Source organism: Vidua macroura, chromosome 16 (genome assembly GCF_024509145.1).
Source record: "Vidua macroura isolate BioBank_ID:100142 chromosome 16, ASM2450914v1, whole genome shotgun sequence".
NCBI classification, from domain to species: domain Eukaryota; kingdom Metazoa; phylum Chordata; class Aves; order Passeriformes; family Viduidae; genus Vidua; species Vidua macroura.
Window position 1 is genome coordinate 14,922,360 of NC_071586.1, and position 70,497 is coordinate 14,992,856.

A 70,497-nucleotide genomic window follows, 5' to 3' on the forward strand; every position below is an offset into this window, starting at 1 on the left:
TTCCCAAGTGTATTCCACAGGGATCATTAGGAAAAGGCTGATATTCCCAGAATTCTGATCCCAAGAGCTTTGGGTCCTTATGGATAAAACAATTTGTATTCATTTTGGAGGGTTTTTATTTCCATAAATGGGATTCTGAGGGATTTTGATAAAGCCTGGGCATTGTTGTCTTCCCAAGGCAGGAATGTTCACCAGAGAAAATATTCCCAAAAATCAGCATTTGCAATTCCTGAGGAGAAAAGCAGGAATCCTTTTCCTCCAGGGAATTCTGGGAGCCCCTTTCCCTTCCTGACCCTTTCCTTAACTTTATTCAGAGTCTGGCATGGTAGAAAATGTATTTCCAGGATTTTCACCACGTTTTGGAGGTGCTGGAAAGAAGAAAATCCAAAAAAATAATGAGATTTTTCACAAGTTCCAGTTCGGCTTTGTCCGGGAGAACAATCCAAGGATATCAGGAATTGTCAGGATTTGAATGGATTTATTCAAACCTGGTGTGAAAAAACCATTTCAGTGCTGGTGGTTGGCACCTCAGCCACAATCCACGATTTTTAGGGAACAATTCCACCCGGGAATGACTCACTGGAAGCAATTAGAAGTGTCGGGCTTGTTTGGAGGTGGGGAATTTTAATGGGATTTTAAAGTGGGTTCAGTGGGAACGGAGCAGGAATAAGGCACTGCTGTGTTTCGGGATCAGCTTTCCCCGCGGAATTCTGGGGATTGGAAACCACGGAATTCAGGCTGGAATAAATCCCCGCTGGGAGTGGGAGCTGCGGGGGGAAATGAAGCCCAAAAAAAGGAATTTTTGGTGCGTTCCGAGCCCGTGCAGCACCACGGAGAGCGGCAAACCACGAACCCGTCCCCTCCAAGGACGGGGAATTTGGGCGGATGGGAGGAACAGGAAAATAAAGCTGATAAGGGTCACAGATAAGAGAAATCCTTTTCTAGAGGCTCTTCCACCCTAAAGGGGATTTAATTCTTGTTTTAGGCTTGGTTTTGAACGCTCTTTTAAGGCTTGACTTTAACTGATAAGAGGTGGAGGAACAGGAGAATAAAGCTGATAAGGGTTGAAGACAAGATAAATCCTTTTCCAGAGGCTCATCCATCCCAAAGTGGATTTAATTCTTGTTTAAGGCTTGACTCCGAGTTTAACTCATATGAGGCTGGAGGGACGGGAAAATAAAGCTGAAAAGGCTTTAAAAAGGACAGAGATGAGAGAAATCCTTATCCAGAGATTCACCCATCCCAAAGTGGATTTAATCCTTATTTTAGGCTTGGCTCTGAGCACTCATTTAAATGAGTTTTACATGAGTTTAACTCATGTAAGGCTGAAGGAACAGGAAAATAAAGGTGGTAAGGGTTGAAGACAAGATAAATCCTTTTCCAGAGGCTCACCCACCCCAAAGTGGATTTAATTCTTGTTTAAGGCTTGACTCTGAGTTTAACTCATATGAGGCTGGAGGGACGGGAAAATAAAGCTGAAAAGGCTTTAAAAAGGACAGAGATGAGAGAAATCCTTATCCAGAGATTCACCCATCCCAAAGTGGATTTAATTCTTGTTTAAGGCTCAACTTTTGAGCACTCATTTAAGGCTCGACTCTGAGTTTAACTCATGTAAGGCTGAAGGAACAGGAAAATAAAGCTGGTAAGGGTTGAGCACAAGATAAATCCTTTTCCAGAGGCTCATCCATCCCAAAGTGGATTTAATCCTTATTTTAGGCTTGGCTCTGAGCACTCATTTAAGGCTCCACTCTGAGTTTAACTCATGTAAGGCTGAAGGAACAGGAAAATAAAGCTGGTAAGGGTTGAGCACAAGATAAATCCTTTTACAGAGGCTCACCCATCCCAAAGTGGATTTAATCCTTATTTTAGGCTTGGCTCTGAGCACTCATTTAAAGCTCCACTCTGAGTTTAACTGATATGAGGCCGGAGGATCCACTGGCAGGGATCCAGGGCAGCCACAGCTGCTCTGGGAATTCCATTCCAGCCAGGATTTCCCTCCCAAAATCCCATCCATGCCTGACTCCGGCGGTGGGAGCCGTTCCCTGTGTCCTGTCCCTCCATCCCTCGGGAATGTTCCTCTCCACCTCTCCTGGAGCTCCCTCAGGCCCTGCAAGGCCACTCTGAGCTCAGCCCAAAGCTCCTCCTGCCCAGGCTGAACATTCCCGGCTCTCCCAGCCCTTCCCTGTTGCTCATCCCGATTTTTACTCCATGGGGAACAGCTGGGAAGTCACGGAAAGAAAACCGAATTCCCAACCAAGCTGCAAATTCCAAGCCCAGCTTCCCTCCAGGCGCCGAATCCAAGCTTTTGGCTTCCTCCTCCGAGGGGAACAATCCAGCTGGGAATATCTTCCCGCAGCCCAATTCCCCCGTTTGGCAGCCGGGTCTGGAATTCCGGCCCCTTGGAGAGGCTTTGACAGGCGCTGCTTTCCCTCCTGCCTCCCTCAGGAGCAGAACAAAGGGAGGTGAAGCTGCCTCAGCCTCGCTGCGATTCCCGATTTTCTCGGCGCAGGGAAAACCTTGGGAATGTCACGGAGCTGCTCCCAGCTGGGAGCTGAGCTGGGGTTCTGGGAGTTCCCAGAGTGCTCGGGTTGAACGCCAGCGTTAAGAAAACAAAGTCAAAATCAAAATCAGAAGTGAAAATGAAAAGTAAAATAAATAATAAAAATAAAATAAAAAATAAAATAAAAAATTTTTAAAAATGAAGTAAAAATAGAAGTAAAAATAAAAATAAAAATTAAAATTAAAAAAAGCAAAAATAAAAAAATAATAAAAATAAGAATAAGAATAAGAATAAGAATAAAAATAAAAATAAAAATAAAAATAAAAATAAAAATAAAAATAAAACAAAAATCAAAATCAAAATCAAGCTAAAAAAAACAAACATAAAAATAAGAATAAAAATAAGAATAAAAATAAGAATAAAAATAAAAATAAAACCCCAAATAAAAAAAAAAACACAAATAAAAATATTAAAAATAAAAATAAAAATAAAAATAAAAATAAAAATAAAAATAAAAATAAAAATAAAAATAAAAATAAAAATAAAAATAAATCTTTCTGTTGGAGATGGAATTCCTGGGAGAAGGAAAAGCTGGGATCCAGGGGCCGTGGCTGGAGGTGGTGATGGAAATCTGTGGATATCTCCGGAGCAGGGAGAAGCAGCAAACACATCCATTTATTTCTATGGCAACAGAATAACTCAGGGCTCAGCAGAGCCCAAATCCCAGCTGGCCCTGGAAACTCCAAGGGATGATTCCCACTCTGATCCCTGATTTTCCCAGCAATTTCCAGAGCTCTCAGCCCGTTCATCTCCTTTTCCTCAGGCCGGCCGAGTTAAAAATCAGTATTGAAAATCCTTAGAGGAAAACGTGGTGGGAATTCCAGGCAAAGGCTGGGATTGAGTCTCAGGAGCTGGGATTGGATCTCAGGAGCTGGGATTGGATTTTAGGAGCTGGGATTGGATCTCAGGAGCTGGGATTGGATCTCAGGAGCTGGGATTGGATCTCAGGAGCTGGGATTGGATCCCTCAGGAGCTGGGATTGGATCCCTCAGGAGCTGGGATTGGATCCCTCAGGAGCTGGGGTTGGATCCCTCAGGAGCTGGGATTGGATTTTAGGAGCTGGGATTGGATTTTAGGAGCTGGGATTGAGTCTCAGGAGCTGGGATTGGATCTCAGGAGCTGGGATTGGATTGGATTTTAGGAGTTGGGATTGGATCCCTCAGGAGCTGGGGTTGGATTTTAGGAGTTGGGATTGGATCCCTCAGGAGCTGGGTTGGATCCCTCAGGAGCTGGGATTGGATTTTAGGAGCTGGGGTTGGATTTTAGGAGCTGGGGTTGGATTTTAGGAGCTGGGATTGAGTCACTCATTGACTGAAATGCTGTGTCTGGCAGGGATTGGGATCTTCCCAAGGCCATCCTGCACTTTGGGGAATGTTGTGGGAATGAGGAATGGACAAATCTCCAGCCCCAACCCTCTGTGTAACCAGGAACTGCTTCCCTCTTTTCCAAAGCCTCCAACTCGATTTTTTTTTTTTAATATAAAGCTGCTCCTTCACCACTTGGGATGGTTTTTATTCCATCCACTCCCAGCCTGGCCAAGCTCTGCAGATTTCTCCTCATTTCCACGCTGCTTCCATTGGGTTTGACCTTATTCCTCTGCTGGATGTGAAAATTCCGTGTCAAACCCTTCCCATCCAATCCATTTTCGGAGCAAAGGCTCCCAGAACTGGGAGCAAGCCAAGGACCTTCTGCTCCTCGGTCCCTCTGCTGTTCTGAGGTTTAAAGGGATCTTGATTTGATTACTCCAGTCCTTAATCAGAGCCAATCCAGCCCTAAGGATTCAATTCCAGCATTCCCACCCAGTTCCAGGCAGGCTTGGGCCCGAGTCTCTCCTGGAGGTGATTCCACACCCCTCATTCCTCCCCACCAGCTCCTTAATGCCAACTCCACTGGGAAAAGCTGCTGCCATGGGTTCTCCAGGAGTTCTTCCCTCTAAAAATATGGATGTGCCCACAGTGAATTTTTAGATCAACAATTCCAGAACCTGGGAGCAGCCCAAGGATCTTTGCTCCTCTGTGTCTCTGCTGGTCTGAGGTTTAAAGGGATCTCGATTGTCCTGTTCCAGTCCTTAATCAGGGTAAGCTCCAATTCCAACATTTCCATCCAATTCCAGCCAGGCTTGGACCCGAATCTCTCCTGGAGATGATTCCACACCCCTCGTTCCTCCTCCTTAATGCCAACCTCCACTGGGAAAAGCTGCTGCCAAAGTTCTCCAGGAGTTTCTCCTTCTAAAAATACGGATCCAGCTCATCCCTGCTGCCTCAGGCAGATTCCAAAGGCAGGAGGAGCCTCCCGAGCTCCTGTCCCCGCAGCCCCCCCGTGTCACACTCGCAGGAGTTGAGCTGGGCTGGTGTGGCAGCATTTCCCCACCCTCAGCATTCCCGGGGGAAAACCCATCCAGGGATCGTGCCGGGACCTGGAATTGCTGGCTGGGGCAGAAGAAGGAGGCTTGGAGCCGAATTAGGGGGATCTGGGAGGGGTTTGGACACGGATCATGGAATCCTGGGGTGGGGCGGGTTGGAAGGGAGCTCAGGAGTCATCCCAGAGTGGGATTGCATCCTGAAATTTGGGAATATCCCCAGGAGAGAGACTCCACACCCTCTGTGGGATCTGCTCAGGGCTGGGCACTGCCCAGGGCAGCAGTTCAGGGGGAATTCCTGGGGTCAGCCCCTGCACGTTCTTCTGGAGCAGAGCCCTCCCTGCAGGACAGGGACAGACAGGGACACACAGGGACACACAGGGACAAACAGGGACACCCAGGGACACCCAAGGACAGACAGGGACAGACAGGGACAGACAGGGACAACCAGGTACACCCAGGGACAGACAGGGACACCCAGGGACACACAGGGACACCCAGGGACAAACAGGGACACACAGGGGCAGACAGGGACAAACAGGGACAGACAGGGATAGAAAGGGACACCCAGGGACATCCAGGGACAACCAGGGATAGGCAGGGACATCCAGGGACATCCAGGGGCACCCAGGAACACCTGGGGACACCCAGGGACACCCAGGGACAGACAGAGACACCCAGGGACACCCAGGGATCCATGGGGACACCCAGGGACACCCAGGGACAACCAGGGACACACAGGGACAGACAGGGACACCCAGGGACAACCAGGGACACACAGGGACAGACAGGGACACCCAGGGACATCCAGGGGCACCCAGGAACCCATGGGGACACCCAGAGACACTCAGGGACAACCAGGGACAGACAAGGACAGATGGGGACACCTGGGGACACCCAGGGACACCCAGAGATACCCAGGGACAACCAGGGACACCCAGGGACAAGCAGGGACAGACAGGGACAGACAGGGACAGACAATGACAGATAGGGACACCTGGGGACACCCAGGGACACCAGAGACAGACAGGGACACACAGAGATCCATGGGGACACCCAGGGACACCCAGGGGCACCCAGGGCTGAGGGCCCCTCTCAGCTGGGGCTCCTCTCAAGGCAGAACAGCCCCAGCTCCCTCAGCCTCTCCCGGGCACGGAGCTGCTCCAGCCCTTCCTCATCCTCTCGTCCCTCCAGGAGCTCCTGTCCCTGCTGTGCTGGGAGCCAGAGCTGGACACAGCAGCCCGAGGTCACTCCTTGTCCTGCTGGGAATGCTCTTCCCAGCCCACCCCACCATCCCATTGTCCTTCCCGGCCAGGAGGACACGCACAAAGAGCAGAACCAGCCCGAATCCCTCATTTTGAGGCTTTTATCTCCATCTCAGCTCCCCTTCCTCTTCGCAACGTCAACGTAAAAAATGTCACAAGCGCACGGACCGTCAAATATTGCATCCAGCAAAAGGAGAGGCACAGAAAAATTCAAAGGAGAAGAAACTCTCCCATCCCTGTGGGGTGCTGCCCCCGTGCCACCAAAGGTCTCTGTGCCACCCATGGGTGCCAGGAGCTCTTTTCCCTGTGCTCTTTGCCCTCTGCCCGGGGGAATCGGGCACTGAAATCAGGATTGCAGGGAATGCTCTCCCGGGCTTTGTGTTCCCTCCATTCAGCCCCAACACGGCGCTGTTGGCTCGAGTGGGTAAAGAATTGAACCAGCCTTGAGAGCTTTTGAAAATCCTGCCTGTGTCTCCCAGCACAGATCCCGGTAAAATTCCTTTTTTTCCCAGAGTGCTTATTTACAGGAAAAGCGCTGCTTTCTTCAGGGCAACTTAGGCACCACCGTGTTTATCCAGCAACATTTTCCCTAGCACAAACCGCCAATAAATTCTAATAAAATAAAGGTAATTCCTTTAAATTAACCCCATTTGGCTTCAAGCTGCCGTTCCCGGCGGGATCACTGCTGGGCAATAAATTGTGGGCATTTTCTGGGCGTCTTTGCCGAGCAGGTGATCCGAAGCTCCTCTCCTTGGCTGTTTGTCATGCCAAATTCTATTTTTATCAGATGACTCTTCCCATTGTCATGGCGAGAGCAGGCTGGAGTCTCACTCGCATTTAGCAACCCATGCCCATAAATACATCAGCAGATTGAATTCCAGCCTGACATGCCAGCAGCAGCTCTGCCTCGCTGTTTTTCCCCCACCCCGTGTTCACACGTCTGACTCAAGCACCCAGCTCTAATTGAAAAGCCTCAACAGAGGATTAAGATCAGATCCATTATTATGAGCGCGACGCTCTGTGCATGCTGATGAGGAGGGGCTGAGCTCGGAGCTGCTCTGAGCCCCCCAAGCTGCCCAGAAATTGGGGAGAAAACGCTTGAGGTGGCGCTGGGAGTGATGTTTGAGTGTGTGACAGCACAGGGAGGGTGCGGGGATGGAGTGGGGAGAGCTCTGCCTCACTTTTATCGCACTTGTTGCATCGCAAAATACTCAAAACCCCAAATACTTCAGCCCCTTCCTGCCCAGCAGCACCCCGGGGAGTTGAGGAGGGAGCGAACCCAACACCGGGCTCCCGTCGCAGCCTGGATTTTTCAGCCCCCATCTTCCCACCAGGGAGCGATTTTGGGGCCTGACTCGGAGCCAGCTGGAGGAAAACCTCCCCGCATGGGATCCCGCTCTGCGGGGAGAGGCGCGATGCGACCTTGGCACTCGGGCTCCCCTTCTGCCAGGGACAGGGGCGCGAAGCCGGAGCCCCGCGGGTGTCGGAGCGCTCCCGCTGCCCCCAAACGCACCCCGGGCTCGGCTGCCGCCTTTGGGGGTCGGGAGGGGCTCGCTGGCAGCCTGCGGGGGGATTTGGAGGATTTCTCGGGGCTGGACAGGAGCTGGAGCAGGGGGAAATGCGGCTCTTCCCCTCCCGGCTCAAGCCCCGGGGCTGCGGGAGCGGCAGAGCCGGGATGGGGACGGGGAACGGGGATGGGAGAACGGGGATAGGGATGGGGGAACAGGGATGGGGGAACAGGGATGGGGTTGGGGGTGGGAGAACAGGGATGGGGAATGGGGATGGGGATGGGGGAACGGGGATGGAGGGACAGGGATGGGGGAAGAGGAATCGGGCTGGGGAACAGGGATGAGGGAGTGGGGATAGGGATGGGTAGACAGGGGTGGGGAGAGGGGAAGAGGGACGGGGAGTGGGGCAGAGGAATGGAGAAGGGGACAGACATGGGGAGGGGGACACAGGCATGGGGAGGCGGCACAGACGTGGGAAAGGGGACAGACAGGAAGAGGTGGCACACACGCGAGCGGGTGGCACACACATGGGGAGGCGGCACACACGCACTCGCGGGGGCACCGGCGGGCACAGCCTCCCTGCGCGGCGCTCCCGCTCCCCGCAGCAGCCGCTGCCAGCCCCAGCCCAAGTTGCCGAGCAGGGGGCGGCCCCAGGGCTGCGGCACCCCCGGCCCCTCCGAGCCCCGTGGCTCCTCCCGGGGGAGCGGCCAGCGCGGGGAGCGCTCCCGGCGCGGCTGCGGGAGCGGCAGGCTCCTGCTCCAGCGGGAGAGCAGCCCTGGAGCCGCAGGTAACCACGGCCGGGAGCCGGGAACGCCGAGCCGGGATGCGGGGAACGGGAGCGATCGCTGCGGGCAGGGAGGATGGGCACGGGGCGGGGGGGGGATCCGCAAACCCCGCTTGGGGGGGCTGGCTGGGGTGAAGGAGGCAGCGGAGCCGTCGGTCCCGCTTGTGGAGACACCGAATTTGCCCTTCTGAGGGGGGGTTTGGTGCTGGAGCGACTCCATCCTGGGTGGGGGGTGGCGAGGGGGACCCTCTGGGCAGTGATGTGACCCTGTCCTGACTGGGGGTGCCCGGGAGGGACCCTCTGGGCAGTGGGGTGACAATCCTGGCTGGGGGTGCCCGGGAGGGACCGCCGGCCGTGGGGACGATGCCGCGTTGGAAGCAGGAGCAGCCTGAGCGCGGCTTTGGAGCTGGGAAGGGACGCGAGAGGCACCAGCGGGCACAGCCCGGGGCCGCTGTCACCCCGGGGATGTGGCAGAGCCCCGGACGGGGCTCAGGGAGCGAGCAGAGCCCTGGCATAAAGCACGGCACGGAGCGCAGGGGGTGCGAGCTGCTCCGGGGGGGGGCAGCGAGCACAGATGTCAAGGTCAAGGTGACATGGGGGGGGGTCAGGCCAAGGTGACATTGGGGGGGGTCAGGCCAAGGTGACATTGAGGGGGTCAGGATGGGGCCTGGGAGCAGCTCTGGCTGTCCCTGGGCTGGCTCCCTGCAGCTCCCAGCCCCGGAGCCCAGAGCCTGGCATGGAAGAGCAGGGCAGGAACAGCCGGGCTCAGGCGCTTTGGGCTCAAGCAGAGACTTTTGTAGCTCTGGGGAGGAGGAGACCCCCGGGTGAAACCCCACAGCCGCCCCCAGGGTGCTGGGACCAGTCTGGGGGTGCTTGAGGGACCCCCCAGCTCCTGGGGACAGCCACCGGGGCTCGGTGGCTGCAGTGGAGCTGCACTGCTGGAGTGGGACGGATCCAAGCCAGACACCCCAAATCCTGGAATTTCCCACCTGGAGCTGCTGTTCCTGAGCTCCTTCCACTGAGGGGCCTGGGGCTGTTCCTGCTCTCCCTCAGCCTGGGAGCAGCCCCAGGCTGGAATTAGTGCTCCTGCACCGATCTGGAACATCCCTGGAATCTCTGCGTGTCCCTGGATTGCAGAGAGGAAGGGCAGAACAGAAACCTTTGGGGAAACCCCTGGGTTTGGGGCTGTGCTGGAGCTGGAGCTGGGTTTGGGAGCTCCACCCCAGCCCCACTGCCCGGTGGGGGAACAGAGATGGAGCTCCACACCTTGCTCTGCCTGGAGCAAACCCAGCCTTAAATCTGGGACCAAACCCAGCTTAAGTCTGGGATGAAACCCACCTTAAACCCAGGAGCAAACCCATCTTAAATCTGGGAGCAAACCCACCTTAAATTCGGGAGCAAACCCATCTTAAATCAGGAAGCAAACCCAGCCTTAAATCTGGGACCAAACCCATCTTAAATTAGGGAGCAAACCCATCTTAAATCAGGAAGCAAATCCATCTTAAATCCAAGAGCAAACTCATCTTAAATCTGGGAGCAAACCCATCTTAAATCTGGGAGCAAACCCAGTTTAAATCTGGGAGAAAACCCAGTTTAAATCTGGGAGAAAACCCAGTTTAAATCTGGGATCAAACCCAGCTTAAATCCAGGAGCAAATCCAGTTTAAATCTGGAACCAAACCAATTTTAAATCCGGGAGCAAACCCATCTTAAACCTGGGACTAAACCCAGCAGCATTTGCCTTCCACGAGTGTTGGTGAGGCAGGAGCAGCTGAGCCCGAGTGAGTAATCCCCAAGCACGACTTAAACGTGTTTGGGGAGAGAGAAAAAAAAAACAATTCAGCCAGGATTTGGGTTTATGGGTTGTTTCAGGAGTTGTTTGCTCCTCAAAAATAGAAGCAGCTTCTCAGGTGCTCTGGGAAACCCTGGGACAAGATGAGGGGTAACAAGGTGGTGCCAAATATACAATTTAAAAAGATTTTTTGGGGGGTTAAAAGCTGGAAGAAGTCGTTGAACTTGGAATTCAGCTGATGGGTGCTTAGTCCCAGTTCAGAGAGTGGAAGCAGAGGAGCAATTTCATGTGAGAAAGTTTTGTTTTCAGCAGAGAAAAATCCATAATTTGTTTTTTTGGGGCAAAAGACGCCCCCTGAGAAGCCTCAAAGGCAGATTTGTTGCAAGTTCCTTTTCAGGAGAATCTGAACGGATTCCTTGGGCGTTTTTGACTCCGGGTGGTGGGAACGGGAAAAGCGAGGTGTCCCTGCTGCATTGTACAGAACATTTTCACCCCTCAGAGCTGAGGCAGCTCTCAGGGCGATGCTGCCTTTCCCTGCTGCTCCCACCCAGCTTTCCAGGGATTTTTGAGTTATCCCAGAGCTGCTCTGCCTGGTGTCCCCAGCTCCCTCCCTCTCCCGCCTGCTCCATCCGCCCAAACCCAAGGAACGAGGCCCCAGGGGCTCTCTGGGAAGCAGCAGGTGATGGACACTCAGCTCCAAAAGGGAAAAATTACCAAACCCCCAGGGATTTATTGCAGCCAGCTCCACGGGATGGGAGTTCTGCTGCCGGGAGACAATTCCTGGAGAGTTCTCCGGGGGTTTTTCCTCCCAGGACAGTTTGAAAAGGCTGGATTCCCACTGGCTGTGTTATCCCTCATTATCCTGCTGTGCTGGTGCTGCCGTGCTGGTGCTGTAATTCCATTCCCAGCAATTATTGTTGGATGAGAGAGCGACGATTCCAGAGGCAAACAGGCAGCAGGATCCAATCCAGCTTGGAAAATCAGGTTTAATTCCTGCAATTCCTGCCTGATCCCTGCCCCACTCTCATGCAATGTTCTCCACGGAGTTATTTTTGCTTTCCTGCAGTGACCAGAGCCAGGGAAAACTTCAGCCTTGATCTGTCTGGGCATTTTTAATTTGAAATTAAAAATTTTAATTCGATTTTAAACGTTTGTTTTTCCTTAGGTTGGGATGGTTTTTCAGTCGCTGTTCTGTTAATCCTTGGGGTTTTTTTTCACCCAGGTTTATTTAGGAGTTTTCACAAATGTGAAATTCTAGCACCATAACACCTCTGCTATTTATTCCCTGAATTTTTTTGGGAAGCAGGGACAGAGATATATTCAGCTGCTGTGGATGCAGATTTTTTTCCTGGATGCTGCTCTGTTAAAACTTGGAATTCTATCAGTGATTATTCCAGGTCTACATTCCCAGCTCCTCGATTTTAAGCAGAAAACCCAGAATTTATGGACAATCCCAGGGTGGGGGCTTGGAAATCAAAAAGGAAAAAAAAAAAGCTGGATCAGAGAAAAACCCCTGGAGGCGTGTTTGTTACTAATCCCTTAATTAAGAACACCAAACAAGGCTATGAGGGATCAATCAGCGCTTCTTAATTACCTTTAATCATCATCTTTAATCACCCTTTGTGGAGGTTCAGGGTCGTGGTGACAAAAGGAGCTGAGGCCAAATTGTGCCGGTGATGGACAAATTGGGATGGGGGGAAAAATTCCCTGTGCTCCTCCAAGGCAGCCAGGAAAACATGGATTTGCAGCTGGTCAGGGTTTGGTTTTGTTTTTTTTTTTTTCCAGGAAAAATCCCGGAATTCTGGTGGCTGCAAGGCAAAGGCTGAGGGAAGCAAAGGTGGAATGGGGCTCTGGGTTTGGTTTGCAGATCTGGGGGACTTTGGGACGTCAAATCCTGGGAATGGGGAATGTCCAGATGGAGAAAATTCCTTCCTGGTGCTGGAAAAGTCAGGGAAGAGTTGGAAGGATTTGCACCAGAGCCTTAGGAAAGGGATTTCCCCTCAGGAAATGCACTGGGACATCCCTGGAATTGTCCACATCCAGGCTGGAGAAATCCAGGATAAAGGGAGGTGCTCATGGATGAGCTTGGAGGTCCCTTCCAACCCAAAGCATTCCAGGGTTCTGGGATTCCCTTCCCAATCCGCTGGGGGTGACAGGGAATGTTGCACAGTTCATCCCACAGAACAGAAATCCCGAGGGAAAGGTGAATATTCCCACAAACCCACGGGAACAGCCCCAAAACGCTGAGGTGACAAAGTGTCCCTGACTCCAGGAAAAGTCTGGTGAGGGAACCTGGAAGTTCCTCTCTGTTGGAAAATCCAAAAAAAATCCAAAAGTCCACCAAAAAAAATCCAAAAAATCCGCACCTCTCCATGGAAAGCTCACCCAAGTCCTTCATGGAAAACCTCGGGAACGCCAATGGATGGCTGGGAGAGCCCGAGGCCCTCTGCAAACAGGGATTTGGGGCTGGAGGATTCCTCCAGGGGGAGAAGAAATTGGAAGTATCCAAAGAAAAGAGCTCCTCTTCCCAAGGCCTGAACTCCAGCGCTGGTGGAAGGACCAGGAGTGAAGTTGTTGTGTAATTCCTCCAGTCCCGAATCCAAGGATTTGCACTGTGGGAAAAGGGACTTTGGAAAATGTGTCCTTGGCCATTTTTTTTTTGAGGATAAGCCACCTCCTGACCTTCCCCGCTGAGCTCCAGCCCTGCTTCTTTCCATGCCTTCCCATTTTTTTCCAGGCTCAGATGGAAATTTGGGCTTTTTGGGCCCAGCCTGGATGTGCTGAGCTTGTCTGGGAAGAACATTCCCAATCCCAAGGATGCAGCTCCGTGGATATGAGTCTATAAACCCTGCCTGCCCCATCCTGAGTATTTTTCCTTCCTATTCTTCCCTCCAGCGATCCCAGTGGGGTCACAGCAGGAAAATGGGAATTTCCAAACCCGTCCCACCCGAGAATGTGGGGCCCCAGCTTTGGCTTCTCCCAGGATTCCCCCATAAATAACCTGAGGTTTGCTACAACTCAGAATTTCAAAATAAATCGAAGCTCAGTATTTAAAATTCCACTTTTTCAGCCAGAACTGGACTTTTCCTGTGTTATTCTGTCCAAGCACTGGAGTTTTCCTGTGTTATTTTCTCCAGGCTCTGACCCACTCCTGTTTAATTTATAAGGAGCTCGGCTGAGCTCTGCCTGCAGCGGGATGTTGGGAATTGCAGGGATGCTCCCAACACCTAAACCCCAAATATTCCAGCAGCAGCACATCCAGCTCCTCCTGCCCCATCCCCACCCCCGCAGAGCTCCGGCAGCTCCCTCAGCTCTCCCTACACTCCCGATTTTCCCCCCCTGGTGCATCTCCACCCAGCCACGTGAGACACCTACTCCCCATCTGCACGTTCCCAAAGCAGCTCGGCACATTTGTGATTCCTCCCGGGAGCTGCAGGGGCTCCTCCTCTCCCCCAGGTTTTCTCACCCCAGGAGAAAGCCCAGCCACGATGGAGGTGGCTTCGGATTGCTCCTGGAGACAAGGAGTTTTTCCAGCGCTGTGGGCTGGCTGTTTGTGATTCCACATCCAAACCCCCGGATTGTTGTGGGAATCTGATCGACAGGTGATGGCAGCAAAAATTGCTGGGTTTTTCTTCCACCTTCACCAGGATTTGCTGTGGGATTTGGTGCTTTAAGTCTCCGTTTTAAATAGGTGACGTTTCCAAGTTTCTCCACCTGATAAATTGAAGCCCACTCCGACAAAAAAGGTGGAAAAATATTCCTGGGAATCAAGCTCGCCACAGGAAAGGGGCGTTGGAAATTCTCCACCTTTTTCAGAATGGCTGGTAAAATTTATTCCAGCTTCAAATCTGCTCAGCTGTCCTGGAGCTGCCCACTGCAGCTTGGATTTCCTGCAGGAAAAAGGGATTTTTGGGATAAAAAGCAGTTCAGGGTGAGAGGAGAGGATGCAGGAATACAAAAAATAATCTTGAGAGATGGGAAAAAAAACCGGATTATTCCTTCCCCTCTCTGTGCACACACCCTGACCTGGTGGGGAAGATCTCAGACATGATCCTTTCTGTCTTGGAGCTCAGGGCTTTTTTTCCAAGGGTTTTCCATGGTTATGGAAAGTTTTACTTCCTCCCCTGGTCCCAGTTCCAACCCCAACACCTTCCACTGTCCCAGGTTGCTCCAAGCCCCATCCAGCCCAGCCTTGGACACTTCCAGGGATGGGGCAGCCACAGCTTCTCTGGGAATTCTATTCCAGAGCCTCTCCACCCTCACAGGGAAAAATCCATCACAGCCACAGCCAGCCCTGGATCCTGTGAAAATGAAACAGAACCTGGGATCTGCTGGGATGAGCACGGGGATCCTCCCATTGTGCAAATCCTTTGTTTGGAATTGATCCCATTCCTTGGCTGAATAATCCAACCCCAAATCCCAATAGAAGAGAAAATGGAAGTGATTGTAGAAGTCTGCTTTGAATTCACTCTTCCTGTCTCCCTTTTCCTTGAATTTTTGAATTTTTAAATTTTTGAATTTTTGAGGTTTTGAATTTTTGAACTTTCGAATTTTGAAACTTCTGAATTTTTGAATTTTCAAAATTTTCGAACTTTTGAACTTTCCAATTTTGATTTTTCCTTCTAGGAACAAGATGCCCGTGAGGTTTAATCTCGCTTAAGAGATTAAAAAAAAAAAAAAAACCACGGAGAGAAAACAAAAACCCGCATGGATCCTCTGTACTTTCCCAGCACGTTCAGCATGGAAGCCGCTCCCGGCGAGGTGAACTCCTCCCTGCTGCCCAACGCGACGGAGAACGGGACGCTCCCGGAGCCGCCCCCGTTCCAGTACATCCACAAGGTGCTCATCCCCGTCTGCTACCTGCTGGTGTGCGCCGTGGGGCTGAGCGGCAACGCCCTGGTCATCTACGTGGTGCTGCGCCACGCCAAGATGAAAACGGTCACCAACATCTACATCCTCAACCTGGCCGTGGCCGACGTGCTCTTCATGCTGGGCCTGCCCTTCCTGGCCACCCAAAACGCCATCTCCTACTGGCCCTTCGGCTCCTTCCTCTGCCGCCTGGTGATGACCGTGGACGGCATCAACCAGTTCACCAGCATCTTCTGCCTGACGGTGATGAGCATGGACCGCTACCTGGCCGTGGTGCACCCCATCAAATCCACCAAGTGGAGACGCCCCAGGGTGGCCAAGCTCATCAGTGCCACCGTCTGGACCTTCTCCTTCTTGGTGGTGCTGCCCGTGATCATCTTCTCGGACGTGCAGGAGGACTTCCAGACGTGCAACATGAACTGGCCGGAGCCAGTCAACGTCTGGTCGGCGGCGTTCATCATCTACACCTCGGTGCTGGGCTTCTTCGGCCCCTTGCTGGTCATCTGCCTGTGCTACCTGCTGATCGTGGTCAAGGTCAAGTCCTCGGGGATCCGCGTGGGCTCCACGCGGCGCCGCCGGTCGGAGCGGAAGGTCACCAGGATGGTGGTGATCATCGTGGTGGTCTTCGTGTTCTGCTGGCTGCCCTTCTACACCATGAACATCGTCAACCTGATCCTCATCCTGCCCGCCGACCCCGTCCTGGAGGGGCTCTACTTCTTCATGGTGGTGCTGTCCTACGCCAACAGCTGCGCCAACCCCATCCTCTACGGCTTCCTCTCCGACAACTTCAAGCAGAGCTTCCAGAAGGTTCTCTGCCTCCGCAAGGGCGATGGGGCGGAGGATGGAGACCCCGTGGAGCACAGGCAGGAGAACAGCAGCCGCCTGCAGGAGTCCATGCTGACCCACAGGAACGCGGAGTTCAACGGGCACATGCAGACCAGCAAGGTCTGAGGGCGTGGCCCGGCACTGCGGAGTCCCCTGGAGGACTTGGGGACTTCAAGGGTCACGCGAAAGGGAAACGTGGGAGCCCCAGAAGCTCCAAGAAATGTCCACAGAGGGCTCTTCCCTGCTTTTCCCAGCTGGAGGTGCCAAGCTCTCGTGGCGTCCTGATGGACCCGACGTCTGGGACCACTTTGGGTCCTTCGGGGAATGGTTTCCAGGCTTTGTACCCCTCTAGTGATGCAAGCCAACACTAAGCCAGCTCTAATTCCCTTGTTAAGCTTGGTTTAAGGCTGCTTTGCACTGCTGGGATCAGCTCCGAGCAGCAACCAGCTCAGCTGTTTGGATCTTTGGGAATTCTTCAAGGGGATTTCTGAAAGGAAAATGAGATTTCTTCAGAGTTTCATGCAAAAAAGGCACCAGCACCGCTCTGGGAATGGGATCTGATGTGCTGGGTGCTGCCTTTGCTTTGTTTTCCTGTCATTAACCCATCCCAGGGAGCCAGAACAGCCAGGAACCCTTCACACACAGCCAGAAAGGATTTTCTGGAGATTAGGAAAAGGATTTTTTCCAGATCAGGAAAACATTCTGGAAAGGAATGAATGTAGCCATGAGACTTCCACCTTCCCACCCCACGAAATGTGCTGTGACCCCGTTGTTGTGATGTCAGTGCTGATGGCCGTGGGCTCCTGGGGAGATTTTGTGTCCATTCCTTGGTTCTGAGTGTAAGTCTGGACTCAACACTCCATTTCCAGAAATTAAACCCAGCTCAGTCCCCTCTGAGTGTAAATCTGGATTCAAAACTGCGTTTTCAGAAATTAAACCCAGCTCAGTCCCCTCTGAGCGTAAATCTGGATTCAAAACTGCGTTTTCAGAAATTAAACCCAGCTCAATCCCCTCCTGACTGGTGCAGTTGCCAGGGGGTGTTTGCGCCTCGATCCTGGAGGTTTTTCCCAACCTTAATGATTCTGTAATTCCATTTATTCTCTTGGATGTGACACTCCCAAAGGCAGGAACTCACTGGACACACCGAGACACAAGCACAGGATGCACAGGAGCCCGGCTGGGACCACGAGTAATTTACTCCCAGGTTTCTCCCAGTAGCAGGCAGTGCTCACCTGCCCTACAGCACATTCCAAATCCCAGCACAGCCAGGTTTAACTGATTAATTAATAAAATTAACTTTTCCCGTAGCTTTGGTGTGAGCTGGGCTGTGATTCCCTCAGTTTTCCACCTGAAATGATTCGTCCTGGAAGCTCCCGAGTGGGAAATCACTGGAAAACTCAAGGTCGGGGCAGGAAAATCTGCCTTGGAAAGAAAAAGGACTTTAAAAAATTCAGATTTCTGGGAAGGAGCTAAACCCTGACTTGGGCAGAGCAAAGAGCATTTCTCCCCTCTTTCCATGGGGTTTGATCAAATCCTTGGAATTAACCAAGGGAGGTTTTATCCGGAGGGAACAGACCCTGGAAAAGAGGTGGGTGAACCTTGGACCGATCCCACCTCTTTTCCCGCCCCCTCGGATCAGGATGGGGATCCCAATTCCCAGAAAACAGAAATTCCAGCCAGCCCATCCAACATTCCCCTTGGTAATGCTGCAATCCATCATGTTTAAGGAGCAAATTTAGGAAAGCTCTGAATGCCCCATTTCCCAGGAAAATTCCCTTTCCAACCAGCAGCTCCCTGGGGAATTTGGTGCCATGGGAATGCTGCTTTGGAAGAGTTGTTTCTTTTTCCTGGCCCAAGGAATTTTGTTCTGGGAGCAGCTCCTGCAGATCATCTCTCCCAGTGCCACTCAGCCTTTGCTCCACCCTGAAAAATCTTTCCTCAGACCTGCCCTGTGCCTTAGGAAGCTCCGCTGGCTTTTCCCCGAATCCCAAACGCCGTTCCTGGGCTTCTCCTGGCAGCTTGGCAGTGGAATTTTGAGGAGCCAGCTGAGCTGCCAACGTCCCTGCACACATTCCATCAAAACATGTCATCCTTCCACAAAGACTGACAAATTCCCGGGAAAATCTGTCCTCCCAGCCAGCCCTTCCCAGGAAGCTCCAGACAGCATCGACACTCCCCAGATCCCTTTTTTTTCCACACGTTCCAACCCCAATCCCTCAGCCCCAGGGATTGAGTGACATTTTTAATACCTCGACAGACAATCCTTCCAAATTCCAGCTTATTCAGCTTTTCCTTTGATTCATCCAAGGATTCCGAATGATGGCTCTGCTCTGCTGGAAAAAAAAAAAACAAAAAAACAAACCCACCCACGGGAAGATCATGGAAAATCTGCCTGGTGCCCATCTGACCTTCAGGAGGTGGAAAAATCATTTGGATAAAATAAAAATTAAATAAAATAATAAATAAAAAATAAACTGGAATTTCTGGTTCAGGCTCCAGCTATGAATATTCAGTGAGATCCATGGAATAAAGGGAATTCCAGCTGCTGGATACCAAAGGATGTGAGGGAAGGGTGTGTGGAAAAATCCACCAAGCAACCTTTGGGATACAGGAGCAGCTTCCTTCTGGGATTCATTTTTTATTCCATGAAAAATGGGTTTGACTGAGGGAGGGAAATCATGGATTCGGTTTGGACAAGTGGCATTGGGAGACAGCAACTCCAAAGGGCAGATCCCAGGTGGGCATCCCGGAGGAACTGGGATTAATGGGCTTCACTGGGCACTTCCCGGGTTTCAGCAGGGTCACCATGGAATCCTCGGGCTTTGGGATCTCTCCTGGCTGCTCCCCAAGGGAGGAAAAACCCAGGGAAGTGCCTGGAGTGTGGAATTTATCCCGGGATTTATCAATGGATTGATGTTGGAGTAAGAGCAGGGCATGGAATTTTTGCGCCTTCCCTCTTTAACTCCCAGTTAAACTCCCAGCTCTCTGTTCCCTGAGGTTCCAGGGATGGGATTATCCCTGGCATCCAAACATTCCCTGTGCCACAAAGTCCTTGATCCATCAGCAGCATCCTTAAATCCTACAAATCCCAGTTTCCAGTGCCTTTCCCTGCTCCTTGGAACTGCAGCCGAGGCAGGAGCGGCTGATTTCATTCCCTGATTTATTCCCAGGATATTTTATCCAGCTCCAGCCCCTCGCTCACCTGGAATGCCTCAGCTGCTCTCCTCACCCCGCTCCTGGTTTTCCCGGGCCGTTCATTCCCGCCCGTTTGGGTGTTGTTTGGAGAACTCCATGGAAATCCGGCGCTGTTGCCATGGGATGGGCAGCGCTCCGGGGTTTCTGTGTTCCCTCTCCCTTTAACACTTAATCCTCCCTATCTGCCCATCATTCCCTGGAAAGTCACGGAAGGTGACGCTGTCCCCGCTGGCTCCCTGCTCCTGAGCCTTTAAGCCCTGGATCCCGTTCCTGACCTCGAGCCGGGAGTCATCCCAAATATTGGATGTATCCCATTCCCCCAGCCTGGGATGAACCCGCTTTTCCCAACAGGAAAAGCAGCAGCCCTTGGGAAAAGCTGGGAATGAGCAATCCTGGCCCGTGGGGGTGGGAGGTAACACAGGAATTTCCGTGGGGATTTCACCCTGGATGCAAACACAGCCCAGGCCTGGAAGTGCAGTGACCTGGGAATTATCAGGGAAGAGTTTTCCCTTCGCCTTCCATGGAGCACCTCTGCTGGCTGGATTTGGGGTTTATAATCCTGGTTTAATCCCTCTGGGATGGGAGATCCAGGACTGCAGCCCCCACTGCTCCAGAGGATCCCTATTTCATATTCCAGAGGGAGATTTGGGCCTTTTCCTCTCCCTGCTCCAGAGGTGAATCCCACCACGGCTTTCTCTGGAGAATCTGGTGGAAAAAAAATAAAGGAAAAAACCCCCTCCAAGGCCTCAATGAATTTATGCACTCCTGGCTTTTCCCAGCAAAACAAAGAATCACGGAATGCTTTGGACTATCCCATTCCAACCCCTGACATGAGCAGGAACAATTTCCACTATCCCAGGGAGCTCCAAGCTCTGGCCTTGGGCACTTCCAGGGGTGGGGCAGCAATCCTGGGCGCAATTCCTGCACCCAGGAGGCACAACAGAGCCAGGCAGCACAAATCCCATACACAATTCCTGCTTCCAAGAGCCAGGCAGCACAAATCCCATACACAATCCCATACACAATTCCTGCTTCCAAGGGCCAGGCAGCACAAATCCCATACACAATTCCTGCTTCCAAAAGCCAGGCAGCACAAATCCCATACACAATTCCTGCTTCCAAAAGCCAGGCAGCACAAATCCCATACACAATTCCTGCTTCCAAGACCCAGGCAGCACAAATCCCATACACAATTCCTGCTTCCAAAAGCCAGGCAGCACAAATCCCATACACAATTCCTGCTTCCAAGGGCCAGGCAGCACAAATCCCATACACAATTCCTGCACAATTCCTGCTTCCAAAAGCCAGGCAGCACAAATCCCATACACAATTCCTGCACAATTCCTGCTTCCAAGACCCAGGCAGCACAAATCCCATACACAATCCCATACACAATTCCTGATTCCAAGGGCCAGGCAGCACAAATCCCATACACAATTCCTGCACAATTCCTGCTTCCAAGAGCCAGGCACCACAAATCCCATACACAATTCCTGCTTCCAAAAGCCAGGCAGCACAAATCCCATACACAATTCCTGCTCCACCGGAGGAGAAGCGTTGGCTCCGGGAGCCGTGGTGACAGCAGCTCCCCTGGGCAGGGTAATTAATTAATTATGCATTCCCAGAATTAATGAGAGCATCCTGTTTGCATCCCTGTCCCGTTTTTCCACAGATTCCAGCCCCATATGCCGGGTGCCAGACAGGGCTGACGGCCCCACATCCCTCACTTGGAGTTCTTTTATTTCCTGACGTGTCTGTGCCCGGCTCCTGACAGGAATCAGAGGCATTTCCATGGAATTAATTCATGGCACTCGATGGTGTTTGGATTTTTCCAGCACGTTTTCAGGGAGGGAAAAGCAGATCCGTGGATTTCTGACCTGATGAAAACCTGGGAGCTGAGCCGGGCCACACAGACAGAGGCAGGAGATGGGAATGGAGGGCTCTGCATCCCTGGAATCACAGGATCACCGAGGTGGGAAAAGATCTCTGACAGCACCGAGCCCATCCCTGTCCAGGTGTCTTTTCCATCCTGGAAAAATTCAGGATTCTGACTTAAAAGGGATAAAAACACAGAAAAACAGGGGGAAATGATCTGCTGGAGGAATTGTTTTGGATTCTTCCTTGCATGGAAAAAGGGAGACGATTCCAGTGTGATCCCCTGGGAATTCACAGGCTCTGTGCTGGGTTTTGGATCAGCAAAACCCTAAATCCGGTGGCAATTCCTCAGTTTCCTGCACATGGAATTTCACTCCTGAATTGGCCTTGGGATTGCAGCATTCCAGCCTGGAGCCAGCAGAGAGGGATTTGCTTCCAGAACGATCCAGAGAGGAAGCAATTCCCTGGAGAGCTGATTTAAATGTGATTTTCCCTGGAAATAGCATTAGGCTGTCGTTCCCAATATCTGGCAGGAATTGTTGGGTGCCCAAATCTCTGCAGCAGCTTTTGGCTGGAATACAAATGCAGCTGGGGAGGAAACATTCACAGGTTTGGGAATAGGGAAGCAAATCCCTCCTCGTCCCAGGGATCCAGCTCATCCTCCCTGTTTGCCCATTCCTGAGGGGATGAACCTCTTCCCACATCTCTGCTGGGGCCAAATCCAGCCCTGCAAGGACACAAATCCTGAGTTTTCCCCACAGGAAGGCCCTGCCCCATCAGAATCCCAGGGATTTTTCCTGGAAAACCTGGGAGAGAACAGGAAATCTCCCAAAATTAAGCAAGGGAAAGGTGCTGAGGGCAGAGAGCACACACGGATTTTCCGAGAATCCTCAGGATTTACAGGAACAGAGCAGGGAGCAAGAACAGGGAACACCCAAATGAATCCCACCTCTCATTCCAGGGAAGGATGGAGATTCCCAGGGAATTGTGAATTGGGATTGGGAATTGAGGTTCTCAGCCTGTGCAGGGATTGGGAATTGCCATTCCCAGCCTGTCCTGGGTTTGGGAATTGCCATTCCCAGCTTGTCCAAGGTTTTGGAATTGCCATTCCCAGCTTGTCCTGGGTTTGGGAATTGCCATTCCCAGCCTGTCCAAGCTTTGGGAATTGCCATTACCAGCCTGTGCAGGGTTTGGGAATTGCCATTCCCAGTCTGTGAAGGGTTTGGGAATTGCCATTCCCAGCCTGTGCAGGGTTTGGGAATTGCCATTCCCAGCTTGTCCTGGGTTTGGGAATTGCCATTCCCAGCTTGTCCAAGGTTTTGGAATTGCCATTCCCAGCTTGTCCTGGGTTTGGGAATTGCCATTCCCAGCCTGTCCAAGCTTTGGGAATTGCCATTCCCAGTCTGTGCAGGGTTTGGGAATTGCCATTCCCAGCCTGTCCAAGGTTTGGGAATTGCCATTCCCAACCTGTGCAGGATTTGGGAATTGCCATTCCCAGCCTATCCTGGGTTTGGGAATTGCCATTCCCAGCCTGTCCTGGGTTTGGGAATTGCCATTCCCAGCCTATCCTGGGTTTGGGAATTGCCATTCCCAGCCTGTCCAAGGTTTGGGAATTGCCATTCCCAGCCTGTGCAGGGTTTGGGAATTGCCATTCCCAGTCTGTGCAGGGTTTGGGAATTGCCATTCCCAGCCTGTGCAGGGTTTGGGAATTGCCATTCCCAGCCTGCAGGGAGGGTGTGGAAGGCCAAAGTCTCATCCGAGCTTTTAGCCAGGATTGCTCCCTGGCTTGGAAGCCTCTCTGTTTGTTTTCCCTCTTTCCCCTCCCATCTCCTGCATTTTCTCCCAATCCTTGGGGTGGGATAGATCCCTGCTGGAGTCATTAAATCCCATTCCACACATCCAGAGGCAATCCATTAGCCTGAGCTGTTGCCTGGTTTCCTTATCGGCCTCGATGTTATCTCGTTCCTGTCGTAAATCCAAAGTTTCCTCCTGGAGAGGAAGGGGAGAGTTTGCCCAAGGCAAACCAGTGCCTGTTGTTATTCCCGAGAAAAATCCCCCCAGAGGGATGGAACCACACCCAAACAGGCTCTTTATCCCCAAAACAGGCTGGGAGGAGATGGGAGTGAGGGGCTGTGGCGTTCCCGGGATAGAGGGAGTGGAACAGCACAGAGCAGAGGAGGTTTAACTTGGATTTTAGGGATTCCAGCCTGGGAAGGGGATTTTAAAAGGTGGCAGAGAGAAAATCTTTGGGCATTCAGCTTTTAGAGAGATTCCCATTAATTCCCAAAAAACCTCAGCAGGCTGAGATTCCTGCTGGGTTTTAGGCCAGCTGGATCCTGTGGGCACCCTCTGGATTTTGCCCCTGGAATTGATGCAGATTTCATTATTTCCCTCTTTATCCCCAAAAGAGGCTGGGAGGAGATGGGAATGAGGGGCTGTGGAATTCCCGGGATAGAGGGAGCTCAACAAGCAGAGCAGGGGAGGTTTAAGTTGGATTTTAGGGAAATTTCCTTCCCAAAAGGAAATTTCCAGCCCTGGACAAGTGTTTTAAAATGTGGCAGTGGGAACATTCAGCTTTGACATATTCCAGTTTTTCCCCCAAAACCTCGGCAGGTTGAGATTCCCGGTGGTTTTTAGGCCATCAGGGGCAATTTGGATCTTGTGGATCCCTTTGGATGCTTGGGAAGGTCGTTGTGCCCCAGGAATTGATGTGGATTTAATGATTTCCCTGCTCCTGGCACTGGGATGAGTCATGAGAGCTCCAAAATCCAAATATCTCTTCTGGAGATGGGTTTATTCAGGGATAAAAATGATGGATTTTTGCTGCTTTCCAGGAGAAAGAGACTTCCCCGGAATTCTGCGGATTGAAAAAGTTCTGGGGGTGGTTTTTCCCAGCCCTGGCAATAATCAGGGAATTTTTATTTGTAATTTGAATCAGTGCAGCAAACGGGAGATGGGAATGAACCAAAATTGTGGGAAAACTGCTGGATCTGTGAGGAATGAGGAATTCCAGACCAGCTGGGGATGCTCTGCTCCACCACAGAGCTCCTGCCAGCCTGGGAATTCTTTTTCCAACCTCGGGATGGGACAGGGAGGATTTAGAAGTAGGAAAAGATGTGGAGCTCTCCAATGTAGCTTTAAAACCATGGAAATTTCCCAGGTTTCCCTTTCAGGGTGCAGGTTGAGGGAAGCAGGAGCACGCTCATGGTTTCAAGGCTTGGGATCCATTTTTATGTGGAATTTTCTACTTAAAATTCCCAGTTTTCAGGAGAATCGGGAGATCTTGAAGATTTGGCATTGATTTAGAGGAAAGGGAGTGGGTGGCAGCTTCCTTTTGGGAATTCTTTGGATTAAAGGAGCTAAAATTGCCCCAGAGATTTTTCCAGGGTCAGTGTGGTGCTTTTAGCTAGGGAATGCAGAAAAACTTCTGGAAAAACTTCTGGAAAAAGAGAGAAACAACCCCAGGTACTGAAAGCAAAATCTTTATTTCAGCTACTTTTCCCAAAGCCGGGGAAGGTGAAATCCATGGAAGCGTTTTCCTGGCAAGAATTTCCCTGGATTCTTTGTACAAAAGGTTTGGGAAGCAAACGAGAGACCGGGAGAAAGGAAAAGAAGGGATGGGATAAAGTGATGGGGTTTTGCTGCATGCACCACGGTTCTATCCAAAATTTTTTAAGAAAAAAAACCCAAATCCCTAAAAATCACTGCTTGAAGAAAACCTCCTTTTTCTTTCCCGTTTTTCCTCCACTTCCCATAAATGATGGTGCCATAAGATGGAAATTTCTGGGAAAAACACCCCCAAATCCCTAACAATCACTGCTTGAAGAAAACCTCATTTTTCTTTCCCATTTTTCCTCCATTTTCCAGAAATGAAGGTGCTCCAAGACGGCAATTTCTGTGGGATAAAAAAAAAAAAACAAACCCAAATCCCTAAAAATAAAAAAGCAAAACCTTTTTCTTTCCAGTTTTTCCTGCATTTTCCAGAAACGATGGTGCTCCAAAATGGGAATGTCCAGATGGGGGCACAGCCTGAAATCCCAGCTGGGCAAATCCCAAATTCCCACCCTTTTGTTCAGTTGGGAAGCACAATCCCAGGCAGCTTGGATGTTCTTCTGGGATGTTTTTCTCCGGAGCTTGTGGTTGTACTGAGCTCTGTTTCCCTGGAAAAGCTTTCCTGAATCCATCTGCTGTTATTTCTCTAATTCCACCATTCTGCTGGAATCATGGAATAGGACGCAGAATGGAACCAAACCGGAATTTGGGATTCATTCCTGTGCAAAATATTGATTTTAATGCCAAAATTCCTGCCTGAGAGGAGCCAGCCCAGTGCTACTGAGGGGGTGGCTCTAATTAGCCGAGATTTTTTGCAGGAATAACAAAATTCCTTAATTAGCACCTGGATAACTGCTCTGGTCCTTAGGGATAATTATTTTATCATAATTATATCCTCATTATTACAATTCTTTCTCTAAAGCACAGCAAAGGAGGAAAATTCTTCTGCCAAGTTGGCAAATTTTTGGGGATGTTCCTGAGGGGCTACACAGGGAGCTGGGAATCTTCTGGAATTTTTGTGCAGGTGGAACAGTTCCCTCCATCCACACAGGGGTGGAAAACCACCCTTCAAATATTCCAAATGGGACAGGAGATGCACAGCAAGGTGGAATTTTTGCTGTCAACTTGGCAAACTCTTCCGGGATGTTCCTGAGGGTCTTTACAGGGACCTGGGAACCTTCTGGAATTTTTGTGCAGGTGGAACAATCACCTTTGTCCACACGGGGGTGGAAAACCACCCTTCCGAGGGCTACAAATATTCCACACGGAATGGGAGATGCAGGGAAAGAAGGGAAATTTTTTGCTGCCAACTTGGCAACTCTTCAGGGATGTTCCTGAGGGGCTACGCAGAGAGTTGGAAAACTTGTGGAATTCTTGTGCAGTTGGAACAGTTCCCTCCATCCATAAATGAGTGGAAAAACCACCCTTCCAAGGGCTGCAAATATTCCAAATGGAACGGGAGACGCAGGGAAAGAAGGGGAATTTTTTGCTGTCAAACGGACAAACCCCAGGGATGCTCCCGAGGGGCCACAAAGGGAGCTGGGAACCTTCCGGAATTCTTGCGCAGCTTGGATCCGCACAGATGCGGCGAAACAGCTCTTCCAGGGCTACAACCATTCCAGATGGGAATTCAAGATGCACTTCTAGAGGGAAGACACTGCTGGATGGCCCAAAGCTTTGCCCTGGAGCTGAGGAGCTCCTACTCCAGGGCGGGTTTGATCAGGTGCCCGTTGAAGATGACGTAAACATCCGACTCCTCGCTGTAAATGGCGTTTTCCCTCTCCCTCTTGAACATCCGGATCCAGACCTCGTCGCCTTCCTGCAGATCCAGCATCAGGCTCTGGCTCTGCATGATGCTCCTGTCGCTGGGCTGGGCGTACAGGATGGCCGCGGCCTGCTCGTTCCTCATCAGGTGCACGTAGGTCTCCTTGAAATTCCAGGTGTGCACGTTGAGGCTGAAGTAGTAAATCCCCGGGACGTAGCAGAAGAACTTCCCGGAGAACATGTTGAAGTGCTGGTAGAGGTTGACGAATTCCGTGTCGAAGGTGACGTGCTGGAAGTAGTCGGAGCTGTGCAGGGGCTTCCGGCGGCCCACGGAGAAGGCGGCGAAGAGCTGCTTGCAGGAGTGGCCCTGGGGGCCGGGCTGGCCCTTCTGGCCCTTCCGGCCACTCAGGCCGCGGGATCCTCGCTCTCCCGCCTTCCCGGCGGCTCCAGGGAATCCCCTCTCGCCCATCTCGCCCTTCTCGCCTGCCAGGGTGAGGGAGAAGCGTGTCAGACGCAAGGATGGGAAGCTCAGCTTCCGGGAATGGCCTGGAGACGAGCAGCAGAGGAGCTGCTGATTGCCCAGCCTGGGAATATCGATCAGAAATCAGCAGCTTCCCATTCCTCTGAAGGGTTAATCTGGGAATATCGATCAGATAGCAGCACCTTCCCATTCCTCTGAAGGATTAATCTGGGAATAACAATCAGATAGCAGCTTCCCACTTCCCAGAAGGATTAATCTGGGAATATCGATCAGAAATCAGCACCTTCCCATTCCTCTGAAGGATTAATCTGGGAATATCGATCAGATAGCACCTTCCCACTTCCCAGAAGGATTAATCTGGGAATAACAATCAGAAATCAGCACCTTCCCATTCCTCTGAAGGATTAATCTGGGAATATCAATCAGATATCAGCAGCACCCCAATTCCCAGAAGGATTAATCTGGAATATCTATCAGATATCAGCAGTTTCCCAATTCCAAGAAGGATTAATCTGAGAATATCAATCAGATAGCAGCAGTTTCCCAATTCCAAGAAGGATTAATCTGAGAATATCAATCAGATATCAGCAGTTTCCCAATTCCCAGAAGGATTAATCCATGGTCAGATATCAGCAGTGCCCCAATTCCCAGAAGGATTAACTTGGGGCCATGTTTGGGCACCAAGGTTTGGGGACCCCTTGACCTTGTTTTGGACACATTTTGGCCATGACAACTTTCTGGACACCCTTTGACCCTTGGGCACATTTTGGGCACATCTTGACCTTGTTTTGGGTGCCCCTTGACCCTCTTTCGGGAACAACCAGCTTTGTGGCACCCCTTAACCTTGTTTTGGGCATGACCACGTTATGTGGGCCCCTTGATTTTATTTTGGGCACGTTTTGGGCACAAACGCATTTTGGGCACCCCTCCACCTTTGCTTGGGCACATTTTTGGACACCCCTTGACCTTGTTTTGGCACTTTGGGGCACATTTGGGCACCCCTTGACCTTATTTTGCACACCTTTGGGCACCACCACATTTTGGGCACCCCTTGACCTCGTTTTGGGCACCAGCACATTTCGGGCACCCCTTGAGCTGATTTTGGGCACTTTCGGGCGCCAATTGTTCTGAATTTTGAGCTGAACTTTGCTGTAGGGAAGCACCAAAGGAAGAGCAGCGAGGAGAAGGCCGGGAGCGAGCCGCACCCACCTTTGAGGATGGTGATGTCGATGGTGGGCTGGATTTTGGGCACGGAATATTCGGGGTGGCCGCTCATCCTGGCCGACCTTTGGGAGAAGATGGAGACGGGCTGCTCCGAGGGCCCGCAGCACCTCACGCACGCCAGGCGCCGCCTGGGCAGCGCCTTCTCCGGCTGGGATCCGGCATTCCCGGCGGAAAGCAGGAGCAGCAGGATCGCGGCGCTCATCCTCGGGAGCAGCTGGAGAGGACAGGGAACACAAACCATTAACGGGGCGATCCCAATCAGGGCCACCTGGCGAGTGCTTTCCTTGGGGTTAATTATTAACGGATCCCGGAGTGGCTCCGGGAGACTCCGGGTGGGAATGGTGCCCCTCGGAGCGCTGGAAAAGGCGATTCCTGGCTGGCATTACCTGTGACAGCTGCCGAGAGACACCAGGTCAACAAAGGGATGGGGGAAAAAAAAAATCCCAAGCCAAACAAAACCTGCTGGGAGCAGAAGCTCTGCTGAAGTTCTTGGAACAACCACCACGGGAAATTTCTGGGGGAAAGACAAAAGTGATGCTCTGTTGGTTTGTTTGGTGCCTCAGTATCCCAAAAAAATTCAAAATGAAGGGTAAAATATGGAATTTTATTTAAATATAGAGCCAAAACCTGATATTTTTTTTTTTTTTTTGGGAGGGAGGAAAAGCCCAGAAGAAAAACAAAACCAAAAGAAATCAAAAGCATTTTTATCTTTAAATGTTATCCAGCAGCCTCTTGCTTGGACTTCTTTCCATGTTTTATCCATTCCCATATTCTCTTCCAGTCGGAATTCCTGTGTGTGTTTTCCAGTTTGATTTTCCCATGTGTGGAATTGAAACCCAAAGAGCTGCACCAAATTGGATTTGCTTGGCACAAACCCTGGGGTTTGGGAATCCTTTGTTAGAGTTTCATCTGTCTGATTTTCATCGGATACTGGGAGAAATCCAGGGGGGGAAAAAATGCCTTGCATGGGGAAAAAAGAGGAATTTTCTCTGGCTCCTCATTTACCTGTTCCTAACGAAAATTTGAGCTGATTCTGGGACAAATCCAGGGAGAAAATTCCTCTTTTTTCTCCATCTGAGGCATTTTTTTCCCCCTGGATTTCTCCCAGATTCAGCTCAATCATTCCCTAGGAACAGGTCAGTGAGGAGCCAGAGAAAATTCCTCTATTTTCCATATCTAAGGCATTTTTCCCCTGGATTTCTCCCAGAATCCAGCTCCAATCCAATTTGTTTCCTCCCTAGGAACAGGTGAAAAGAAGAGGAATTTTCTCTGGCTCCTCGCTGACCTGTTCCCAGGGAAGGACTGGAGCTGGAGATTGGCCACTCATTCCCATTCCATGTGTAATTAGTGTCATTCCCCTGATTGCCGTGGAGCCTCATCCAGGACAGATTTCTTGGATCGATGCCTCCGTGGATCTTCTCCAAAGTCCAATTAGTGAGATGGACTCGGGCTGACCCTGGGCTGGGAATGGCTCCTCTTCCACCAGCTGGAATTCCTGGAATAGGTCGGGAAGGGGGTGCTGGATGGCCTGGATTCCATTGGAAATCTGGGATTCATGGATTTCATTCCATGGACACCCAGAGGGAGAACTTCCAGCCTTGGAGCTGCTTCCCTGGGAACAAAATGAGCCGGGGGGAGGAAAAAGGAGGGAAAACCTGTCAGGGGTAGGATTGGACCAGAAATGTTTTCTTCCCATTCTTCCCTGCTGCAAAAGAAGTGTTGGTCACACCTTTCCAGCTTCCTGGAAACCCAAGAAATCCCTATTAGCAGGAAAATCATGACTTCCCTCTGAAAGCAGGGAATGTTCTTTCCTGAAATCCATCAGGACTGGAAATACCTTTGGATTTGTAATTGGACCTCATTCCAGTGGCAGCTGGAGGAGGGATCAATCCCCCTTTTCCATCAGCATTCATGGCTTGAATTCCACGTAATTAAATCCTTTTTAATTTCCATTCATTTTTAAAGACATCTTTGAGTTTCCAACCGGGAATGGAAACACAGGAAGATTAAATGGGCAGAAAATCCTAAAAACCAGCCCAGGGTGGACTTGATGGTCTTGGAGGGCTTTTCCAACTTCAGGAATTTTGGGGCACCCTGAGCCACGCTCTGAATTCCTGCTGATATTTTCCTTCCTGTTATTCCTAGGGCTTCACTTGGAAAAGAAATCCATGAATATCCTTGCTTTAAATTCATGGACAACACCAGGCATCGCCCCTTTTAATTGTGGACAAACCTTGATTAAAACCCCACAATTAAACCCAAAACCTCGATGGTAAACTCAGGGGTGTGCCAGCCCCGAAGCTCGGCACCATTCCAGAAATATGGAAAATATTCCAGCTGTGCCTTTTTACCTTTGATTTTCTCTCCAGCCTGAAGCTCCTCACGGCTCTGGAGCTCCTTGGATCGGGAGCAGCAGGAAACGAGGAATCCTCAGGGCTGGGATTGTCCAACACTGCGCTTCCTCTTGGAAAGGATTTCCTCAGGATTTGTTTTATCTTCTCCCCCAGGAGGATCTAAAATTTCTTAGTGGGCAGCTCCTTGTGGAAAAGCCCAAACCACTGGAGGATTTTGTGCGTTTTCCAAGGAAAATGTTGCGGGATTACGGCGGCGAGATCCGGCAGCTCCTGTCGGACAAAATATCCCGGAGATCCTTCAGGAGCTGGGCTGTGGCAGAAGGGGTTTGAGAACTCCCAGGCAGGAATTTTTGCATCCCAAAAAGGAAGTGGGTTAGGAATTCCCACTGTGTGCTGTGGTTGGAGGATGAGCAAGGTCCTTGTCCGGGGTGTTTTTCCAACCCTGGGGTGATGGAGAAGAGGGGCTGGACGTGCTGCTGGAGCTGTGAGAGAGGCAGGAATGGAGGGAAAAACAGGATCCAGCCATGGAGAGATCCAGGAGTGGAGCTGCAGCTGGATTTGCAGTGCCTGGGTGAACATTTGTCTGGGAATTTGCAGCTCCTTTTCCAATCATCCAGTTTATTTTTCATTTTCTGCTGCTTTTTTTTGAGCCTGGGTCTGCTTCCAGTGGGGGTGATTCCCTGAATTCCTCCATCCTGGGAGGAGCCAGCCCTGAGCAGCAACCACTGGGGTGCTCACCTGCTGGGAATTCACCAGGAATTCACCAGGAATGGGAAGAGATGAGGTTCCCAAGAAAAAACCCCTGCACCCGTGGGGGATTGGATGGATTTAACACAATTCCATGGGGGTGCTGCGGGAGGAGAGGCTGTGCCTGGATGGAAACGCTCCCGTGCACCTGGATTCCTGCAAATTCCCATGGTTCCATCCTGCCCTAGCAGGAGGATGTTCGTGATTTTCCCTTTTTCCTTCTCTTTATCCCAGGATTCCACCCTGCACTGGGACAGGGAGCAGGAGGATGTTCGTGATTCCCAAGGGAACACGCACAGGGAGCAGGAGGATTGTTCCTCATTCCCAAGGAACAGCTCTTCCCTCTCTCCTTCTCCGTGTCCCTGCCGGCACTTCTGACTCCTGCAGCGTCCTGGAATTGTCCCTGCTCCAGGCTGGGCGGCTCCCTGGAAGAATTCCCGGCTCCCGAGCCAGCCCAGGCGGTGATTCAGCAGGAATTACAGTAAAAGTCATTCCCAGGGCAGCTTCTCCCGCAGGACAAACGCCCCTGATGGAAGCGGCGGGCACCGATCCCTCCTTCACCCTTCCCGATGGAAAAGCGGCTTTCCCGGGATTTGCCAATGCTGGGAATTCAGCGAGAATTTGGGATTTCCCCCCCAGGATGTGGTGCCTGGATCCCGCCCGGCCACGCTCCCATCCCGGAGCGAGCAGCACATTCCAAAGGGCTGGAGAAGAGCAATTCCCTGGAAGTTTCCACGCCTGTGGAGACTCCGGGAAGCGGCTCCTTCCTGCCCCGCGTCCCGCAGGCACAACGGATCCATCCCCATCCCGCTGGGAGCAGCATCCCGCTGGGAAAAGCTCCGTCCTGGGCTGTGCAGGGTGGAAAACGGGACAGGGAATTTGAACTGGGACAAATTAAAGCCAGCCCAGCACTTCCAAAGCCGCTCATTCCCGCTTTTCCCAAGGAATCTGCTCAGAGCGGGAATGCTCTGTTCCCACAGGGGATCCCGTCCCTTTATCCCAATCCCTGTGACTCACCTGGTCCCTCAGAATCCCTGGATTTTCCTTCCCCTGCTGTTCCTCAGCTGCTGCTGCTGCTGCAGTTCTCCGGGCAGGCTGCAGCTTCCGTGCTGGGATCCAAGAGAAACACGGAAAGTCAGGCTGGATCCTTAGGAAACTTTGGCAAAAGGAATTTTTTCCTTGGTTTTCTTTGCTTGCACCAACTTGTGCCGGGCTCCCGCGCCTTTGTCCCGCTCCGGTTTCCTCGGGATTCGCTGCCAGTCTGGAATTCCGCAGGGCCTCTCCCAGGGATGGAAATAAAAAGTGAAAAAAATTGGGATTTAGGAAAAAAAAAAAAAAAGGATGAAAAAAACTCCACCACAGAACCCAAAACCACATCCAGAGTTCCAGCCAAGAGGGAAAGTGCTGGGATCACATGGAAAGAATTTTTCTTTGGGAGTTTTCGGCATCTTTTTAAGCAGGAGAAAGGAAAAAAAGGAAACAGCGAAGCCACAATAAAATCTCTGGGATTTGTGCCTGAGCTGGAAAAGCAGGAATGGCTTTGAGGTGAAAGAGGGGAGATGTAGATGGGATATTGGGAAGGAATTTTTCCCTGGGAGGGGCTGGAATGGGTTTCCCAGAGAAGCTGTGGCTGCCCCTGGATCCCTGGGAGTGTCCAAGGCCAGGCTGGATTGGGTTTGGAGCACCCTGGGATGGTGGGAATTGTCCCTGCCCATGGACCTGGATCATCTTGAAGGTCCCTCCCAACCCAAACTATTCCAGAATTCCATGATTTTCATGCCCACACTTTTTTACCCTCGGTCACTTCCTTGGGAAAAACACTTTGGAGGTTTATTTAAAGTCGCTTTGGGCTCTGAATTTAATTTTCCCATTTGTTTTCCTTTTCCATCCTTTTCCTTTTCCTTTTCCTTTTCCTTTTCCTTTTCCTTTTCCTTTTCCTTTTCCTTTTCCTTTTCCTTTTCCTTTTCCTTTTCCTTTTCCTTTTCCTTTTCCTTTTCCTTTTCCTTTTCCTGACTGCTTCCCATAAATTGCAGCCAGGGTGGAAGATCCAGGTTTCCCATGGCAGCTCCAGCATCATTCCTTCAGCAGGGATGAGAAGGAAAAGGGAATCTTGGATCAGCCTGGGAACACCAGGAGGGAAAGGGGAGTTTTTCCCTCTCTGCCTTTCCCATTCCAGGTTTAAATATTCCCTTCCATGGAGTTTTCCTGATCCATCTGAGCTCCCAGAAATTCCCCTTCTGCCCCAATTCCCAGCGCTCCCAGTGCTCCCAGTGCTCCCACAGCTCTGAGCCCTGCAGCAGAGGCGAGGCTGTTTCCATGGAAAAGCTGACACAGCTCTTGAACAGCTTTTCCAAATAAAAGAAAGAAAACAACCTTGAAATCCGTGGGTGGAGCTGGGATAAATAAGGGAAAAAAAAAAATCCTTGGTGAATGAGTTTTGTCAGGAATGGTTTGGAATTGGTGGAGTTTAATGAAATGAGCAAGTGATGATATTTTCAATTAAATAAAGGATTTCTGAGTAGAAATAAATTCAAAAATTGAAAAGAAAAATATTTTTACAAGGAAAATATTTTATGCGTGAAATATTTTATGAATAGAATAGTTTTATAAATAAAGTATTTTTATAAAGAAAACGGTTTTTATTAATGAAAATATTTTTATTAAAAAAAAAGTTTTCCCGCTGTCCTGGTGTGATCCCGAGCAGGATCCAGCTCTCCATGGGGCACCCTCTGGATCCCAGCTCTTCCAAGTTCTCCAAGGCCAAAAAAATCTGGAATTCCAGTGGGCACAGCTCTGCTTCCACAGGGATTGAGGCTGCTGCTGGGAGTTTCCACATGTGGACAGGAAAACAGGGACTAAACTGGAGAAAAAAGAGGATTTGGGGGTCTGAAAACCTGGAAAACTGGTCCCAAACTGTCCGGGAATGGTCCAAATGGGAGCTTTTAATTTAGTCTGGATTTTATGTAAGCAGTGCTGGTGTCTCCAGAATAAACAGGATTTGGCCTCTTGGAATGACAGCTTGCTTTTTGGGAATAATAATCCCATTCAGGGAAGGATATTCCTGTTTACACAGTGGATTTATAGAGCTTGGATTTTGTCCACATGGGAGAAAAAAAGACAAAAATCAGCAGAAAAGTGAGGAAGAGGGAGTCCAAAAAAGAGGGAATCCAACAATATCCAGGTAGGAGAGAAGAGGCTGAGAAAATTGGGAATGTTCCCCTGGAGAAAGGAAGGTTTGGGAAGCTGGAGAGGCAGGAAAAGTGGGAATGGCTCCACAGCTGTAAAACCTCCTCATGATTTCCCAGCCTTTGGAAATCCAGGGGAAATCCAGGCAAACAAAGGGTTAACCAAGGAGCTTCTCCAAGGAGCTCGTGGTCTAAATTTGTAACACAAACAATGGGAATGTGGGATTTGCTGTTGTTTCTTGGAATGCTTGATTTAATCCATGGGAGTTTTTTATCCGAGCTGAGCCTCATACGGAATTGGGGGCACCACCGGTTGTGCTTCATACGGATTTAAAATATTCCAATCCCCACTGTTCCCAACAAAATAACGGGGCTGACTTTATATTTGTGCTTTCCAAAGCCTGGAATCCCAGTGAATTCCTGCAAACTGGATTTGGAGCGCTGTTGGATGCTCAGTGCCAGGCAGCAGCACGGGAGGTGCCCTGGGAAAATCCCACAGCTCCCAGCTGGAATTGTGTCCATCATTCCTTGGGAAAATCCTACAGTTCCTGGCTGGAATTGTGTCCCTCATTCTTTGGGATGATCCCACAGCTCCCAGCTGGAATTGTGTCCCTCATTCCTTGGGAAAATCCTACAGTTCCTGGCTGGAATTCTGTCCCTCATTCCTTGGGAAAATCCCACAGCTCACAGCTGGAATTGTGTCCCTCATTCTTTGGGAGAATCCCACAGCTCCCGTTGGAATTGTGTCCCTCATTCCCTGGGAGAATCCCACAGCTCCTGTTGGAATTGTGTCTCTCATTCCTTGGGAAAATCCCACAATTCCTGGCTGGAATTGTGTCCCTCATTCTTTGGGATAATCCCACAGCCCCCAGCTGGAATTGTGTCCCTCATTCCTTGGGAAAATCCCACAATTCCTGGCTGGAATTGTGTCCCTCATTCCCTGGGAGAATCCCACAGCTCCCAGCTGGAATTGTGTCCCTCATTCCCTGGGATAATCCCACAGCTCCCATTGGAATTGTGTCCCTCATTCCCTGGGATAATCCCACTGGTCCCGTTGGAATTGTGTCCCTCATTCCTTGGGAGAATCCCACAGCTCCTGTTGGAATTGTGTCCCTCATTCCCTGGGAGAATCCCACAGCTCCCATTGGAATTGTGTCCCTCATTCTTTGGGATAATCCCACAGCTCCCAGCTGGAATTGTGTGCCTCATTCCCTGTCCCTCCAGATGGACACACCTGAGGCTGGGTTCATTCCCAAGGAGCTGCATTCCCATCCAGCCTCCTGGATCCTCAAAATTATTGGGAATACTTTGATGTGATTTCACCATCTCAAGGAGGGTTTGAAACAGGACCTTCACCAGCATCCCAAAAGATCCTTGGATTTTACATTTAATTTTTTGCTATTTTAAATTCCTGAGAGGACCAAGAACCCAAAGGTTTTACATTAAATTCCTGAGAGGACCAAGAACCCAAAGGTTTTACATTAAATTCCTGAAAGGACCAAGAATCCAAGGATTTTACATTAAATTCCTGAAAGGACCAAGAACCCAAGGATTTTACATTTAATTTTTTGCTATTTGAAATTCCTGAGAGGACCAAGAACCCAAGGATTTTACATTAAATTTTTTGCTAGTTTAAATTCCTGAGAGGGCCAAGAACCCAAAGGTTTTACATTAAATTCCTGAAAGGACCAAGAATCCAAGGATTTTACATTAAATTCCTGAAAGGACCAAGAACCCAAGGATTTCACATTTAATTTTTTGCTATTTTAAATTCCTGAGAGGACCGAGAATTCTGGAAGACTCTGAGCTGAGCTCGTGAAGGAGCTTTTCCCGGGCAAGTTTCCCAAACCAACTGCAAGGCTCGGTGCAAAAGGGATTTTGTGGAGCAGCTGGAGCTCCTTTTTTTTTTTTTTTTTTTTTTTTTTTTTTTTGTGGGAACAGCTTGAGCTGGAAGGTCAGGGAAGATCATTGTGCTCCCGAGGAAAAGGAGCTGGGCCACGCCTGGAGGAGCACGGGGAGGGCACAGCTTGCCCTGCCACGAGTCACTGCCGGGCAGCCACGGACACCTTGTCCTGCAGCTCCAAAAATAGGAATTCTTGACAGGACAACAACGTTTGACCTTAAAATGAGTTGATTAGATGAGATATTAAGAGATTTTTTTTTTTACAGAGAGGTGGGCAGGCCCTGGCACAGATTCCCAGCAAAGCTGTGGCTGCCTCATCCCTGGAAGTGTTCAAGGCCGGGTTGGACGAGGCTTGGAGCAGCCTGGGAGGTGTTGGGGTTGGAACTGGATGGGCTTTAAGGTCCCTCCCAACCCAAACCATTCCAATTCCATATAAAATGGAATCTTGTGCTTTCCTAAGGGAAATTCCTCCTCCTGCCTGGTCCGGAGCAGAGCTTGGCCATGAATTCCCACTGCTCTTCCCTCAACCCCACCAGTTTAGGGAGGTTTTGGCCATAATTCCCAGGGGTTTTTTAGGTTTTTTACCATCATTCCCAGGAGGTTTTTGCCATAATTTCCAGGAGGTTTTTGCTATAACTCTCAGGAGGATTTTTACTGTAATTCCCAGGAGGATTTTTACCATAACTCTCAGTAGGTTTTTACCATAACTCCCAGGAGGATTTTGCCATCATTCCCAGGATGTGTTTGCCATAATTCCCAGGAGGTTTTGGCCAAAACTCCCAGGGGGATTTTGTCATCATTCCGAGGAGATTTCTACCATAATTCCCAGGATGTGTTTGCCATAACTCCCAGGAAGTTTTTGCCATAACTCCCAGGAAGTTTTTGCCATCATTCCCAGGAGGTTTTGCCATCATTCCCAGGATTCTCCTGAAGATGGCTGGGCTTTCTTTTTCCTTTCCCTGACTTTCCCATAAATTGCAGCCAGGGTGGAAGAGATTCAGGTTTCCCATGGCAGCTCCAGCATCATTCCTTTGGCAGGGATGAGAAGGAAAAGGGAATCTTGGATCAGCCTGGGAACACCAGGAGGGAAAGGGGAGTTTTTCCCTCTTTTGAGGAAAAGAGGGTTTGCCCTCTTTTGGGCAGAGCAATTCCCTGTGACACGGGAATATGCAAGGAACAAGGAGCAGCACAACCACTGGATTTTCCGTTGCACAGATCCATCCTCAGGGAAAAAAGTTCCAATTTTCAGCCCCGAAAGCCAGATCCAAACATTTCCAGAAATCCAGAAAGGATTTCTATGCAACTCCTCTTCCCACATTTTTTTCCCCCGTGATTGAAGGACTCTCACTGGAAATAAGTGATGCTTTTTGTGCAATGTCTATTCCTGATAAACCCTTGCCAGGAAGCACCATCCTCACCCAACCCTTTTCCCTCAGTTTTGAAAGGGAATTTGTGGGATTTGCCGCTTTACCCAAACCTCCAGAGCAGCTCAAAACCATTTTTGTTTTTTTGGCACAGTTATTTATCATCATTTCCCTTCCTGCTGAACCTGAGAATTGCCAGGCAGTTGCACAAAGCAGGGGCTGAAGTTGGCAGCAAAAAGAGGGAAATAAACCTGGAATAATCCAAATAATCCCCCGGAGTGATTGGCACAGCTTTGGAGAGAGCTGGTGTTGATCACCACCCCCAAAAGTGGTTTTTCAATGCTTTAAAATCATTTATTCATTGTCTGATCAGGTGGGAATCAAAAACCACTGGTGAGTGAAGGACAGTCCAGCTCGGAATGTTCCTGAGGGGGCAGCAAATGTGGGATGTGTGGATTTATCCTGGGAAAAAATGGTTTTACTTTGTTCTCAGTAAGTGCTGCATGAAAATTCTGCAGCAGGGCCCTGGAGATGATCCCAAACCAGGCCCCAAACCAAACCCTAAACCAGACCAAAACCAGACCCTAAACCAGATCTCAAACCAAGCCCCAAATCAGACCCCAAACTAAGCCCTAAACCAGGCCCCAATCCAGACCCCAAAGCAGATCACAAACCAAACCCCAAACCAGGCCAAAACCAGGCACCAAACCAAATCCCAAATCAAACCCCAAACCTGGCCAAAACCAAACCCCAAACCAGGCCAAAACCAGACCCAAACCTGGCCAAAACCAGACCCCAAACCAAACCCCAAACGAGGCCAAAACCAGGCCCCTAACCAGGCCCAAATGAGGCCAAAACCGGGCCCCAAACCAAACCCCAAACTAGACCCCAAACCTGGCCAAAACCAGGCCCCAAACCAAATCCCAAATCAAACCTTAAACCAGGCCAAAACCAAACCCCAAACCAGGCCAAAACCAGACCCAAACCTGGCCAAAACCAAATCCCAAATCAAACCCCAAACCAGGCCAAAACCAGACCCCAAATCAAACCCAAAACCAGGCCCCAAACCATGCCAAAACCAGGCCCCAGACAAAAACTTTATTCCAAGTCTTAATTTATTATAAAAAATATTCATCATTATCTTTATCTCCCACTGTAAGAGCATCAAATGTCTCAAAAAATACCAATTTAAAATTCACCTCATTTCAGTCTAATTTTTGATATAAGGTTGGCTTGGGAAGATCAGGATTGATAAGGAGCAGAAAAACTATTGGGAAAAGAGGGCTGAGTTCCCAAAAGAGTTCTTAAATTTTCTAATTATGTTTTGTTACTAATTAGTAAGCCTGATACTAATTATTTACTACTAATTAATAAGTCAAATCACTGTTTTTTCATATCCTGGGAAGGCCAGCTCAGGAGATGACACCACTAGAGGCCACTCTTGCATTTTAGGAAAACAATTCCGAAGGCAATTCTATCGTTAATTCCATCGTTTATTAATTTTTAGAAGGGAGTCTTCAGTGAGTGCTGGAGCTAAAAAAGTGGATTTTATTTGGTTTTTTTCTTCCCAAGGCAATTGAGGTGCCATGAGATTCCCTCTTCCACTTTGCCTGGAGGAATCAAATCCAAAGCTGGAAATTGGGGAATTCTGGAGTCAACCAAAATTGCCACAAAAGCTTAAAAAAGAGGAATATTTTACATTTCACAGATCTCTCTCATTTTCCAGGTTTGCTTTAGAGGGTGAACCCATCCAAAGTGGCCCAGCTGGGCATTCCAGGAGTGTTCCCAGCCCTGGATCCCAGTCTCACCGTGTGGACACCCAGATGGGCTCAGCCTCATTCTCCTGCAGGATAAAAAGTCACATCAACCCCAGAGTAGTTCCCCTCTAACAAACTCCTCCCCGGGAGCCCCTCAATCCCATTTTTTCCAGGCAGGTGATGCTGACTCTCCCAAGATGCTCCTCTTCCCATCAATTCTTCTTCTCAAGCTCCAAATTATTCCTGATTTTCTCCTGTGGTGAGTGACAGGTGAATCTCTTCCAGGAAAACATGTTGTGATCCCCATTCCCATCCTGGAAAAAGCAGCAGCTGGAAATGCCTCCTCCTCCCTCGATGTATCAAAAATCAATTTCATAACCAAACACCACCTGGATGTTTGGACTGGGAAGCAAAGTAATAAAAAAAAAACCTGATCCCTGAGGAAGGAGCAGTTTGGATACTCAGCTGGATTTTTGTGGATGTGCCACTAGAGGGGAATAAAGATCTGTAATATTTCCCAGATTTGGACTGAAAAAAACCTTCTGGAATGCGGGGCCTGGAGATGCCAGCCCCGTGTGGATGTCGCTCCTTATCTGCAGCAGAATTAAAACAATCAATGTTTTAATTGCAATTATCCCAGGTGAAGGAGAGCAAATCCAAGGATTCCCAACCCTGTTAACCCTGACACCCAGAGCAGGTGATAAACGAAGGAAATCTGCCCTGATAACGCCTTTGCTGATAACATTATCTCGGAATGGGGTGTTTGGGATAAACATGGGGAAAACACGTGTCAAACACAGAGGGATTCCTTCCAAACCATCCATCATTTCCGTGGGGAGCTTCCCAAATGGAGGAATCCTCTCCGTGCAGTCTGTCTGGCAAAGGCAAAGGTTGATAACGTGATTAAGACGTTATTAATTAGGGAAGCATCACTCATTTGCAATAATCTGGAGGCGTTGAAGCTGACAATCATTAATAAGGATGCTCTGGAGGAAACATGCAGGAAAGAAAAGTAGGAGGGAGTTTGGAATTGTCTCCAGAACGTGAGTTCCCAGATGAAAAGGAAAGGGTCAGAAAATTAGTGATTTAAATTGTCTGGAATGATAATGTTGGGAAGTTTTAATACTTCTGGAGCGGTTGGAATATGGGTAATCCCAGCAGAAATTGGGATTTGGCAGGAATTTGAGTGGTGTGGTGGGAAGATTTTGGATATGGAGAGGGGAGGATACATCCCATGGAATGGATTTGGAGTTCAAGGGATCTCAGGGATTGAAGAGGAAAAACTCAGGAGAAATGTTCTCCAAATCCTGCAATTCTGGTGTCCCTCCTCCAGCTGCTTCCCAACCCTTCGTCCCAACTTTTCCTCCTCTCTTTAACCTGCTCCATGGAATGTCAGGAGGGAGGGAACGAGGTGTCCTTGCTGGATTGGCACAAACAGGAGCTCCCTGCGCTTGTCTGGATATAAAAATCATGGAAAAAACCCAAAGGGATGCTCCTGAAGATCCAGCTGATTTCTCCAGCAAAAATGTCAGCTTTTTTTTTCCCCAGGATCATGGGAAATCCTTGTTGCTGGAGGCACAAGTGGAAGTTTGCTGGGAGATTTGAAGGGAGGAACAAGAATGATCACCTGGATTTGGTGCAAGAGGGACTTGGAGCTGAATTCCTCTCTCCTTGGTTTGTGATAAAGCAGCAGATCATCCCTTGGTATCCTGAGCGTCCCAAAGGCTCCAGGGTGGAAGTTTGGACCCACAGCCCAAATCCCTCATGGCTCCCAGCCCAAAATCTGGGCCATTCCCAGACTGGATGAGGTTGGGATCATCTCAGCCCAACGTCAGATGCCACCTCTAAATGAAACCATCACACCCCAAAGGTCTCCATTTATTCACAGAGAGGGTCCAGCTCTGCTCCAAATCCAGAGGGATTTGTCCCTCCCAAAGCATTTAATCTAAATTTCCAGAGCTGGAAAAAAAATCCAAGGGTATGCAAACACACCTCCAGATCCTGACAAAACTCCAGCCCTGCGGGCACGATCAGCTGTCCTGATCCTAAATCCTTTTCCCAACCTTTGTACCATAACTGCCTGAAAGCCACAGGCAAAAGGACCCTTTGGAAGTGACATTTGCTCCTTCCAGTGCTGGAAATGATCCCTGATCTCCTGCTAAAAAAGGGCTGAACTCCTGTGGGATCATCCCGATGGGTGAGGACACCGCACTGGGCACAATTTTTTGGGACGCTGAGTCGCCACGGAGGGCTGAAAAATAGTTGGAAATCAAATCCCAACCCTCAAGCAGCCAAGAGTTAATGTTTATCTCCCACCAGAGGAACGGGAAAAGTTGGAGCACCGCGGCTCTGCTCAGGGTGAAGTCGAACTCCCAAACTTTCCCTTAAATTAGGCGCGGCGGGGGCGGCAGAGCCTCCTTGGGGACCACAGAGCTGTGCAGCAAATGATGGCAGCTCCACCAACTCGCGTTCATTATCGGTGTCGCTCACTCATGTCACCTCCACAATTATTTTAGGACCTGTCACCGGGAACATTCTCCCACCAGCAAATGCTTCCCGCTCGCTCCTAACGGGGAGGCTGAAGTTCCAAGCAGAAGCTCCCTCCTCCCTCGCGCTCGCCGCCTTTTCCCAGAGCTCCGGGAAGCTCTGGAGGGAGGGGATGTGGGGCTGTGCAGCTTCTTCCCAAATTCAGAGTGAGGGGGAGACGGGATGGATGGGATCTGGGGAGTGAATCCAGGTCTGTGATGCCGAAATTTCATTCCACAAAGCCCCAGATTGGAGGGGGGTTGATGCCAGGCTCCTGTGGATGGAAGGGGAGGACAAGGAGGAGGTGAGGGAAGTCTCGCCTGTTCCAGGGTTGTCATCCTGGTCCTGGTGGCTCGGATGCACATTGTGGAGCTCCCAGAGTTTTGGAATGTTGTGGGAAATTGAAAAGCCCTGTGTCACACTAGGACAGGTCTGAAGAGACCTCGCAGCTCCCTAATCCAGCCCCAAAAGAGGCACAAGCTGAGGAGGAAATTCCAGGGCTTCACCTGGATAAGCAGCAAAAAGCACCAAGGATGAGGATCCACACTTTTCCTGTGCCAGGACTTTTCCCCTCTTTTCCCTTCTTTCCTCTTATTTTCCCCTCTTTTCCCTTTTTTTCTCTTCTTTTCCCTTCTTTCCCCCTCTTTCCCTCTATTTTCCTTCTTAACCCTTCTTTTCCCCTCTTTTCCCCTCTTTACCCTTATTTCCCCCCTTTTCCCCTTATTTTCCCCCCTTTTCCCTTCCTCCCCCCTCTTTTCCCCTCTCTCTTCCCATTTCACCCTACCTGGGAAGGGTCTGCCTCCATCTCCCCTCAAAGCCCCCCCCCATTTCCTCCCCATCTCTCTCCCACCCGTGCTCCTGTCCCCGCTTTGTCCCCACTTTTTGGCCACTCTGTTCTCACTCCTGGAGCTGGGAGAGGCTCCAGCCCAAGGTGGAGCTCCGGGGATGAGCCGTGTGCGGGAAGGGCTCGCATTAAGTGGATGATGCTGGAAATCAGCCCCGGACAAAGGCCTGAAATGTTGACAAGAGCTGCAGCACTGAGGGGAGGCAGTGATTAATCAGCTGCAGGGCTGGAACTAATCAGTGTTTGCAGGAACTTTGGACCTGGGAAGCATCGGAGGAGAAATCCTGGGAATGTTTTCTCCAGGATATTGACAATTCATAGTGGTATTTTCACAATTCTATTGATATCTTCCCAAAGTACATTGATATCTTCCCAAATTACATCGATGTTTTCACAGATTCTATCGATATCTTTCCAAAATACATTGATATATTCACAAATTACATCGATGTTTTCACAGATTATGTTGATATCTTTCCAAAATACATTGATATATTCACAAATTACATCGATGTTTTCACAGATTATGTTGATATCTTCACAAATTACATTGATATGTCCCCAAATCTTATGGATATCTCCACAGCAGGGAAAAGGGCTGATGATTCCTTTGGTGGAAGGGATGTTTTCATGGAATCACAGAATATCCTGAGCTGGAAGGGATCGGAATCATCAAATCCAACTCCTGGCCCTGCCCAGGACATCCCAACAATCCCACCCTGTGCCTGAGAGTGTTGTCCAAAGGCTCCAGGAGCCTTGGGAATGTGACCATTCCCTGGAACCGTGTTCAGTGCCCCACCACAGAGCTTTTCCCTGATATCCAGGCTTTTCCTGATGCTTCACCCATGCAGGCTCCCCACATCCTTGTCCCAGCTCCACGGCTCTGCGTGTGTCAGGATTTTGGGATCCCGCTGTGCTTCCACAGGTTTGGATGCAGCAAGGATGGAGTGAGGTGTGCGTGGCCCACAGGAACCTCCCTGTGCCAGGGTTTCTGTTCCATCCCTCTATTCCATCCCATTCTCCAGCCACACATTCCTTGGGTAACCAGGAGCAAACACATCAGAGCTCATTATCAAAATTTTCCTTCCCTCCAACTTGAGCTGGAATGGGATTTTCTAGGGAAGAACACCCAATTTCATCACTCCACAAGGCAGCAAATAAAAAAACCCAATTGCTGGCGAGAAATTTCCATCCTTTTGGAAATATTTCTGGGGAAGAGAATCCCTGGAGCCAAACCAGTGGCCCCATCTTGCCCCCACCAGCGCAGACATCCCCAGACACCCCAGCCTGAGACAACAGGTGAAAAGCGAATTCACGGAGAATTTTTCCTTCCTCCAGTTTCCCTTTTCTTCCCCTCCCGCCTTTTCCAGCACAACACATGGTGGGGGTCATGTAACAACAAGAATTCCCAATGTCAGGCAAATAATTTTTCCATCTGCGGGGTGTTTTTTTTCCTGCCCAGTTTATGTTTTTTAACGGAAGTGGCATCTGCGAGGTGCTGGCTGTAAATGATCCCTGCAGGAGCTCTGCTTCATGCCCAGCATCCCATTTTTGGCTGCTCCAGCTGTTGTTCTGGAGAGGGCAGGAATGGGTTCAGCTGACAGCTGCAGGCACTCCGAGAAAAGGAAAGTTGTTTTTTCCTGGTCTCCAGTTGTCTCTCCCTTCCCAGACAACCACAGAGAGGTTTTCCAACAAAAATGATGAGGAATAAGCACAAGTGTCCTCTTGGTTTAAATCCTGAGCCTTCTCCCAGCCTGATTTACCTGGTTGGGAAATGTTCAGGACACTGGGAAGGTCTGAGCTGCTCTGGGTTGGGATAATTCCCATCAGGAATGGGCTAAGGGAGAGCTGAGGGAAGAAAATCCTCCAGGTTCAGAGTTCGAAATGTTTCTGTGGAAACCAGCTCTGAGCAGTAATAATTAAGGAATTGGTGCCGTTTCCCTGGAAATGGAAACACTTCCATCACTGGAAAGTCCCTGTGGGAGCTGGGAAGGGGGTGAGAGGATTGGAGCCCCTCTGCTCCAAAGCCAGGCTGGGAAAACTGGGATTATCCAGCCTGGAGAAGGAAAGGCTCCAGGGAGAGCTCAGAGCCCCTTTTCCAGAGCCTAAAGGGGCTCCAGGAGAGCTGGAGAGGGACTGGGGACAAGGCATGGAGGGACAGGACACAGGAATGGCTTCCCACTGCCAGAGAGCAGGGCTGGATGGGATTTGGGGCAGGAATTGTTCCCTGGGAGGGTGGGGAGCCCTGGCACAGATTCCCAGGGAAGCTGTGGCTGCCCCTGGATCCCTGGCAGTGTCCCAGGCCAGGCTGGATGGGGCTTGGAGCAGCCTGGGACAGTGGAAGGTGTCCCTGCTCAGGCAGGGGTGGCACTGGATGATCTTGACATTCCCATGGCCATGGCAGGGGTCACCCACAGCCCCTCCATTCCCCAGTCCCCATCCTGGGAAATTCCCTCCGGAGCCTCCACCCACTGACAAGTCTGAGAAATCCAAGGATTCAAGCTCTGCCAGGGGAGGCTCAGGTTGGACATCAGGAGGAATTTCTCCATGGAAAGGCTGGTCAGGCCTTGGAATTGCCCAGGGAAGTTTGGAGTTCCCATTCCTGGAGGTGTCCAAGGAATTCCTGGATGTGGCACTCAGAGCTCTGGGCTGGGGACAAGGTGGGGATCAGGCACAGCTGGGACTCAATGACCTTGGAGGGCTTTTCCAACCTCAAGGATTCTGGGATTCTGGGATTCTGGGATTCTGGGATTCTAAACCCCTGGACAAGGGGGGTCATCAGCTGCCCCCTGCGCCCAGCAAAGGACTCTGGCAGAGCTCCAGCCACACTTGGTGCTCCTAAAGGCACCTTCATGGAGACGACTCCCGAGGTTTGCACGGAAAACCTTCCTGCACCGTGGAACAGCTCACCAGCCGGACCCTGTGCCGTGATCACATCCAGGGAAGCTGTCACCCCCCCTGGATCAGCCCACGTCCAGCAGGATCCTCACCTGGCGCCCTGTGTGGGGGCAGGAGGTGACACATCCCGCGTCCCACCCGCCGCGCGCTCCCGCGGCGCTTCCACACCGTTACACAACCCCCAAACCTCGCCAGCGGGCCCTTCTCCTTCCAGGCGGGGTCTGATTCCTCCCGAAATGCCGTGTGGAGGTGGGAACGCTCCTTCCATCTCTTCCCTGCCCACGCTCCTCCTGTGACATCCCACACACGTGGCAATCAAAGCCGGGAATTCAGCCCGGCTTCCCGAGCGCTTCTCCCCCAGCCTGGCAGCGGGGAGCGCTCGGGAACGTTCAGCTCCAAGGTGTCCAGGGGCTTCTCTCCTCCGTGGGAATGGCAGATGGAATGATTTGGAATCTGGATGCAGGAGGAATATTTCCCCGCAACATCGTCAGGCAAAAATCAAAGATATTTGTTTATCTTTCCGGCATTTGTTTATTTTTCCAGATCGTGGAAGGATCATTCCCTACCTGCTAAAATCCTGAGAAAATGGAAAAAAATATTCCTCATCTCTCCCTATTTAACTGGAAAAGCATTCCCAGCATCCCTCTTTTATTAAATGCTGTTTTTTTCCAATCCTACATGAAAAAAAAAAGGGACTTTATTGGGTAAATATAATGCAACAACCATGTGTTGTTTCCCACTCCACGGCAAATGTTTCCACTTCCTGCCAGGATTGATTCCAGATCGAAAAGCGCTGCTTCATCCCAGGACTTTTCACACAATCTGTTCGACTCAGCCTATGAGCCGTGGAAAATTTCCTTTTCCATCCCATTTCCCTGATTTTTATCTCAATATTTGGGGAGCCAAAAGTCAAACTCAAAGATTCCTTCCAGATCAATGCTTTTTCCCTCTGTGGTTCCTTTTCCTGGTTGCATATCCATGAAAAGAGAATTTCCTGATCGTGGAAAACAAAGGAGAAAGGGAATTTTGTGGAAAATTTATTCCAAATCGGCCAAGTGCTGGCGCTGACCCTGACTCACCTGACAGTAAAAGAGGAAAACCATAAAACCCTGGAGTGTGGACAGCTCATAAAAGGCTTTTCCCTAAAAAGATATGGATTGCTGGATCCTCTGGACCAGCAGAAGGGATGAAATTTCCTCTCTTTGAAGAGAAAAACCTGAATTTCCCACAGCCTACCTCCATTATTTTGGGGGCAGATTCCATCAAGATCCAGGAAAATTTCCCTGTTGCTAATGGAAATCAAGCTGAACATCCAAACCCTCTTTGAAAAAGCAAATTTCCACCAATGTGGCATTGTATCTTCCTTCAGGAAAGCATCCAGAAAACCCCAACTTCCTATGGATTTGCAGGGATCTGATTGAGCCATCAGGAAGGAAATCCCGGGATGGTGAAATCAGGTTCCTTTCCTTGGGAATCTCCACTTTGGGATGGCTTCTGACAAGGAAAACCTGAGATCTCAAAAGCTCTTCCATGCCTGATTTTTGTGTGGGGACATCCAGGCCTAATTCCAGGTGAAAAAGAGGTGGGAAAACCATCCAGCATTCCCTCCATCCATCATCCCTCACCTGTCCCACATTCCTGGAGCAGGAATTCCACCTGCATGGATGGCTCCCCTCAGCACCCACTGCAGCACTCCTGGATCTTCTCCCTGACTTCCAAGACTGGCAAACTCCAGGCATGGAAACGAGATTGGGAAGAGCCAATTTAGACTGGGAAAAGGGTGAGGATGCTGGGATTAGGGCGTGGAAAATTTCCCATCCATGGAATATCTGCCATCCCTGAATGCCAGAGGGTTTTCCTCCAGCTCTTGGTCCTGGGGGGATTTTCCACCCTATCCCTCACAGCTGGTCTGGAGGATCCCGCTCCTGCTGGACTCTCCTTCCCTGGCTCTTCCTTCCCCCACTTCCAACCAAACCTGCTCTGATCCATGACATAATCCCCGATCCATCCCCATCTTTTTGTCCCTTTTTCCCTTGTTCCAGCACAGACAAATGCCCCACGTCCTCCATCCAACGTGTTGGGACACAACCTCCTCCAGTCTGGGAAAATCTTGGCCTCCAGATCCCAATAAAATGATTTTTTTTTCCCCCTGTTGTTTTAAGCTGTTGATTTCTCGAGGGCTCCACGTCTCCTCAGCATTCCCAAACATCCGATGATTTTATTCCAATTGCCTGGTTATCCACGGCCAGGCTGCTTTTCCACTCACCCAAACCTCCTTCAGTTATGAAACGCAAAAACTATGGAATGCTGGATGTTTATTTGATCTCTTTTCCCCCGAGAAGGAGTTTAATAATTTAACAGCAAATCTGAAACTGCTCCATGAGGAGCAATTTGCTTTAGGGGGGAAAAAATGAGAGGATTTTTTTCCCCTCCATCTCCCACATTCCCAAATAAAGGTCTGGTTTGCTTTGGATCATGTTCACTCTCCGAAGACTTCGTTTTCCTATTAAAATCTTTATTTCACTCCAGATTATTCTACCATTCCTTTGTCTCTCTGCCTTTGGAATGCAGCTGTCACCATGGCTTTTAGGATCCTTCTTCCCATTGGTTCCTGGGAATGCTTTATATCCCCTTGGAACGAGCCCATAAAGGAATTCAGGTGCTTTTGAACCTGCCAAGTGCAGCTCATCGAGGGATGCATGGAAAGGAAGGGCAGGAAGCAACAGATTTGGGGTCACGATTTATTTACTGAGAGCATTTCTTGGGAGTTTATTGCTTGTTTGGGCTCCTCAGGAATTGTTTTTCCGTCTGGAACAGCACCTCCATGCTTGGAGTGTCCCAAATTGAGGGATATCTGTGCCCAGGTGCATCCAGAACATCCCTGCATCCCTTCCGTGGACGGCCGGGATCCATAAATCACATTTTGAGTGTCAAAGCCCTTTTACACAATTCCCAAAAATGTTTGAAGTACAACAACCTCTGAAATCCCCAAGATTTCCCCAAGATCTGTTCCCAGAGGATCTGTGGGACTCGGAATCTCGGCAGCCTCAGGGACAAAGCCACACAAGGCAAAATCCCAATCCCTGCACATCCACGCTCTGCTTTTCCCCAGGATCCTCAGCCCAGCCTAAAATATTGATCCCCTTTGCTCCCAAATATTTCCCTCCTCTTTGAGGACACCCCCAGGGAAAAAATCAGGAATAAATCATCAAATCACAGCTTTTCCAACTGCAAACTCCTCCATAAGATCCAGTTCCCATCCTTCCCAAATGGAAACTAAGCTTTATTTTAATTTTAATATAATAATTATTTTAATAATAATTATAGATATAACATATCTTTATTTTTAAAAAAAACAATTGCTTTTTTTTTTTAATATTTCTCATGGGTTCCCTCCTCCCCTCAGTGATTTTTAATGTGTGGCACATAAAAATACGAAGCTGGGGACACTGTTCCGATAATTCCTTGGAAAACACTCTCCAGATGTGTTGCTGCTTTTCCACATGTGGGGGAATGCATTGTGCATGTCTGGGGAAAAAAAAAAAAACACAAAAATAAACGGGGAAAACAGGGAATTTTTCCCAAAGTTTGGCTTTTGGTTTGAAATAAAGGAAGATGAGCAACACTTTGGGGCTGGAGATGAAAACCAGCACACCCAAAACTTCCAGAACCTAATGAGGATCCAGGAGAGGTCGTTTGAGGAAGGAAAAGAGGGAGAGTAAAAAAGTAGGGGAAAAATCCCACCCAAGCTTAGGAATCAGGAGCAGAAATAGGAGCCTTGTTCCCTTTAAGCTCAGCTAATCTGAGTCAAAACCCACATGAATCAAGTTAAGCTGAGCTCAAACTGCTGTTCCTGCCCACTTGGATGCACTCACACAAATTTCCCAAGATTTTAGTGGCTCCTGCTTTGTCAGGAATCACATTTGCTTTATTGGGAATCCCAAATCCCACTCCCGAGGAGGGCTGGGGTTGTTTGGATTTTCCAATAATTGGGCTTTCACCCCCCGAGTGTTTTCAAAGCATTATCCAATAATCCTCGAGGGAGGTGGGAAAAGTCAGGATCGTCATTCCTGTTTTACAGAGCAGGGAGAAGCCAGGATAGGGGGGATCCCTGCCTTGCCAAAGGAGAGGGCAGGATGGGATCAATCCTGAGAATCTGCAGGCTCATGGCCCGGGATCCACTGCCTGAGTTTCCCTTGGGAGGGGAATGCGGGGAAAGACGGGACAGAGGGAGGGATGAGCAGGAATTCCGCACCACGAGTCGCTCCAAGGAATTTTTGGCACCAAAAAAGGATGCACCGGGAAGCTCAGTGGTGTCAGCCCGATCCACCCTGCAGGATGCTGATATTGGGATGGAAGGAAGGAAGGAAGGAGTTTTCCCAAGGTTCTTTCTGCCCCAGCTCCTTCGGACAAACCCAAGCTGAATTCCAAGAGGGAATGAGCAGCAGGTCCGTGCTAACGGAGCTCTCCGGACAGAGATGGATGAGGGAGCGCTGACCCCGGCGGCCCCGCTGGCAGGGGAGCAGGGACAAACAGCTGGGAGCTGCAATTCCCTCCCCCGGAACAGCTGGATCCGAGGGAGGACATCTGTCCGCAGTCTGGGTGGTTTGGGAGGAACAACAAGCACGGAGCGAGCCGGGATCCTCGGGACGCGGAACGCGGATCCGCCACGGGGATGGGGCCACGGGGCAGGGATGGGGATGGACTGGGCCTCCCACGGAGCAGAGGTGGCAGGAAGAGCCCTGTTAGGGGGTCGTGCACTCCAGACCCTCCTCAGTGTCCCGGGATTGCACGTGAAACACCAAAATTCCATAAATCCAACGGTGCGCATGGAGACTCCTCACCCTACCAGGGCCAAAGAGCCAAAGAGGTGGAGGGAAAGTGGGAAATCTCTCCAAAATTTTTCCATGGCTGCTAGCCCTGGCTTAGCAAAGCTGCTGGAAGCTTCTGCAGCTCCAAGAGGGATTTTTTCCCCCATGGATGTGACAATCCCACACCTCATGGCTGTGCCCAGAGCCTCGTGGGTGATGCAAAAGCATCTGAGGATCCCAATTCCAGGAGTTTTCCAGCCCCTCCCTGGCTTCCAGCAGCAGGTGAAGCTCCACACACTGCCCAGGCTTTCCATCCCAGCTTTTGGGAAGCTCACAGCCACTTCTGCTGAGCTTTCCCTGCTCCAGACGTGCTTTCTGACTTCCCAGAGCAAGATCCCAATGCAGCACTCCTCAAAAATCCCCCTAAGAGCCAGAAAACGCAATTAGCGCAGGTGCTTCATCAGGGAGGAAAATGAAGGCAGAGTTTGCACCTCCTGAGACATCAAAGCCTCAGATGGGCAAGAAATCCATGTAGGAAACCAAGCTCTGGAGCTCAAGGTTGTTTCTTACCAAGATTATAGGAAATTCCCTTGGGACATCCTTCTCCACACGAGCAGGAATGTTGGTTAAGGATTAAATCCAGCTCCGTTTCCTCAGAATTTTACTGTCTGGAGCAGTATTTGCATGGAATTGCTGTGTTTGCCCAGGGAGAAACCAAACATTCCCTGCTGGAGGCACCTTCACCTCAACCCCAGGTGACAGCATGTGGATGACAAACCTTATTCCGGCCAGATTCCAAAGTCAGGAACAGCGGGACATAGGAGTGTCCTACCAGCTCCACCACCCTTTCCAAACTGGCACCAGAGCCCGCCAGGAATTCAGGGTAGGAATTTATTGACTACGAATCCATGTAAAGCTGAGCTGGACAAGAGTCAGGACACCAAGCAGTTCCTGAAAGCTGGAATTCCTTCTCCTAACTTTGGCTGGAAGTTCATCCCAGTTCACAGCAGTTGTGTTTTCCCTTTGTTCTGCTTCCCTGCGCACGAGCCCGTGGCCTAGAGGGAGAAATGCTGCTTGAATATGCAGGAAAGCTGGGCTAGATTCCCGTTCTTTTGCTCCTCCAACCCCTTTAAAAGGAAAAGGAGCGGGGTTTTCCAGGCACAGGGGTGTCACATCCACGGATCTCGTCGGGAACTTGCTCTCCAAGCCTCATTCCCCTTTGTCTCCCACTCCAGGAGCGGGGCCAGGGGTGCTGCCAGACCGTGGAATGCAGCGCTCACCCCTTGAAAAGTCAGGAATTCCAACTTCACACAGACATTTGGAGCCAGCCCAGCTGCCAATTCCACATGAGACAATCCAGAGATAAAGGGATGTTTGTGATCCTCCAGGTGCTGGAAAAGGGAGGAACCATTCAGGTGAGGAGTTGGTTGAGTTTACCTGCTCGGGGTGGTTGAACTGCAGGGTTCACCCACAGCTGCCCACACTTTTTGCAGTGCCACTTCTGCCCTGCTCAGCGCTGCAATTATCTTAATTCCCTTCCCTTTCCTGGTGTTCCCAGCTTTGGGAAGCCTGGAGAGTATTGCCAGGTTTCCCATCACTAATAGGAGTGGAGAATGGTCCTGTAACTGGGAATTTGGGCTCCTTGTCACTGTCAGTGGGAGGAAATTGCCAAAAAAAAATCATGAAACAGTGGTTTGGCTTGAGAAATCCCGCAGCAGATTCCTGGGATGAGCCTGGATCCTTCTGAGGGAAGGAGTGACCCTCCCTGGTGACCTTCCTGAGCCCAGAGCACTTGGAGAAGAACTTCAAGCAGGTAGAACTCACCTGGCGTGGGGATTTCATGGCAAACCCATCTCCAGGGCCAAAAGTTGGCTGTGTGGGGGGAATCTTTCTGAAGTGGGATTTGCTGGCAGGGAAAGGCTCAGCCCCGAACTGCTGCAGCCCTCGGGCTTCACTTAACCCCTGCCTGGCCCCCTCAGTCTGAGCCCACGCTAAGCCCGGCTTTGATACAGCCCCACACCCGCTGACAGCTCAGGGGGCATCAAATAAACCCCAGAGCCCCAGGGCCTCGGCCCTGCCCCCCTCTGCCAGAGCCCATGGAGAACGTGGAGCACATGGAGAACATGGAGCACATGGAGAACATGGAGCTCATGGAGCACATGGAGTCCATGGAGTACATGGAACATGTGGAACATGTGGAGACCATGGAGAACATGGGGCACATGGAGAATGTGGAGCACATGGAACATGTGGAGTATGTGGAGACCATGGAGCACATGGAGTCCATGGAACACATGGAACATGTGGAGCACATGGAGAACGTGGAGCACATGGAACGTGTGGAGCACATGGAGTCCATGGAGCACATGGAGTCCATGGAGCATGTGGAGCACATGGAGTTCATGGAGCACATTAAACATGTGGAACATGTGGAGACCATGGAGAACATGGAGCACATGGAGAACATGGAGTACATAGAGTCCATGGAGCACATGGAGCACATGGAGTCCATGGAGCACATGGAACATGTGGAGCACATGGAGAACATGGAGCACATGGAGTTCATGGAACACATGGAACATGTGGAGCATGTGGAGACCATGGAGCACATGGAGCACATGGAGTCCATGGAGCACATGGAGTCCATGGAGCACATGGAGTTCATGGAACATATGGAGCATGTGGAGACCATGGAGCACATGGAGCACATGGAGTCCATGGAGCACATGGAGCACATGGAGCACATGGAGTCCATGGAGCACATGGAAACATGGAGCACATGGAGAACATGGAGCACATGGAGTTCATGGAACACATAGAACATGTGGAGGATGTGGAGACCATGGAGCATGTGGAGACCATGGAGCACATGGAGAACATGGAGACCATGGAGACCATGGAACACATGGAGAACATGGAGAACATGGAGCACACAGAGACTGTAGAGCCCATGGAGCCCATGGAGAACATGGAGTCCATGGAACATGGAATATCTGCCATGGACAGATGTTGGGACAGGGAATCTCCCAACATCCCAAGAAGTGTCTGCCATGGACAGATGTTGGGGCTGAGCGTTGCTCTGCCCTTTGTGCGTGCCCTGAAAGGTCCACTGGCTGCTGCTGGCAGCGATTTTTGGGATATTTGCAGGTTTTGGGATCAAACATCACCCCGCCCTTTCTGTGCATCCTGCAAGGTCCATTCCTGCTGTTGGTTCCCAGTTGGAGGAGATTTGCAGGAACCAAGTGCAGCAGGAGCAGATGGACACAGTGAATCCAGCTCAAAGCACTTATGGAACCACGACCTCAGTTAACCACACGTGGCTTCCTCCGAGCTGACACCACCTGATGGTGCAAATTTCCTGCAACTGGACAAGCAAGAGACGGGGAACACGATCAGAAAACCATAAAATCCTGGAATGGTTTGGGTTGGGAGGAAATTTTAAAGGTCACCTAAGTTTCAACCCCCCACCATGGGCAGCGACACCTTCCACTATCCCAGGTTGCTCCAAGCCCAATCCAGCCTGGCCTTGGACACTTCCAGGGATGGGGCAGCCACAGCTGCTCTGGGAATCTGTTCCAGGGTCTCCCCACCCTCTGAGGAAAGGCCTCAGGTGTGCCCTGGGTGGGGCTGGGGGGGCAGATGTCACTCCTCCTGTGAGGGGACACTGATCCACCCATGGCCACGCTCCGGAGGGTGGCACTGACCCCCTGGACAGGCTGTGGAGCCCGCAAGGCTTGGGTCTCTCTCCTTGTCCTAATCCACGCTGGATCAGCTGATTTCATTTCTAATTTCCTCACACATGTGCTACAGCACAGCTGTGGAACATGAGCCGAGTCTGCAGAGGAAATCCTGAGATTTACACAGGCCCCAGTGGATTATAAAAACCTGGAAACCGGACAGATAACACTCATGGAACAGACTCGGAACATGCTGGGGAGAAAAAAACCTCACAACAGATTAAAACCTGCTGTTCCCTGCTAAATGTAAAAGTGTCTTTTCCAACACTTTGAACTACTGTGGTGAAACTTTGTAGGTAGCTGTCGTTTCAAAGGTGCAATCTTCAGGAGGATTGTTTTCCTTTTTTTTTTTTTTTTTTTTTAATGGATTTGTGAAAGCTGCAATAAAAGAGCCCTTAAAAGGCCTTGACCTGGAGGCCTGCGAGCCTTTAGCCTGTTGAGGTTCAGCCCTAAACCCTGTGCAGCTTCCAGAGCTTCTGAGAACTTCCAAAATCCGAGCTGGCTGCTGACGTTTCAGCCCAAGGTGGTGGGAGGAAGAAGTAAACAGTTCCTGTTGGGACATGTTGCGTTTTCCATCCCACCGGAGCCAGTTGGACACTCCGTGGGTTTCTGACAGGGGACAGGGCTGTTTTCCCAGCTTTTCCCTGCCTATGGAAAGGCAGCTGGAAGGGGAATTATCCTGGAGGGAAGGAGGCTCAGGGGGGCCCTTCTGGCTCTGCACAGCTCCTGACAGGAGGGGACAGCCCGGGGGGGTCGGGCTCTGCTCCCAGGGAACAGGGACAGGAGGAGAGGAAAAAGCCCAAAGCTGCATCAGGGGAAGCTCGGGTTGGACACTAGCAGGAATTTCTCCATGGAAAGGCTGGTCAGGCCTTGGAACTGCCCAGAGAGGTTTGGAATCCCCATCCCTGGAGTGTCCAAGGAATTCCTGGTTGTGGCACTCAGTGCTCTGGACTGGGGACAAGGTGGGGATCACAAGCTTGGACTCAATGATCCTGGAGATTTTCTTTCCAACCTCAGTGATTCCATGATTTTATGATTTTGAATAAATTCAGCCAATGATCTCAGGGATGCTGCTGTCCTGGAGAGACATTTTCCTATTCCCCATCGCAGCAGGATGGATTTTTTTCCACCCACTTTCCAGTTGGCTGCTGGCTCAGAGCTGCCATTTTTGTGCTCCTGCAGGTCTCCAGCTGCATCAGTGGGATCAAAACAAAGCCCAAGGTCAGACTGGCTTTTCTTGAGCTGTCAAATGGATTTATTGCTTTTTCCAGGATCAATGACTTCAGAATTTGGGCTGCCAAGCTGTGCTGGGTCACGTCCATCCAGGGCCAGAATCTCTTGTTTTGAGGCCTCTTCTTCCCCCAAGAATTGTGGGAATCTCACTCCCATTTTATCTTGAGCATCAAAAGAATTTCGAGGAGGGGTCAGATGAAAGTTTGGGGGGTTTCCTCCCTCATTTCTGTGAAGAACAAACCAGGATGGTTTGGGGTTTGTGAAAGCAAAATCAGCTTGAGTTGGATCTCAGATCTATTTTATCTCAGTCCCTAATCTTTCATTTGAATTTGGGGTTTCCAAACCAAAACCCAGGGAAGACTTTGTGAAAAAAACCAACCTGAACTCCAACCTCCTCCACACATTCCAGGCGGCTGCTGAGAGGAATTCTCCTCCGAGTTCATCTGAATCAAACTGTGACAAGGAAAAACCTCGGCTGGCACCCACCTCTCCTCAAAAGGATCAAATCCCACCCCGAGAAGGGCAGGAAGAGAAACAGGGAAAGGCAGACAAGGCCTGGCTTGGTGTCTGTGCCACCAAAATGCTCCAAGCTGGAGCTGTTCCACTGCAAAACACCAAGTCCAGGCATCTCCTGACCTTCAGCAGGGCTTGAGACACTCAAAAAGTGGCAATATCCTAGGACAAGACAGAGGAAAAGCTGCTGAGATTTCCCCGGAATGCTGGAGTTGTTGGGGCAGCCAAGAGAACAGAGTGGTTGGAGTCTGGGCTCCTCAAAAATTGATGGAGAAGGTTTGAAGACGCCTCATGATGGTTTTTTGAAGGGCTTTGTAATGTTGTCCTCAAAAAGGGCATCACTTCTGTCCCAGATGAGCTCAATTTTAGGATTTTCATTTGGGATGTGGGGGAAGTTGGGCGATGCACAAGGCTCAGGTTGAAACGTGGCCTTCCAGCATTTGGATTTTGAACCTTTAATATCCAGAAAGAATCAGGTCTTGGCAGATGGTCAGTGACACAAAGGAGGAACTCAGTCCCTGCAGGTCAATTTTTCCACCAGTAACATGATCCCACACTAAAAAAAAAAAAAAAAAAAAAAAGTCATTTCCATCCTCTCCCCCTGGAATCTGTGTGTCTCCTCTTGGATCCAACTCTTTCCAAAAATCGCTTCCCATTTAAAAAATTGATTTCCTCAATCCTGAATCTGCATTAAGTCCCTCATATTGTGTTCTCTGAATTACCCATTTTGCTTCTCGCGTCAAAAGTCGTCCCCCGAGGGCTTTGTGACATAAACTGTTGCTTTTGACCCAGAATTGGAGTTTCCTGGGGTGTTTTTATTTGCAGTTGTCCCACTCCAGGAACTAAAAAGTAGCCAAATGAAAACCTGCCATTTTATGCGGCCACGACACGTTCACACAAATCATCTTTTTTTTTTTTTTTTCTGTAATTTTTTTTTTTTTTTTTTTTTTTCTGCGTGTCACTCAAATTAAATGGGAAATAGAATGAATTAAGTGGAATTTGTGGTGATGCCTTTATAATTTAATCTTGTATTTCAAAATTTTGTTGCGAATAGTCCAGAGCAGGGATCCTGTGATAGTCTCAAGGACAAAATTAGGGTGAAGTTGGACATTTATGTAAGTCCTCAGGGAGGGATATTCACACTCACAGCATCCCTTGAGTTGCTTCTTCCAGACATTTCCAGCCCTTGGACTTCTCTACCATTTTTCCATGGCCTCATCCACCATTTTTCCATGGTTTTGTCCACAACTTTTCCATGGCCTCGTCCACCATTTTTCCATGCCCACTCTGCTCTGGGCACATTCCAGATGACACCAGGCTGTGGATTGTCCCCCAGGATCCATCTTTTTGCAGGCACAGAGCCAGAAATCCCAAATCTGGACAGTCCCCAGCCCAGGCGCTTCACTTCCACACGGATCCGAGCGGGAACGTTTTCCCTCTGGAAAACCAAAGGCCCAGACTTGGGGATTTTATTGGAGCATAAACTTGGACAATTAAACTCTTCAGGGAGGAGATTTCTCGGGGCAGTTTTGTCAAGCAGCTTTTTCCAGCTGAGCCTGGGCCCCAAAATAACGAGAGCCCGAACACAGAGCCGCGGTTTGCCGGTCGGGAGCGCGATCCCGGGAATGTCAACCGGGAGCCTGGTGAGTTTTCCTCCTTAATGAGGTGTGAAAAGTCAACGGAGCCTCGTGGTTCTCCAAGGGGAGCCTGGGGAGGCTGTTCCAGGCCCAGCCCCTTCCACCCTGCCCTGCTCCAAACCCCCACAATCGCCCTTTGACAGCCACGGATCCAGCCCTGCTTCCCTTCTCCAGTGGCCAAACAGGGAGAGCCTGGAAATCCTGGGAATCCCTGGAGGGCCCAGCAGCACCTGGCTCCATCCATTCCTCCAAGGGTTTCTCTGCTGAGGGGATTCAGCCCCCGAAATTTCGCTGATTTGGGGTTTATTTCAGTGCCTCTCTGCAGGCACTGAATTTTTGTTCTCCTGATCCAGCTGGGATTGGATTTTGTTCTCCTGGTTTTGTTCTCCTGATCCAGCTGGGATTGAATTTTGTTCTCCTGGTTTTGTTCTGGGATTGAATTTTGTTCTCCTGGTTTTGTTCTCCTGATCCAACCGGGAGCATCCTGGTCATGGACAGGAACAATACTCAGACTGAGGCACTGGGTTATTCCTTATTTTTAGGTTCCCAAAGAGCTGAAATCCTAATGAAATGCCAAAATTAGGGCACTGTGGGCTGTGCTCCCCATGGGAAGTGGCCCTGGAAGTCCTGGAACCCGGAGAGCCTGACAGCACCTTGCTCCATCCATTCCTCCGAGGGTTTCTGTGCTGAGGGGATTCATCCAATGAAATTTGGCTGATTTGGGGTGTTTTTCAGTGCCTCTCTGCAGGGTGGATTTTGTCCTGCCAGGCTCCTGATCCAGCTGGAATGATCCTGGTCCTGCAACAATTCATGAGACTGAGGCACTGGGTTGTTCCTTACTTCTGGGTTCCCAAAGAGCTGAAATCCTAATTAAATGCCAAAATTAGGGTGCTCTGGACTGTGCTCCCCATGGGAAGTCGCCCAGAACTTTGTGCCATCTCCTCCAGGGCTGAAGCCACCAGAGATAATATTTTTCCTGGTGCATATGGCAGAAAATTCCAGGTTAAAGTCAGCTGCACATTGGATTTATTCGGGACATTTCCAATATATCCCACTACAGACTCTGAGATGAACTCCTCAGGCTGTCCTGGGATACTTCCCCGGCCCAGCAGAAGCCGAGGGAATTTCCCCACGGAAGAGAAGCATCCAGAAACATCTCTGGGAATGGGATGTGGGATCCAGGGAAGCAGGGACAGGTTGCCTCCGAGCCGCTCCTGGCACATGTTCCCGGCCGCCTGTTGCTGTCTCTGAACAGATGTGGGCAGTTTGGGGGATGATGAAGTATTGGATCTGTTTCTCCTTCAGGGATTATTCCTACCAAATAAATCTGCAGGTTTATATGTTTAGCAGCTGACGGAGAGCCCTTTTCCCTCCCCTTCCCCGTTCTGTTATTCCTTGCAGCCAGAGCCAAAACAAGGCTTTTAAGGCAGGGAGAGGAGGGGGAATGCTCGGGACGGGATTTGGGAAATTTTGGAGACAACACTACAGCAAATGGGGGCAAAACATCCTGCCCAAAACACAGCTCATGGATCCATCTCAGCTTGTTCCAGGAGGGATCCTGGACTCCAGGAGTGTTGGTTTAACCACCAGGTCATAAATTCGTCTGGGAGCTTTAGAATTTGTGGTCTGGGGAAAGATCTTTCCCTCTCTCCTGGTGGTATAGGATTTTTTTTTTTTTTTTCCCCTTTTCTTTCTTTCTTTTGGCGCTGCCTTGGGCTTGGATTTACAGTGGTTTAAATTCCTCTGAAAATATTCCCTGATCAGCCCCAGAATGAAAGACAGAGAGCGTGTGATGAAGGAGCCCAACCTGCTGGCAAGGGCATCCCAGGTTTTCTTTGGGAATGGCAGGTTGATCCAGAGGCATGAGCTGAGTCGTGGATGTTGATGTTTGGATGCCTCCTTTTTAGGGAGAGGGTCTGAACTTCCTTTAAAGCCCCTCCAAACCCAGTCTGGAAGGCTCGGTGCTGCTTCCGTGGCTCCTGGATGTCTGGTGCCAGAGATCCTCCTGCAGGGCTTTGCTTCCTAAATCCTCCTTCCAGTTCCTAACTTCCCCTTGTTCCATAAACATCCAATTCCAACTGCCAGCTCTGGAGGAAGAAGGGACATGCAGGAAACACTTGGTCCTTAAAATTATGCAGCCACCGCTGCACCTGAAAAGCTCCAGGAGAGTTTTACCTGGAATATTCCTCAAGGGATGGGGGATTCCTGGAGATCCAGCTGCTCTGGGAAAGGAGCCCAGTCCAGCACTCAGTCCCTGCACATGGGAGCCAGGGAGCAGCTGCTGAAGGGTGTCCTGGAATCATGGAATATCCAAACTTGGAAGAGACCCACAGGGATCAACGAGTCCAACTCCCAGCCCTGCACAGGACATCCCAAAAATCACCGCACGGTGAAAAATCACCTCCTGACACTCGGCCATAACCATCATCATCATCATCCTGATCCCAAAGGCACCATGAGGAGAGGGAAGTGGTTATGGATTGAGCTCATCCAGAGCCTCGGGAAGCCAAGGAAGCAGATCCCACTTGGGTGGAGCAGGAAGGTGCGTGGTGGTGCTTGAATCTCCCTGCTCGTCTGACCATGGATTGAAAAGCTGAGTCCTCTCCAGAAGGAAGTCAAGATTCCATGGGAAGGCTGTGAAAAACCGGGAAGGATGACTGGGAATGGAGGAGGATGAATGCCCTCAGTGACAAGGACACAGCTGGATTCATGCACTGTTGGAATTGCTGATCTTAAAGGGCTTTTCCAGCTTCAAGGATTCTCTGACTCCGTGTTTTCCTTGGGCGCTGTGTTTGGGATGGGGATGTGGCCGTGCCCATCCATGCCCTGGGAATGCAAGGCCATATCCCTCTGGGAATGGTGGCTGCTGAGATGTTTTTAGGACAAAGGACAAATCCCTTGGCTCGTGGGTTTTCCAACCTCACCCTTTGCTGCCTTTTCCGTCCCTCCATTAAAATAATTAGGGAGATAATTAAACGAGCACGGATAAAATAACGGGATCCACGTGGAGACGGAGAAGCTGTTGGAATCCTGACTATATCCCTGACTCCTGTGGCCAATCCAGGGAACGTGCCTCTGGAGGCATCTCCCAGACCCTGCTGAATCACCCAGCAATTTGGGAAGAAAAAAGCCGGAGTGCTTCTCATATTACCCAGGAAAAGCCAGTGAAGTAGGACAGAGCCACTTCCAGAATAAAGCCTGGGGTTAACACATTTCACAACAGCAAAATCTTTTCCCAGCTTGTCCCTTATTTAATGGTTAAACGGGGGGAATTGCTGTGGAATCCCACAGGGACAAACCTGCTCTTGGACTCATCCCCCCCTCATCCCACAGCAAAGCCAAGCAAGGAAAAAAATCTTATTTGTAGCATGTTTTAGACCCAAATAACACAAAAAAACCTAATTTTTTTTTTTTTTTTTGAATTTTGCATCCCAGTTTGTGTGGATGACCACGATATTACACAGCTTTGAGGGAACTTTGGCAGCTTCTCTCGCTGTTTTACAGCACAGTTGTTCTTCGAAACAAAAGGTTTGGATTAATGGTGTTTTAATGTCCAGGATATGACAGAAATGAAATGCAGGAACAGTTGGCTCGCACACTGGGAGCCGAGTCAAGCTCAAATTTGGCTGCCAGCCCGCGGAGCTCCTCTGGGACACCCGAAAGGGGTGTGAACATTAACTCATAGAGCCATAACCCCGCTGCTCCCGAGCCTGCTCAGCCTCCCACTAATGCAATAATTGAATCAAAACCATCTTCAATTGTGTTAAAAACAACTTTGAACACTGGAGAAAGGCTCAAAAGCCCAGCAAACCACCAAATATCCTGAGCTATTTAAAGGTCTGGATAACTCCATTTTCCTGCTGAAGGTGAACCTCTGGCACAGGGCGAAGCTTTGGTTGCATTTATTAAAATTTAACAAATTACCCCCCAAAAAGCAGCACTGATTTGGCTTTTTTGTTGTTCCAAGACAACATAAATCCTCTAAATACCCGGAGCAGAAGGCAGGGATAATTATCACTGAAATATCTCTGACATTTCCTTCAGGGTTTGTGAAATCCTCAAGGCCTCTTTCTATCTTTGTCAGTGCCTTCCTCTGCTTCCTACGACCACGTGCCTTAACTCCTCCATCTCTCCAGCCTCCAACTCTTCTGTTCCATTGTGTGCTTGACTTCATTTCGGTGCCAGCTTCTTCCACTCTGTTTTTCTTTCCTCTTTTATTTTATTTTTTTCTTCGTTTTGGTAATTGAGAACAGGCAGAAGTTTGGGTATTTAAATAAAAAAAAAAACACCAAAAAAAAAAAGGGAAAAAAAAAAAAAGAGCGTTCCACGTAATTGAGAGAAGGTTAACAAAGCATGAAACGAAATAAAAAACACCATCCGGTGCTGATGTCAACATTCATAAATGCAGGAGTGCTCAGAGCCATCCAGGGGAGATTGGAGCTGGATCCCTGCTTTTGGAGTGTCTTTGTTGCTGTTGTTCCACAGGATTTTTAGGAGTTTTCAGATAATTTTATGGCCCATGGGGTCTGCTCGAATGCTTCAGGTCTCCCACTTGGTGTGTCGCTGGTGTCACTCTAAATCATCCCACACACGACCCTCTGGGCACTGGCTGGGGTGATCAGAATCCCAGAATGAGAATCCCAGAATCCCAGAATCCCAGAATCCCAGAATCCCAGAACTGAGGCTGGAAAAGCCCTCCAAGATCCTCCCAGCTGTGCCCGATGCCCACCTTGTCCCCATCCCACAGCGCTGAGTGGCACATCCAGGAATTCCTGGGACACCTCCAGGGATGGGCACTCCAAACCTCCCTGACAGCTCCTTCCAATGCCTGAGCAGCCTTTCCAGGAAGAAATTCCTCTTGAATTGTGGCCACCCTTGATGAGCTCGCCTTCTGCTCTTGCTGAAGGTCAGAAGGGCCCATAAGGAGGAAGAATGGATAGGGAAGAGACTCAATATCCACCGGAGTTCCACGAGAGGATGAAGAGGCACCTCAGTGGTGCTGTCAGGCTGGGAGTTGGAAGCTCCAGAACCAGAAACCATCGCTTGACTTTGTCACTGACTGAAAAGTCCCCAAGGAGAGAGGAACCAGCAGGTTTTCTTCTGTTTTTTTTTTCAACATTTTCTTTCAGCTTGTTTCTCCAGCAGATTTCCCAGTGGCCACATCCACGAGGACAATCGCCTCCAGCACATCTTTACTCCTTATCTGCAGGAGGATGGATTTCCCTGGAGCTGGGGGTGTCCTGCCAGTGGATTTTTCCCCCAGGCTGGAGCACTGTGGTCAGGCTGTGCCTCCAGCAGTGCCAGTGGCAGCTGCTGTGTGTCTGTCAGTGTGACCTCAGCATAACACGGCAAAAATCGATTCCTTCTCCCTTTCTCCTGTCCCCACCCCGAGCCCCTCAGCAGCAAAGTTGATTTCCTGGTTGTGATTAGGGATGGTTTACATCCACTTCCTAAAGTTGTTTTCCTTTTATTCCCATCATTTAAACAGAATTCTGGGGATCGTTGCTTTGCCCGGACATCTGCACTTCCAGCTTTGCCAACTTTGGGATGCTGAAATCCAGCTCATCCCAGAGGATTTGCACGGGCTGAGGCTCTGACCTGGACTTCTCCCTGTGAAATCCCAACCCCCTCTGTCATCCCAGCACTTCCAAGTGGAGCTGGAAGAGGCTGTGCAGGAATTAGAGCACTTAGAGGAAAGTGTGATGTTAAATCCCTACGTGCCAAAGCCACCGGGATGAGTAATAACGAGGTGTCAGACTGACACCGATCCTCTTCCCACGGAAAAGGGGGGGATGGAGCTGGCCCGAGCCGGGCACAGGCAGGAGGAGCTGTGGGGATGGATGAGAAGCTCCTTCCCTGCTCATCCTCCCTCCAAGGAAAAGCTGGATGAGCTGGGAGAGCTCTGTGCAGATTTCTCTCCTCCACGGCTCAGCCAACGCTGTCAGCACGAGCCCAACCCTCCCCTGCCCGTTCCCATTCCGGGAGGAGGGAGAGGGAAGGTGAAAGGGAAACTGGCAGCCCTTGTGAGCTCATTTTTCCCTGCTGGAATTAAGTCATGCTGCTGAGTAAAGAGGTGGATTCACTTCTTCCATGAGTTCCCTGCCACGCTCCGAGGGGAGAGTGGAGCTCGTTCCTTCAGCATATTTGGGAATTGTCTGCCCTGAATTTCAGGCACCTCTTTGCCTTTTCCAGAGGGAGTTTATTCCTTGATGAAGGCAGAGCAGGAATTTCAGGTGGATTAGGAGGTTGCACCTTGAGGAAAGGTCATTTCTAAAAAAAGGCTGATGGAGTGGCTGTCAAGGGCAGAGCACCCGATCCTCTGGGAGAGCAGAGTGGATTTGGGATCAATCCTGGGAATGACAGCTTGACTGCACCCACACCTCATGGGATTCCATCACCCCACTCAGCTGGGAATCACACAGCAGTTGGACTCTGGGATTTACCTCCTTTACCCCAAAAAAGAGTCAAAATATTTCCACACTGCGTCCCGTTGGGAAAGTCCCACTCAGGCAGCCAAAACAAAATGTTCTGACCTTATTCCCACAAAATTGTGTCAGAAGCTTTGATTCCTCCTCCTCTTGTGCTGGTGTGGCTCCGTCCTTTGCCTTTGGCAGCATCCCTCTGGTTTTATGAGCTCTGGGAGGAGCCATTAATGTGATTCCCAACTGCCTGACAATCCAATAAAAGAAGTGGTTTCTCCAGCCCTCAGACCCCAGCTGGCTCCAGAGAAACAAGTGGCATTCCCAAAAAAAAAACCCGTGTTCACCTGTGCTGAGCAGTTCCCAGGGCACTGCCTTTGCTCCGAGCCAGCAGCAGGGAATTTCTGGGAATCTTTCCTTGTTTCAAGCTCTCCTCCTTTCCTGCTTTACCCTCTTTATAATTCTCATTACTGGGGGGGTGGATACCTCCCTCTATCCTATAAAAATCCAGCTATCCTGGTTATTCCTGCTGTGAATAGTGGATTGAAGCACCTGCTGTGGTGGAAGATCCAACTTCCCCCATGGTTAAAGCCGGAGTTGTGACAACTTCAGGAGCACGTGCAGAAGGCAGGGGAGGGATTGTGCTCCCTAAATGATTCCCATGGATATTTCAGAAGCAGGGACCACACAGTCCTGGACACACAGAGGTTTTAATACTATTTTTTTTTGGCATATCTGCCTCTGCCTACCCTGGATTCACAGGGATTGTTGTAATTTTGTCTTCTCAATTTCCTGGCTTAACGCTGTGAGACAGAGCTGGGAGATGCCAAGGAAAAACCAGGAGGGCATTCCAGTAATTCAGATGCAGTGATAATGGGAAATTCCAGGAACAAGTGCCAGCACGTCAGGAAAAGGCACTTGGGCAGGAAAACTGGGATCACAAACTCTGCCCGTGGCAGCTCCGTGGGGCCTCATTATCCACAGATCCATCCATTCCCCTCTGGAATTTTACAGTTATTGGCTGTAGGACTCAGACTGGGTCCCTGCTTAATGAATTCCAGCTCCAGCAGCCTGGGATAGTGGAAGATGTCCCCACCTTGGGAGATGGAATGGGAAAAGTTTTGGTCTGTTCTAACCCAAACCATTCTGGGGTTCTGTGAATGTCCACTCCTCTGGATCCAGAGCAATCCCTGCACTGGTTTTCTGAGGAATCACACAGGGATAACCCAGCTTTTCCACCTTGCAGGGTGGGACACACAACCCCCAGCACTGCCCTGCCATGGGGAAATAATCCAGAAATAAACATTTAAGGGGGGGGGGGAAAAGAAATCACACTTTAAAAAACTTGAAATACCACAGTCCTTATCTATATTCCCCAGCTTGGGAAAGGGCTGGATGGAGAAGGCAGTGTTGTGTTGCTGTAGTTGCCATGAAATCCCATTCCAAGGCTGGATGTTATTCGTGGAGGCGCCTTTGAATTAAGGGTTTTTAGCAGCATTTCTGACTCAACCCTAAACATGGCAACTGTTGCTAACAGCGGGCAACAATTAACAAATTAATCCCAACGCAGGCACACGCTGAGGACCTGCTTTTCCCGGGAAATGAGAGGGGAATGTTGCCCTGCTCCTTTGATTTAAGATGGTTTTTTCAGCCCTCAAATTTTGCACCCATTTGGTTGAGTCAGGACAAAAATCCTGCCCTAGCAAAGGGTGCAGAGGGGAGAAATTGTCCTGCTCAGAGGTGACATGGACTGATGGAGCAGGAGAAGACCCCACTGTGGGGTTTCTTATCTTTCCAGGCTGTTTTCCTGCCAGGAATCTCCCGTTCACCTTGGGAGTGCTTTAAATGCTGCCAAAGTGCTCCTGGAGTGGGGAATTTTGGATGAGAGCAGGGATTGATGCCACCAGCACACCTGATCCTCAAGCAAACTCCATAACGGCCCCAATTCTGGAGATTTCCCGTGTTTTTCCTGAGCTCTGCAAGTGAGGATTGTCTTGTCTCTCAGTAGAGGTTGCAGGAGGTGAAAACACCCAAAATCCAGAAGCATTTTTGGCAGTGGAAAATGCAGGATGCAGGGAACACCCAGAGCCAGCTGGGAGCATATCCCCCTCACCCTTCACCCACCAGAAGCCTGAGGGAAAATGTCATTTTATTAAGTTGTCCTTTTATTAAAATATCATTTTATTAAACCTTCAGTAGTGAACCAGGCACTGCAGAGCTGCTGCACTTCGGCTGCGACCAAATAAATCACCCTAAAAGCACTTTTTTGTCATTAATTTATGGGTTTCAAGCAAAGAAAAATACAAGTGGGTGTGAGGAGACTCTTGGGGATGGTCCCTGCACCCAGCTGGGCCATTCCAGACCTGTAATCATCAAAAATCCCACCAAAATCCTGGAATATTATCACTGTGGGCCATGGGTTTGCAGGAGAACACTGAGAGGAAAGATGCATTATCCAGGGAATGCTGCAAGGCCACACAGCTTGGGGTGCTGGTTTATTTACAAAATGGAATTCCAGGGAGGAAAGGCTGAGGAAAAGATGAGGAAATGTGGAGGAAAGGGGGAGGAGAGGCTGGGGGAAAGCTGATGGAGAGCTGAGGAAGGCCTGAGGAAAGGCCCAGGAAGGGCTGAGGGAAGGCTGAGGAAAAGCCAAGGAAGGGCCAAGGAAGGGCTGAGGAAAGGCTGAGGAATGGCTGAGGAAATGTGGAGGAAAGGCTGAGGAAGAGCTGAGGAAGGGCTGAGGAAATGTGGAGAAAAATCTGAGGAAGGGCTGAGGAAATGTGGAGAAAAATCTGAGGAAGGGCTGAGGAAATGTGGAGAAAAGGCCAATGAAAGGACTAAGGAAGGATTGAGGAAGGGCCGAGGAAAGGCTGAGGAAGGGCTGAGAAAATGTTGAGCAAAGGCTGAGGAAGGGCTGAGGAAAGGCTGAGGAAATGTTGAGGAAATGTGGAGGAAATATTGAGGAAGGGCTGAGGAAGGGCTGAGGAAATGTGGAGGAAAGGCCAAGAAAAGGCTAAGGAAGGGTTGAGGAAGGGCTGAGGAAAGGCTGAGGAACTGTAGAGGAAAGGCCGAGGAAGGGCTGAGGAAGGGCTGAGGAAAGGCTGAGGAAATGTGGAGGAAATGTTGAGGAAATGCTGAGGAAATGTTGAGGAAATGTGGAGGAAATGCTGAGGAAATGTGGAGGAAAGGCTGAGGAAATGTTGAGGAAAGGCTGAGGAAATGCTGAGGAAGGGCTGAGGAAATGTTGAGGAAATGTTGAGGAAATGCTGAGGAAGGGCTGAGGAAATGTTGAGGAAATGTTGAGGAAAGGCTGAGGAAATGTTGAGGAAATGTGGAGGAAGGGCTGAGGAAATGTTGAGGAAATGTTGAGGAAATGTTGAGGAAATGTGGAGGAAATGTGGAGGAAGGGCTGAGGAAATGTTGAGGAAATGTTGAGGAAATGCTGAGGAAGGGCTGAGGAAACGTTGAGGAAATGTGGAGGAAGGGCTGAGGAAGGGCCGAGGGCTCCCCTGCGCGGCCCTGGGAACAGGAGCCCGCCCAGCCGGGATCCCGCACTCGGGAATGCTCCAGCTCCAGCTCCAGCTCCAGCTCCAGCTCCAGCCCCGAGCTCTGCCCGGAGCTTTTCAGCAAAGCAACCCAAGCCCCGGGCAGACAGCGAGGAAATCACCCCGTGCCAGGCACTAAAAACACTCCGGAAACCTTTCCGGGGCAGGCCGGGCCCGCGCGGAGCCGCCCCTCTCCTGACAGACCTCCCCGCTCACTCCAGCTCCTGCCTCGTGCTCTGCTCCTTTTCCCCGATTTTTCCCACTGAATTGGACGGGACACGACTTCCTATTGCGCCCAAATTGCTTCCGTCGGCTTGTGGGGGAGAGAGCAGCACATAAATGTGGTAATTTTCCCTCCGAGGCCCGGAGAAGACGATGAGGAGAGAGGCTGGATATGCAGATGGATAAATGATTAACCAGGCGCTGTCCTTTATCTGTCTGGAAGTCCTCTGGAAAAGAAAGGTTAAAGAAAAAATCCAGGAGCAAGTGGCCCTGGAGCTCATTAATCCGTCTCTTTTTGCTGGCACCGAGCAGGTCCTTGGCTCCCCTGCGGCTTTCAGGGTCTGTTTCAACATTTTTCTTTGATAACCAAAGCAGTTTTTCATGGCCAGCAGTGACTAAGAGGTGGATTCGGAGCTGTTACCTCACCTTACCCCCGGTTTTTTTTCGGATCACAGGACAACCCAATCATCAGGAGCTGGCCCAGGCAGTGCTTTTAATGTGATTTCCAGCAAGAAAAACTCTGGAGTTTGGATGGGACACAGCCCGGGTTTCTCTGGAGTTAAATAGTGAGGGAGGGCTGGAAAGAGAGAGAAACATCTGAAAGCACAACTCTCCTTAATGAGGGAGTCTCGACCAGCATAGCTGGGGTTTTTCCAAGAATTTTCATTGTTTTGCTCCATTAGAGAAAAGCAGCCCGTGTTCCCAATATGCCAAACGTGTCAATTTGGGGAAAAATATTCCAAAGTGGTTCTTGGGGCAGTGAATCCCATCTTGTCCTGGTCAGCAGCTGGGCTGTGCCCTTCTCCAGCAGTTCCCAGGGGCAACATTCCCAATTCCTCTGGAGAGTGGACGCCCCAAGCCATGGCCACAGCACAGCACACCCCAAATGGGAAGAGCCAGCACATCCCAGAGTCTGCAGGAAAAAGCTCCTCCAGGAGCACCACCATCCCTGTGGTTGTGGGAATGGGGAAACTGAGGCACGGGTGACACAAGGGGGGGGGTGTTCATGGAATATCAAAACAATTTGGTTGGAAGAAACCTTTAAAATGATCCCACTCCACCCTCACAGCACCTTCCGCTATCCCAGGGTGCTGTGATCCCATTCCCAGAGGAAATGAGCACCGGGGAAGGGAGGAAAGCAAAGCAGAGCCCAGGAAATCCACTTTTCCCTTCCTCCCCTCAGGGAATGCAGCAGGGGAGGGAGGGGAAGGGGTTAAAGGGATCCATCCAGGCAGGGATCACAGAGACCCCTCCTTTGGCAGCCTGGAATGTGGAAATCACAAGGATTTCATTTTGCTGCGGCACCAAAAAGTTGTTTGGTCTGAGGGTCACGGCTTTTCTGCAGCTTTCAGCGAATGGGGAAACTGAGGCACAGGTGACACAATGGGAGTTTCCATGGAATATCAGAACGGTTTGTTTGGAATAAACCTTAAAGGTGATCCAATTCTACCCCTGATATGGGCAGGGACACCTTCTGCTATCCCAGGCTGCTGTGATCCCATTCCCAGAGGAGCTGAGCACCAGGGAAGGGAGGAAAGCAAAGCAGAGCAAAGGAAATCCACTTTTCCCTTCCTCCCCTCAGGGAATGCAGCAGGGGAGGGAGGGGAAGGGGTTAAAGGGATCCATCCAGGCAGGGATCACAGAGACCCCTCCTTTGGCAGGGATGGGGCTGAATAATTCAGCAGCTCCTTAACCCTTGGCCAGCGGCTCCCACTCTCCCACCGGCTCCCTGCTCCTGCCAGCCCGTCCTCAGGGAGCCATGGCAACGCTCCGGGCGCCAGGAATATGGAAATCACAAGGATTTCGTTTTGCTGTGGCACAAAAAAAAAAAAAAAAAAAAAAAAAAGTTGTTTGATCTGAGGGTTGCGGCTTTTCTGCAGCTTTCAGCGAAGAATCATTTCTGTATTCATATCTCCCATTCAGCTGTCAGTTAGCAGCTCCGAAAAACCCCAAACATGAAAATAAAAAAGGCCGAAAGATTCTCCAAAAAAAAAAAAAAGAAAAAAGAAAAAGGAAAATCATTTCGGTTTTCTGGGCTGGGTTAACACTTGAGGTGCTGGAGGGATTTCATCCCAATGTCAGAAGGGTTGGAGATGGATCTGCCCTGAGTGTGTCCAAAGGAGCAGGAACTAGGGAGATTTAGATGGAAATTTGATGGGAATCACTGCAAGGGGAGAGCCAAGGATGGGATCAGGATGGGACCAGCAGGATGCAGGTGCCACCTTCACTGCTCTTCCCTTGGGAATCTGCTTCACTCCAGGAGTGTGGGATGCTCAGGCTGGTGGGGAGAGCTCAGCCCTGCAGGAATCTCCAACTTTTGGTGGGATATCAGCACTCAGAGGCAGGACCCAGCCCCTAAGTGCTCCAGAATTCCAGGAAAATCAATCCTGACCCTGTGGCTTCCCGTGGAGGAGCGGGTGGGCAGCAGCTGCCTGTGCAAGCTGCCAAGGGAGCTGGGGCTGGAGTTAATGGGAGAGCTCCGGCTCGTTTTCCCTCCCGGTAAATCCAGTTAAAAGCTGGAACAGCTTGGAGCAGGAGCACGGGCCCAGCAGCTGCTGCTGGGACAGTTTGTGACCTCTGCGGGCTGGCAAAGAGGGGAGGCTCCTGTAACACATCCCGGGAAGCTGCTCCGGCTCCTCCGAGCTTGGAACTTCTGCTGGAGCCGAGGTTGAAACGCTCAGAATTCCCCGGAGCCGGGGGGTTCCTCTGAGGTGCTGCCGCAATGCAGGAAAATCCCATTTTCCCCAAAA

General features: G+C 50.2%; 2 protein-coding genes across 2 annotated transcripts; one reads left to right on the forward strand and one right to left on the reverse strand.

The window, feature by feature from the left end:
- Window positions 1–8,395: 8,395 nt before the first annotated feature.
- Window positions 8,396–18,441, forward strand: SSTR5 (somatostatin receptor 5). The gene is made up of 2 exons (XM_053992071.1): window positions 8,396–8,479; window positions 14,894–18,441. The coding sequence occupies exon 2, from the start codon at window positions 14,975–14,977 to the stop codon at window positions 16,085–16,087; it is 1,113 nt and encodes a 370-aa protein (XP_053848046.1). The 5' UTR covers window positions 8,396–8,479; window positions 14,894–14,974; the 3' UTR covers window positions 16,088–18,441.
- A 6,528-nt stretch (window positions 18,442–24,969) lies between these two features.
- On the reverse strand, window positions 24,970–30,476 carry C1QTNF8 (C1q and TNF related 8). The gene is made up of 3 exons (XM_053992188.1): window positions 30,404–30,476; window positions 28,038–28,266; window positions 24,970–26,830 (listed from the first exon to the last, which is right to left on the reverse strand). Exons 2-3 carry the CDS (start codon window positions 28,252–28,254, stop codon window positions 26,283–26,285), a joined length of 765 nt encoding a protein of 254 aa, XP_053848163.1. The 5' UTR covers window positions 28,255–28,266; window positions 30,404–30,476; the 3' UTR covers window positions 24,970–26,282.
- Window positions 30,477–70,497: the final 40,021 nt, after the last annotated feature.

Coding starts and splice junctions, on each gene's coding strand:
- SSTR5 (XM_053992071.1), top strand. CDS start 14,975: ATGGATCCTCTGTACTTTCCCAGCACGTTCAGCATGGAAGCCGCTCCC.
- C1QTNF8 (XM_053992188.1), bottom strand. CDS start 28,254: ATGAGCGCCGCGATCCTGCTGCTCCTGCTTTCCGCCGGGAATGCCGGA. Junction 26,831..28,037: donor CGACATCACCATCCTCAAAG/GTGGGTGCGGCT, acceptor TCACCCTGGCAG/GCGAGAAGGGCGAGATGGGC.